Genomic DNA, 58,526 nt, shown 5'->3' on the forward strand with positions numbered 1-58,526 from the left:
GGTGGTCATGTGACTTCTCATTCGAGCTGAGGAGATGGCACAGAATCTTCCAGTCCCTGGTTCCATCCCTGACCTTCCATCCCTGACCCATTCTACTTCCGGCGCCGACCAAGATGGCCGCCTCGCTTCGCGTTCCTTGGAAAATATGCAGTATTTTGTTTTTTTATGTGTTATTCCTTACATTGGTACCCCAGGTAATCTTAGGTTTCATTACATACAGTCGGGAGGAACTACTGAATATAAGAGCAACGTCAACTCACCATCGTTCCAACCAGGAATATGACTTTCCCGAAACGGATCCAGTGTTTTGCCTTCCACCCAATACAACGGATCTGATCCCAGCCGGCGACCCTATGCGACGCCGTAAAAGGGGCAAACGTAGCGGTCTCCTGGTCAGGCTTCGGAGACGGGCACATCGCGCTCCACTCCCTAGCATACTACTCGCCAATGTCCAGTCTCTTGACAATAAGGTTGATGAAATCCGAGCACGGGTAACATTCCAGAGGGACATCAGAGATTGTAACGTTCTCTGCTTCACGGAAACATGGCTAACTCAAGAGACGCTAACGGAGTCGGTGCAGCCAGCTGGTTTCTTCACGCATCGCGCCGACAGAAACATACATCTTTCTGGTAAGAAGAGGGGCGGGGGGGTATGCCTTATGATTAACGAGACGTGGTGTGATCATAACAACATACAGGAACTCAAGTCATTCTGTTCACCTGATCTAGAACTCCTCACAATCAAATGTCGACCGCATTATCTACCAAGGGAATTCTCTTCGATTATAATCACAGCCGTATATATCCCCCCCAAGCAGACACAACGATGGCCCTGAACGAACTTTATCTGACTCTTTGTAAACTGGAAACCACACACCCTGAGGCTGCATTCATCGTAGCTGGGGATTTTAACAAGGCCAATCTGAAAACAAAAACTCCCTAAATTCTATCAGCATATCGATTGTGCTACCAGGGCTGGATCATTGTTACACTAATTTCCGCGACGCATATAAGGCCCTCCCCCGCTCTCCTTTCGGAAAAGCTGACCACGACTCCATTTTGTTGCTTCCAGCCTACAAACAGAAACTAAAACAACAAGCTCCCTCGCTCAGGTCTGTTCAACGCTGGTCCGACCAATCTGATTCCACGCTTCAAGACTGCTTCGATCACGCGGATTGGAATATGTTCCGCATTGCGTCCAACAACAACATTGACGAATATGCTGATTCGGTGAGCGAGTTCATTAGAAAGTGCATTGACGATGTTGTACCCACAGCAACGATTAAAACATTCCCAAACCAGAAACCGTGGATTGACGGCAGCATTCGCGTGAAACTGAAAGCGCGAACCACTGCTTTTAACCAGAGCAAGGTGACCGGAAACATGACCGAATACAAACAGTGTAGCTATTCTCTCCGCAAGGCAATCAAACTAGCTAAGTCCCAGTACAGAGACAAAATTGAGTCGCAATTCAACAGCTCAGACACAAGAGGTATGTGGCAGGGTCTACAGTCAATCACGGATTACAAAAAGAAAACCAGCCCCGTCGCGGACCAGGATGTCTTGCTCCCAGACAGGCTTAATAACTTTTTTGCTCGCTTTGAGGACAATACAGTGCCACTGACACGGCCCGCTACCAAAACCTGCGGGCTCTCCTTCACTGCAGCCGAGGTGAGTAAAACATTTAAACGTGTTAACCCTCGCAAGGCTGCAGGCCCAGACGGCATTCCCAGCCGCGTCCTCAGAGCATGCGCAGACCAGCTGGCTGGTGTGTTTACGGACATATTCAATCAATCCTTATCCCAGTCTGCTGTTCCCACATGCTTCAAGAGGGCAACCATTGTTCCTGTTCCCAAGAAAGCTAAGGTAACTGAGCTAAACGACTACCGCCCCGTAGCACTCACTTCCGTCATCATGAAGTGCTTTGAGAGACTAGTCAAGGACCATATCACCTCCACCCTACCGGACACCCTAGACCCACTCCAATTTGCTTACCGACCCAATAGGTCCACAGACGACGCAATCGCAACCACACTGCACACTGCCCTAACCCATCTGGACAAGAGGAATACCTATGTGAGAATGCTGTTCATCGACTACAGCTCAGCATTTAACACCATAGTACCCTCCAAACTCGTCATCAAGCTCGAGACCCTGGGTCTCGACCCCGCCCTGTGCAACTGGGTCCTGGACTTCCTGACGGGCCGCCCCCAGGTGGTGAGGGTAGGTAACAACATCTCCACCCCGCTGATCCTCAACACTGGGGCCCCACAAGGGTGCGTTCTGAGCCCTCTCCTGTACTCCCTGTTCACCCACGACTGCGTAGCCATGCACGCCTCCAACTCAATCATCAAGTTTGCGGATGACACTACAGTGGTAGGCTTGATTACCAACAACGACGAGACGGCCTACAGGGAGGAGGTGAGGGCCCTCGGAGTGTGGTGTCAGGAAAATAACCTCACACTCAACGTCAACAAAACAAAGGAGATGATTGTGGACTTCAGGAAACAGCAGAGGGAGCACCCCCCTATCCACATCGACGGGTCAGTAGTGGAGAAGGTGGAAAGTTTTAAGTTCCTCGGTGTACACATCACGGACAAACTGAATTGGTCCACCCACACAGACAGCGTTGTGAAGAAGGCGCAGCAGCGCCTCTTCAACCTCAGGAGGCTGAAGAAATTTGGCTTGTCACCAAAAGCACTCACAAACTTCTACAGATGCACAATCGAGAGCATCCTGTCGGGCTGTATCACCGCCTGGTACGGCAACTGCTCCGCCCACAACCGTAAGGCTCTCCAGAGGGTAGTGAGATCTGCACAACGCATCACCGGGGCAAACTACCTGCCCTCCAGGACACCTACACCACCCGATGTCACAGGAAGGCCATAAAGATCATCAAGGACAACAACCACCCAAGCCACTGCCTGTTCACCCCGCTATCATCCAGAAGGCGAGGTCAGTACAGGTGCATAAAAGCAGGGACCGAGAGACTGAAAAACAGCTTCTATCTCAAGGCCATCAGACTGTTAAACAGCCACCACTAACATTTAGCGGCCGCTGCCAACATACTGACTCAACTCCAGCCACTTGTCACGAATCCCACTTCCTGAGTCTGTTTTTGCCTGTGTTCTGTCCTGGAGTGTTTTTCCGGTGTCCTGGAATGCACCCTGTCTGGTTGCCGGGCGACGTAGCTAGTTGGGAGATCTCTGATTACCCGCACCTGTATCCCATCAGCTATCTGCACACCTGGTCCTGATCATCACCCCTCCACTTCATAAGCTCTGACCTGACATCCATTCCCTGCCGGATCGTTAGCCATGAACAGTATGTTGTGCCAGCGTATCAGCCTCCAGTTTGATAGAGTTTGTTTCGTTGTTTTGTACGTCTTGCTTGCCTTGAACTTACCTCCGTTTGTTCTGTCTACAGTCATTCACCCGGAACACTCACCCCATCCCTGCCTGGTAGTCGGTGGCTTCTGTTATTCCCTTGGATCTGCCTATTCACTCCCATCAACTCACCTCCGCTGCCCGCTACGCCACCTGGATCATTCTACCTCTACGTTTAAACTTGTAAATAAATACTCACCTTCGTCCTACTCTCCTTGTCCTGGTCTGCTTCTGGGTTCTAATTTAGAAAACCGTGACAGAACGATCCGGCCAAGGATGAACCCAGCGGACCTGGACTCCGTTCGCCATGCCATTACCCATCAGGTGAGGATGTTGGGACAACACAGTACGGCGCTACAGGAGTTAGCGTTTTCGGTTCAGAACTTCTCTGCTAGTCTGACGAGTATCCAGGCTCAGCTCAGTTTGCCGGCGGATCATCCACCACCTGCTTCACCCCTCTCACCTGCCGCTTCTGGAGCTGTTTCCTTCCGTGAGCCCAAGGTTCCAACGCCTGATAAGTACGAAGGGGATTTGGGAAGATGCCGTTCATTTCTTATGCAGTGTGGTTTAGTTTTTGATCTGCAGCCCCACTCTTACGCCACAGACAAGGCTAGGATAGCTTTTGTTATTGAACTGCTGCGTGGTAGAGCTTTGGAATGGGCTTCAGCTGTTTGGGAACAACAGGACACCTGCATGGCGTCATACCAGGAGTTCACGGCAGAGATGAGAAAGCTTTTTGACCATCCAGTCCGAGGTAAGGACGCAGCTAAGCGTTTGTTCTCTCTTCGCCAAGGAGCTCGTCGCGTGGCAGACTTTGTGATTGAGTTCCGGACATTGGCTGTGGAGAGTGGGTGGAATGAGGAGTCACTACAAGCGGCTTTTTACCAGGGGTTGTCGGAGCAACTCAAGGATGAGCTGATCTCCTATCCAGAGCCTAGTGACCTGGACAGTTTGGTCGCATTATCTATTCGGGTGGATAACAGAGTCTGAGAGAGAAGGAGGGAGAAGCAGTGGGTCCCGTCCAATCAATCAGCTACTCGGTTACCATTCGGGTCAGGAAGTGGACCAGAACGTGTCAATCATGTTTCCCCACACGGGATTAGTGGAGGAGTCCTGCCGCCAGATCCTGAACCTATGCAAGTGGGGCGGCACGGGTTAACTAAGGACGAGCGCCAACGTAGACGTGAGACCAACAGCTGCCTCTACTGTGGTAGCTCGGGACATTACATCTCCGCTTGTCCTCAGCGCCCGTTAAACTGCTCGGCTCACTAAGTTTGGGAGGTTTTTTAGCGAGCCAGTTTCAACCTCTCAAGAGCCCTGTCAGACCTCGTTTTCCTGCTACCCTCATGAATAAGAATCAGAGTTTAGCGATTAACGCTTTCATTGATTCAGGTGCCGATGGCAGCTTCATTGATGCCGACTTAGTGGAACAGCTGGGGCTTTCCAAGGAGCAATTACCGGAAGCCATTGAAGCTACCACTCTGAACAGCAGTAGTCTGGCTCGGATCACTATGAGGACTGAACCGGTAAAGATGCTGTTGTCGGGAAATCATTCTGAGGTTATCTCCTTCCTCATTTTGCCTTCCCCCCATGTTCCTCTGGTTCTTGGATACCCCTGGCTGAGAGAACACAATCCCTCGTTCGATTGGGTGACTGGAAAGGTAACTAGTTGGAGCATTGAGTGCCATGCTAACTGCCTCAGGACTGCCTGTTCTCATGCTGTCCCCAGTCGGGTCAGTGAGTCTGCTCCTCCTAATTTGTCCCTGGTTCCTGAAACATATCACGAGTTGGGTGAGGTGTTCAGTAAGCAGAAGGCTCAGTCACTTCCTCCCCACCGACCTTATGATTGTGCGATTAATCTGTTCCCTGGAGCTGCCTTTCCCAAGGGACGGTTATACAGTATCTCTCGACCTGAGCGGGAAGCCCTGGAGACCTACATAAAGGAGTCTCTAGCTGCAGGTCTCATTCGTCCCTCGTCATCACCCCTGGGAGCTGGATTCTTTTTTGTGAGTAAGAAGGATGGCTCTCTTCGACCGTGTATTGATTATCGGGGGTTGAATGATATTACGGTTAAGAACAAGTACCCCCTGCCCTTGATGAGCTCCGCTTTCGACTCTTTACAGGGTGCTACTGTGTTTACGAAGCTTGATCTACGCAATGCGTATCATCTGGTTCGGATCAGAGAGGGGGACGAGTGGTTGACTGGGTTCAATACACCTATGGGACATTTCGAGTACCAGGTGATGCCGTTTGGACTTACCAACGCTCCAGCAGTGTTCCAAAGTTTGGTGAATGACGTGCTGAGGGATATGATCGGTCTGTTTGTGTTCGTTTACCTGGATGACATCCTTATCTTCTCAAAGGAGCTTTCCAGCCACATCCAGCATGTCAAGCAGGTCCTGCAGCGGTTATTGGAGAACCGTCTGTTTGTGAAGGCAGAGAAGTGTGATTTTCACGCCCACACTACATCCTTCCTCGGGTACATCATCTCCAGGGGTGAGATCAAGATGGACCAAGAGAAGGTTCGGGCAGTTCGGGATTGGGCCCAGCCCGGTACGAGATCGCAGCTCCAGAGATTCCTGGGGTTTGCGAACTTCTATCGGAGGTTTATCCGTGATTACAGCCGGGTGGCCGCCCCTTTAACTGCCCTGACTTCTTGCACCAGAACTTTCTGTTGGACTCCTGAGGCAGACCGAGCATTTCTGAACTTGAAGAGCCGATTCACCAACGCCCCGATTCTCTCTCAACCTGACACTTCCCGTCAGTTTGTTGTTGAGGTGGACGCGTCTGATGTGGGAGTGGGCGCCATCCTGTCCCAGCGTAGCTCCACTGATGGTAAACTCCATCCCTGCGCCTTCTACTCTTGTCGTCTTTCACCAGCTGAGAGAAACTACGATGTGGGTAACCGGGAGCTTCTCGCTGTGAAGCTTGCCTTGGAGGAGTGGCGCCACTGGTTGGAGGGAGCGGAGCAACCGTTTGTGGTCTGGACTGACCACAAGAATCTGGCTTACGTGCAATCGGCTAGACGTCTCAACTCCCGTCAGGCCAGGTGGGCTTTGTTTTTTGGACGCTTCAATTTTTCCCTGACGTTCCGACCTGGGTCGAAGAACGGCAAGGCGGACGCCTTGTCCCGGATGTTCTCCAAGACGGAGGAGAGTGGGGCCAAGACTGAGACGATTCTTCCCCAGAACTTTGTCGTGGGAGCCGTTACATGGAGGATTGAGGAGGATGTGATGGCGGCCCTTCGGACGCAGCCCGGCCCCGGTCCACCCGGTCGGTTGTTCGTGCCTGAGTCGGTCTGTTCTGCTGTCCTTCAGTGGTCCCACGCCAGCAAGATAGCTTGTCACCCTGGCGTTGCTCGGACTATGGCGCTACTGCGCAGACGATTTTGGTGGCCTGCCATGGGAGAAGATACCCGGAGGTTTGTTGCCGCTTGTCCTGTTTGTGCGCAGAATAAGAGTACCAATCGGCCCAGCTCTGGGCTTCTTCACCCCCTACCTATTCCCCGGCGACCTTGGTCGCATCTGGCTCTGGACTTTGTCACGGGGTTGCCCTCTTCTGTTGGGAACACGGTCATTCTGACCATTGTGGACAGATTCAGCAAGTTCGCTCACTTTGTCCCCATCTCCAAGCTTCCATCTGCCACTGAGACGTCCGAGATCCTTGTTAGGGAGGTTTTCAGGGTCCACGTGTTGCCCAGTGACATTGTTTCTGACCGTGGTCCTCAGTTTACCTCTGCTGTCTGGAGATCCTTCTGTTTGGCCATTGGAGCTACAGTCAGTCTCACATCTGGATTTCACCCCCAATCTAATGGTCAGGCGGAGAGAGCCAACCAGAAGATGGAGTCCACGCTGCGCTGCCTTGTCTCCTCTGATCCCACCTCTTGGTCCTCTCAGTTACCCTGGGTCGAGTATGCCCATAATACTCTCCCTTCATCTGCCACTGGGATGTCTCCCTTCCAGTGCCTGTACGGCTACCAACCTCCCTTGTTTCCTTCTCAGGAGAGGGATCTCTCGGTACCCTCTGTCCAGGCCCACATTCGTCGTTGCCACCGGACCTGGCATCGGGCCAGGAAGGCCCTCCTTAGAGTTTCTGACCGGTATCAGATCCAGGCGAATCGTCGCCGTATTCCTGCCCCCGCTTATACCGTCGGAGATAAGGTTTGGTTGGCTACACGGGATCTTCCTCTACGGACTGAGTCGAAGAAACTGTCACAGAAGTTCATTGGTCCGTTTGTGGTGGAGAGGATCATTAATCCTGTTGTGGTTCGACTCAAGTTGCCTGCAACGCTTAGAGTACACCCCACCTTTCATGTCTCCTGCCTCAAGCCGGTTCTCCTCAGTCCTCTGTTGCCCCCTCCTCCTCGTCCTCCTCCTCCTCGGATGATCGGAGGTGGTCCTGCCTACACGGTGCGCCACATCATGGACTCCAGACGGCGGGGTCGAGGGTTCCAGTATCTCGTGGATTGGGAAGGATAAGGCCCAGAGGAGAGGAGTTGGATTCCTCGGCGTCAGATCCTTGATGCTGACCTGCTTCGTGACTTCTACCGCCTCCACCCTGGCGCTCCGGGTAGTCCGCCCGGTGGCGTTCGTCGGAGGGGGGGTACTGTCACGAATCCCGCTTCCTGAGTCTGTTTTTGCCTGTGTTCTGTCCTGGAGTGTTTTTCCGGTGTCCTGGAACGCACCCTGTCTGGTTGCCGGGTGACGTAGCTAGTTGGGAGATCTCTGATTACCCGCACCTGTATCCCATCAGCTATCTGCACACCTGGTCCTGATCATCACCCCTCCACTTCATAAGCTCTGACCTGACATCCATTCCCTGCCGGATCGTTAGCCATGAACAGTATGTTGTGCCAGCGTATCAGCCTCCAGTTTGATAGAGTTTGTTTTGTTGTTTTGTACGTCTTGCTTGCCTTGAACTTACCTCCGTTTGTTCTGTCTACAGTCATTCACCCGGAACACTCACCCCATCCCTGCCTGGTCGTCGATGGCTTCTGTTACTCCCTTGGATCTGCCTATTCACTCCCATCAACTCACCTCCGCTGCCCGCTACGCTACGTCATTCTACCTCTACGTTTAAACTTGTAAATAAATACTCACCTTCGTCCTACTCTCCTTGTCCTGGTCTGCTTCTGGGTTCTAATTTAGAAAACCGTGACACCACTTTAATAATGGGAATTGATGGAAATGATGTAAAAATGTACCACTAGCCACTTTAAACAATGCCACTTAATATAATGTTTACATACCCTACATTACTCATCTCATATGTATATGTATATACTGTACTCTATATCATCTACTGCATCTTGCCATCTCTATGTAATACATGTATCACTAGCCACTTTAAACTATGCCACTTTATGTTTACATACCCTACATTACTCATCTCATATGTATATACTGTACTCTATACCATCTACTGCATCTTGCCTATGCCGTTCTGTACCATCACTCATTCATATATCTTTATGTACATATTCTTTATCCCTTTACACTTGTGTGTATAAGGTAGTAGTTGTGGAATTGTTAGGTTAGATTACTTGTTGGTTATTGCTGCATTGTCGGAACTAGAAGCACAAGCATTTCGCTACACTCGCATTAACATCTGCTAACCATGTGTATGTGACAAATAAAATTTGATTTGATTTGATTTTGATTTGACCAGTGCAGATTTGCACTCGTGTGAAAAAAGTTTGCATCAAAAAACAGAAGGCTGCATCGTTGTGATTGGAATAGACAAGCCATGGTCTCTCCACTCTCTGCCTGTTTGCCATCCTCCTATTGTAGTAGGCCACTGAAACTTTCGTTGCCCCTCATCTCTTGTGAAATTCCCCTCCTTATCCTGATGTGGCCCAGCCTGCACTAACATCCCGTAAAGATCCATTCATATATTTTGGCAACTCACCGGGATCTTTTATGTTTTTTGTCTGGGAGTCAGATTTAGCAGCAGCACAGCCACTGTCATCAGGCCGGGGAGCAACGGATCTGAGTCCGGGTCCAGGATATTAGGGTCTTCGCCGGCATTGTTTGGAGGTGTGGCTAGGCCTGGTGCAACCACCTGTTCTTTTCCAGCCAGAGAGCTGTCATCATTGGTGGAAGTGCATGGCTCGGACTCCTCTGGTTTACCCTCTTCGCTGCAATAATTAGCAAACGGGGTTGTTCTCGGCGAATTAATGGCCTGTCCTCGGAGGCTTGTCATTCTCCACTCCGGCTGATGGACATTGCTGCACACTGATACATTTCAGCATGAATTTCTTTGGTTTAGAGATTTTGCCTCTTTTCACATTCTTGTTCATATATATATTCACTTCCTGATAGTTTTGTCTTTTAGACATGGTAGCAAATTGATTCATATCTCCATAGTTTACTTTTAGCAAAATGATATCCACTAGTAGTAGCTAGCTAATGTTAACAGGCTAGGTTAGGCTACTGCCTTAATCACTAATCGTGTTCGTCACACACAAATATAAAAAACAACACAATAATTTAATTGGCAGATTCATTTTTATTCATGTTTCACAATTGGATAATCCCATATAAACACACACATCACCATAGCTAGCAAGCATAGTGGCAGTGAATTTCGGGAGAAGCGGGAACGAGGTGATGGCGGGAACTGCAGCAACGCCATGAGCTGGTGGCTGGGGTGCCGCTGGCAGTGCAGTAGCCGATCAGGGGCAACGGATGGCGGCAGCCAATTGTCATAATGCCACCCCAAATTCAATTCAAGTCTTGCCTAATGGGAGGGCCGGCCCTGACCACATACTTGTGAAAATAGTACCAAAGCGATAAAAAAACGAACATAGCATTTATATATTCCATTAAATCTGGAGAAGGTGAAGACAGAATAGTATTCCAAGGCTCTGATTCAACAAGGAGAGGATTTGTTACAGAAAACCAGACGATCAAATTACAACTATGAAACAAAAAGTACTGTTTACAACACTTAGGTCATTGTGACACTAGCATTCATAAATTAAACTAATAACAAACAATATAAAAAATATCTGTGTGTGTGTGTGTGTGTGTGTGTGTGTGTGTGTGTGTGTGTGTGTGTGTGTGTGTGTGTGTGTGTGTGTGTGTGTGTGTGTGTGTGTGTGTGTGTGTGTGTGTGTGTGTGTGTGTGTCTGTGTGTGTGTGTGTGTGTTTTATCCACCCAAAAGCAGAAAACATTTACAAATCTGTAAAAAAATATACAGGACAGACACTTCTAAGCATCGTTATTCAATGTGTTTCCAATTTGGTCATCTGATTTACTGTAACAAATCCTCTCCTTGTTGGTCTTACTAATAGCAGTAAGGACAAATTCAATGTTTTATCAAATGATTGTATTATACTTTTTTTATACTTACCAATTCTAAATCAAATAGCTAAATTATCTTTGGTATGATCCTATGATGATGTAACATTTCCATATGTTAGCTTAGTAGTTTAGTAGAAACCAAGACTCGGGACCTCCTGATTAAACTTTTGTAAAATACATAAGAATAAAATCATTTTGATACTCCGCAAACTGCAATCAGATAGACATGTATGAAGGGTGATACAGAAAGAGCAAGTGATTGTGGGACAGTACAATTAATCAGTTTAGATACAAACTTAATTACATTGCTTAAGAAGTGATAATCATCATTATGTACACTTACCCCTGGGCTCTGTGGTGTGTTGTTAACTGGGGCCTGAGAGGTGGAAGAGGAGACAGCAGGATCCTCAGTCCTAACATCAGAGCTGTCTTGGATGGTTGGTATCTTCGTTGCTATATCAGATTATGTTTTTCACATACTAGCATCTACGTAAGGAATTAAAGCATGGACTAAATACATATTATCAGGCTGATACTATTGTAAGAAAATTACTGAATTTAGATGTGAAGTAACTATGCATATTAAATAGTTTATCGGGACCCAACCAGACTTAACTAAAGGGTTCTCTGTGTTGCAGTTTGTTGACTGACAGTGATGTGAACAGGCATCTCTAGTTCTCCCACTCTACACCAATACCAGTCAGTGTTCTCCATTTTCAGTCCACTCATAGTCACTGTTAAAGGGGCAGTGCAGTCAAAAACGTGATAAACCAGTTTTTCTATGATCGTTGCACACTATGAAGTTGAAATAACACTAATGCACTTTTGATAAATAAATCTGGAATTTCAGCCTGTTCAAGTTAGATTGGGTTTTTGGAGCACAGCATGAACTCTGCTCTTATTATTCTGACCAATGACCAGTCATATTTTATTTGCAGATGTATCCTCTTACTTTGACTGGGTAAGGGGTGGCAGGGTAGACTAGTGGTAGAGTGTTGGACTAGTAACCGTAAGGCTGCAAGTTCAAATCCCAAACTAAAAATCTGTTGTTCTTCCCCTGAACTGTTCCTAGGCTGTCATTGAAAATAAGAATTTGTTTGACTTGCCTAGTAAAATAAAATAAAAAACAAACTGGGGAGTCTGATCCCTTGTAGCAATCAGGACAGTGTTTATAAATAGATTCATATTTCTATCAACACACACACTTGATCAGACTGAGGAGTTCAATACTAAAAGGAGAATCAGGGAAAGAAATTATAAAACATATGCTGGAAGGTATTTTCATGAAATAAACAGTAATTTATTATACAGATGGTCATAATTTAACATTTGTATTATAAATATTGCATAAGGGCTTTAAGACTTTTCTTTTGGCAGCATCAGGGGTCTGCTTAAAGTTATTGATCTTCAATCTAAGCTACGCTACAGAAATACTCAGACATGAGCCACTAACACCCAGCCTGCACCACCTCATACCACCAGGGTTAGTGTAGTAACAGTGGAACTACCCACTGGGCACAGACGTCAGTTTAATGTCTAATTTTGATTTACATTTGGTTGAGTTGTCAACTAACGTCAATTCAACATTCATTTAACAAATAAACATCCTAATGGTCACAGACCTCACTGTCTTTAACTCTCTTCCTGATTCTGTTTGAATCCACATGCCCACCTCAGTGGTAGATAACATCTATGGTGTTCTACGGTCTAGTTTGAACCTAGTACATTATAATTTCAATAGATTGTGTATTCATCATCATATTTATTTTGTTACACTGCTCGTACATTTAATTTACACTCTAGATCATGATTGGTTACTGGCATTGGACATTTGACTATATACATGAGAGAAATAATATGAACATGTAAAAATCAAGAGACAAGGTGGAAAGGTGGATGGAACATAACTAATATAACAGATAGTGTATGTGGTGAAAATGAAAACAAACACAGCAGACTGTTTTCAGTAGTTTATTACACTAAAGGATAGAGGGGTCTTTCTGGGGTGGGTTAAGAGGTATGACAGAAGCATATTGGAGGCAGATAGATGATGTAACACAGGAGAGGGGAGTGTTCTGTCCTTCCAGTAAAAGGACTCAACCAAGGTCTTCTCAGTCAGTCACTATTGTGCTGCTGCCCTCTGCTGGAGAGGAAGTGAAACATTCAGTCACATTCTCCATTGTGACATTTCCACTAGATACAGATCTAGGATCAGTTTCCCCTCCTCCAACCCTAATCTTAATCTTGAGTGGGAAAAATTGAAATCTGACCCAAGATCAGTATCTAGGGGCAAATTCACCCTAAACCCAGGCACAGTCCACACTGTAATGTTATGGACACACATTGATAACAATGAGTTTAGCTGGTCACAATTTGATAACAACATTTTACATGCAGCAAAACAAATACACTGATAAAGATGTGTGTGGTTAAAGAGTGATGTTTACTACACATAGTAATGTAGTGTTGTCTGTATCTTTGTTGAGAGATCAGCATCATCTGGTACAACAGACAGAGGAGACACCAACACTGACCTGTGTGGTCACCTGTAGAGCTAGTGAGCTGTAGACCACATTATCATCTGGTTCTGCTGACTACAGAGGAGGAACAGGGAGAGAGGTGAACAGGGACACTTCTGTCATGATGGAGAGTACACTATAAAACACAGTTCTCAGTGAATTTAAAAGTGTAGACAGTTATAATTGTTATATGTCACATAAAGGTGATATATTAGGCCTACAGCTATAATGGTGACATAACCATGATTATATCAACACTGAGGAAACAATCACCTACTGTTGTTTCTGATAACATAATACTAGCTGAGGATAATCAGTAGAACAGCTTTACCTTGGTCTGTCCTTTTAGTTGGGCCTTGTGCTGGAGGATAACAGTGCTGTATGTGACATCATCATCAGCTTCAAGAAATGGATCCTGTTGGTAGAGAGACACAAATAACAAAAATGTATTGTTATATTGGTATAGTGTACATTTACCTATGCTTGTTCCAAGACAGAAAATTAGACTGGAAATACAATTATTTCCTAAACAGATGTACATTTGCCAAGGCTATGATGCTTTATGAGTAAAAGCAATAATGCTGTCTAAGAGTCGAGATGAGTGTAGCCATATGTTGACATTATCTTCTGTCCTGAACTGATCAGGCATCACATCACCATTGAGAGAGAGAGAAGCCCAGCTCACACTGGAGAGATGGAGGAGAAAGAGAGAGAGAGATGGAGGAGAAAGAGAGAGAGCGAGATGGAGGAGAAAGAGAGAGAGAGAGATGGGGGAGAAAGAGGGAGAGAGATGGAGGAGAAAGAGAGAGAGAGAGATGGAGGAGAAAGAGAGAGAGAGAGATGGGGGAGAAAGAGAGAGAGAGAGATGGGGGAGAAAGAGATGTAGGAGAAAGAGAGAGCGAGAGATGGAGGAGAAAGAGAGAGATGGAGGAGAAAGAGAGAGATGGAGGAGAAAGAGAGAGATGGAGGAGAAAGAGAGAGATGGAGGAGAAAGAGAAAGAGAGAGATGGAGGAGAAAGAGAAAGAGAGAGATGGAGGAGAAAGAGAGAGATGGAGGAGAAAGAGAGAGAGAGATGGAGGAGAAAGAGAGAGAGAGATGGAGGAGAAAGAGAGAGAGAGATGGAGGAGAAAGAGAGAGAGATGGAGGAGAAAGAGAGAGAGAGATGGAGGAGAAAGACAGAGAGAGATGGAGGAGAAAGAGAGATATGGAGGAGAAAGAGAAAGAGAGAGATGGAGGAGAAAGAGAAAGAGAGAGAGAGAGAGAGATCCCCAGCTCACACTGCAGAGATGCCAAAAATACTTTCACCCTGCCACCAAACAGCAGTTGATTGCAAGCATTTCGCGAGACTGTGCCTCAAAAGCTAATGTCTACCTGGCCACTATTCAAACCTGGATTTGAACAGCGTTTATGACTAGGTCCACCTCTACAAAGCAGCAATCCCAACTTTTGCCAGGACCCTGAAGGACGTCACCCTCAACCGTACCCCCAGCAACTCATACAGGAGCAACAGAGCAACGGACACCCCGCCCAGACCAGCGAGACACCCTCCCAGACCTACAAGACCCCCTCCTGAAAGCTGCACTTAGAGAACTCATGCCAAGATGACCTACACCCAGACCACAGCAGCACCAGCCACACCCCAACCAGCTAAGACCACCCCAAGCAAAACCTGGCCACAACCTTTATAGGTAACCCCCATTTCAGACCTATGCCCCTTCTGCCCACCCCATGCCCCCCACCCCTGCGGCAAGGACCTCAACATGACAGCAGAACATAAGCCCAGGCCGTGAGCAGAGCAACAGCCCAAACCACCGCTATTACACCCGCCCAAGCAACATCCTGCGACCAAAGAGGTACAGTTGAAGTTGGAAGTTTACATACACTTAGGTTGGAGTCATTAAAAATCGTTTTTCTACCTCTCCACAAATTTCTTGTTAACAAACTATAGTTTTGGCAAGTCGGTTAGGACATCTACTTTGTGCATGACACAAGTCATTTTTCCAACAATTGTTTACAGAGAGATTATTTCACTTATAAATCACTCTATTACAATTCCAGTGGGTCAGAAGTTTAAACACACTAAGTTGACTGTGCCTTTAAACAGCTTGGAAAATCCAGAAAATTATGTCTTGGATTATAAATTTCTGATAGGCTAATTGACATAATTTGAGTCAATTGGAGGTGTCCCTGTGGATGTATTTCAAGGCCTACCTTCAAACTCAGTGTCTCTCTGCTTGACATCATGGGAAAATCAAAATAAATCAGCCAGACCTCAGAAAAAAATTGTGGACCTCCACAAGTCTGGTTCATCCTTGGGAGCAATTTCCAAACGCCTGAAGGTACCATGTTCATCTGTGCAAACAATAGTACGTATGTATAAACACCATGGGACCACGCATACCGCTCAGGAAGGAGACGCGTTCTGTCTCCTAGAGATGAATGTACTTGGTGCGAAAAGTGCAGATCAATCCCAGAACAACAGCAAAGGACCTTGTGAAGATGCTGGAGGAAACAGGTACAAAAGTATCTATATCCACAGTAAAACGAGTCCTATATTGACATAACATGAAAGGCCACTAGACAATGTAGAAGCCACTGCTCCAAAACCGCCATAAAAAAACAGACTACGGTTTGGAACTGCACATGGGGACAAAGATCGTACTTTTTGGAGAAATGTCCTCTGGTTTGATGAAATAAAAATAGAACTGTTTGGCCATAATGACCATCGTTATGTTTGGAGGAAAAATGGGGTGGCTTGCAAGCCGAAGACACCATCCCAACCGTGAAGCACGGGGGTGGCAGCATCATGTTGTGGGGGGGATTTGCTGCAGGAGTGACTGGTGCACTTCACAAAATAGATGGCTTCATGAGGAATGAAAATTATGTGGATATTTTGAAGCAACATCTGAAGACGTTAGTCAGGAAGTTAAAGCTTGGTCGCAAATGGGTCTTCCAAATGGACAATGAGCCCAAGCATACTTCCAAAGTTGTGGCAAAATGGCTTAAGGACAACACAGTCAAGGTATTGGAGTGTCCATCACAAAGCCCTGACCTCAATCCTATAGAAAATGTGTGGGCAGATTTGAAAAAGCGTGTGCGAGCAAGTAGGCCTACAAACCTGACTCTGGAGGAATGGGCCAAAATTCACCCAACTTATTGTGGGAAGCTTGTGGAAGGCAACCCGAAACACTTGACCTAATGTCACGTCCTGACCATAGTTCTTATGTGTTTTGCTTGTTTAGTGTTGGTCAGGACGTGAGCTGGGTGGGAATTCTATGTTGTGTGTCTAGTTTGTCTGTTTCTCTGTCCAGCCTAATATGGTTCTCAATCAGAGGCAGCTGTCAATCGTTGTCCCTGATTGAGAATCATATATAGTTGGCTTGTTTTGTGTTGGGATTTTGTGGGTGATTGTTTCCTGTGTCAGTGTTTGTGCCACACGGGACTGTGACGGTTAGTTTGTTTTGTCATTTTGTATAGTGTCTTGTTTTGTGTTCATTAAATCATGGAAAATTACCACGCTGCACATTGGTCCTCAGATCCTTCTCGCCTCTCCTCGTCTGAGGAGGAGGACGACTTAGACTGCCGTTACAGAATCACCCACCAAACTCGGACCAAGCCGCGTGAGTACGGGCAGCAGCAGCAGCAGCGGCCCACTACACAGGAATCCTGGACATGGGAGGAAATTCTGGAGGGAAAAGGACACTGGGCTCACATTGGAGAATATCGGCGCTCTCGGGAAGAGATGGAGGCAGCTAAAGCCCAGGAGCGGTGGTATGAGGAGGCAGCACGGAAGCGTGGCTGGAAGCCCGTGAAGAAACCCCAAACATTTCTTGGGGGAGGCTAAAGGGTAGTGTGGCGAAGGCAGGTAGGAAACCTGCGCCCACTTCCCATGCTTACCGTGGAGAGCGGGAGTACGGGGAAACACTGTGTTATGCGGAAGAGCGCACGGTGTCTCCTGTACGTGTGCATAGCCCGGTGCGGGTTATTCCACCTCCCCGCACTGGCCGGGCTAGATTGAGCATTGAGCCAAGTGCCATGAAGCCGGCTCAACATATCTGGCCTCCAGTACGTCTCCTCGGGCCGGTGTACATGGCACCAGCCTTACGCATGGTGTCCCCGGTTCGCCAACACAGCCCAGTGCGGGTTGCCCTCCAGTCAAGTAGAAAACCTAAACAGTATTTTTGACCTTTCAGCTTCCCTATCAAATCTAAAAATGTCAAGCAGACAACCTAAGAAAATTAACAACAATGACAAATGGTTTGATGAAGAAAGCAAAAACCTAAGAAAGAAATTGAGATACCTATCCAACCAAAAACAGAAACCCAGAAAACCTGAGCCTACGCCTTCGCTACGGTGAATCACTAAAACAATACAGACATACACTATGGAAAAAGAAGGAACAGCACATCAGAAATCAGCTCAATGTAATTGAAGAATCCATAGAATCTAACCAATTCTGGGAAAATTGGAAACTCTGAACAAACAACAACACGAAGAGTTATCTATCTATGTGGCCTGCTGGAGGTCATTTTGCAGGGCTCTGGCAGTGCTCCTCCTTGCACAAAGGCGGAGGTAGCGGTCCTGCTGCTGGGTTGTTGCCCTCCTACGGCCTCCTCCACGTCTCCTGATGTACTGGCCTGTCTCCTCGTAGCGCCTCCATGCTCTGGACACTACGCTGACAGACACAGCAAACCTTCTTGCCACAGCTCGCATTGATGTGCCATCCTGCATGAGCTGCACTACCTGAGCCACTTGTGAGGGTTGTAGACTCCGTCTCATGCTACCACTAGAGTGAAAGCACCGCCAGCATTCAAAAGTGACCAAAACATCAGCCAGGAAGCATAGGAACTGAGAAGTGGTCTGTGGTCACCACCTGCAGAATCACTCCTTTATTGGGGGTGTCTTGCTAATTGCCTATAATTTCCACCTTTTGTCTATTCCATTTGCACAACAGCATGGGAAATGTATTGTCAATCAGTGTTGCTTCCTAAATGGACAGTTTGATTTCACAGAAGTGTGATTGACTTGGAGTTACATTGTGTTGTTTAACCTGTTAGGCGGGCTGTCCCGACATCGGTACACTTATGACAACATCCAGCTCAAGTGCAGGGCGCGAAATTCAAAATCTATTTTTTTTTAAATATTTAACTTTCACACATTAACAAGTCCAATACAGCATTTGAAAGATAAACATCTTGTCAATCCAGCCAACATGTCCGATTTTTTAAATGTTTTACAGAGAAAACACCACATATATTTATGTTAGCTCACCACCAAATAAAAAAGAGGACAGACATTTTTCACAGCACAAGTAGGATGCAAGTAGCATGCACAAGCCAACCTAACTAACCTAGAACCAACCTAAATAACCTAGAAAGAACTACCTCAGATGACAGTCCTATAACATGTTACACAATAAATCTATGTTTTGTTCAAAAAATGTGCATATTTTAGCTATAAATCAGTTTTACATTACTGCTACCATCATAGCTACAGTCCGAAATCGCACGGGAGTAGCCAGAGAAAATACAGACACCAACGTCAACTACTAATTACACATCATAAAACATTTCAGAAAAATATATGGTGGATAGCTAATGAAAGACAAAGATCTTGTGAAAAGAGACAATATTTCCGATTTTTGAAGTGTTTTACAGCGAAAACACAATATATCGTTATATTAGCTTACTACATTAGCTAGCACACAGCAGCATTGATTCTAGTCGAACGGTAGCATAGCACAGTTCGACAGATATATGAAAAAGCATCCCAAATTGGGTCCTTATCTTTGTTGATCTTCCATCAGAATGTTCTCCAAGGGGTCCTTTGTTCAGAAACGTCTTTATTTCGATCCAGAACGAACGATTTCCCTCTTGAATTAGCAAGCACACTGGCAGTGCGACGCTAACCTCTCCATCTTGACAAAATTCTTGCGTCGCATCACGTCTAAAGTCCAGAATAAATTTCAATAATATAATTAAAATATATTGAAAAAACATACTTTAGGATGATATTGTGACATGTATCAAATAAAATCGAAGCCGGAGGTCATATTCACCTTTAACGAGCGTTTTCCAGGAGCCGAGTACAGGTCCTACTTCGCGCCCAGAAAAAAAAAATAAAGTGCGCAAGTCTCACTCCAAGAGGTTGTGTTCAGTCCCTGGACGAGATATTCAAGTCCTTTCTGCTCTCACTTCCGCATGACACCCAGGGGAAGGCGTATGACGTGTTTCTACAGTCCTAAGTGACATGCCCTTTTATAGACAAGGTCTTGAAGAGAGACATCGATGTTGGAAATCTCACTTCCGGATAGGAAATGGGCTGTAAAAATAGTTCTGTTCCACTTAGAGAAATAATGCAAACGTTTTTAGAAACTATCCAATAGTAGTAATAATATGCATATTGTAAGAGCAAAAATTGATTAAGAGGCCGTTTGAAAATGGGCACATATTTTCCAGTTTTTCAATACGCCCCCTGCAGCCATAAGAAGTTTTTAAGTGTTCCCTTTATTTTTTTGAGCAGTGTATTTCAGCTTCCAGCTTTCTCTAAGGGCTCTTTGGGACCTAGAGTCACTCTATCATGTTACTCTCTACTGGAACATAGAGGCCACTAATGATTATCAAGATTCAATAATTGGGCGACATGCACCACATTTCCATTGGCAAAAATCTATATTTCAGTATATAAGAAACTATATCATGAATGTCTATGCTAGATTTGAGGGGTCATGTGCTACTGAGAAGTAGTGATGGGTACTAGACCAAGACCTCCACAGACTTTCACTTTAAACCAAGTTCATGTTTCAGGATTCTCCAGACCACAACCCAGTCTGATGTGATTTTACGTTCAACAAGAACACACTCTGTCTCTCTCTACCTTCTATACAGGAAATGATGGTGCCTGATGCTGTTGTTAACCATCACAAGAATATCTTTGTTGATGAAGCAGGCTTCAACCTGGCTAAAAGTTGTTGCCGTGGGTGGAATATCATCGGCCAACGGGAAACCGTCCAAGTGCCTGGACAACGTAGTGAAACATCTCCATGTGTGCAGCTACCTCTGAAGATGGTGTGGAGGACGTAGGCCATTACTTGGATCTTACAACGCTGCACACCTTATTGTGTTTCGTAATGAAATTGAGCAGACCTGTCAAGGTGAAGGGGACACCTATGTCATTGTGTGGGACAATGTCAGGTTCCACCATGCAGAGGTTGTTCAGGCATGGTTTCTGTCCCATCCCCAGTTTGTGACCCTATACCTGCCCCCATACTCTCCTTTCCTCAGCCCTATTGAGGATTATTTTCAGCATGGAGGTGGAAGGTGTACGGTCACCATCCCCATGAGAGTGCCACCCTCCTTCTGGCCATGGAGGAGGCAGGCTACGACATCAATTCAGAACAATGTCTTCATTGATCACACCTTTATTTACACATTGGATATTATGGAAAGGTAAAGATTTTCTGTCAATTTTGTTGGGTAATGTAAGTGTATTGCAAAATGGGAAAACAGTGTAATCTACTGTAATTTACAGTACTGTAGCATATTACTTTCAGGACTTCTAAGGGTGATTTGAAAGACATATCTTGCATTGTTTGCTATTGGATTAACTGGTAGTTAAAATGACTAAATTCATTATGTTGAGTTTTTGTGATTAAACCAATGTCCTCAGTACATTTCACAAAAAACGTATATTTTGAGTCAGTGGTTGTGTGGTTAGAGATGTTGACAATCCAAATGTCGCACAATGACAGGTTATGAATGAAAGACTGGCTGCATTACAAGGGTGACCAGTTTGGAGTTTTGAACTAAGAGTTGTGAAAATGTACCACATTCTTTCGAAAATAGCACCAAAAATAGGTCACTAATGATTACACAAAGAAATGTATAGAATTGAGATGGCATGAGCTACAGAGATGGAGTGATGACAGCGTTCCACTTAGAGATGAACCCTGGTCATAGACGCAGCTCAAAACCACAGATGCCCTCCAACCTAAACTGTTAAAGTTAGCTCAGGAAGCTGCTGTACCACAAGGCTGCAGGTTTCTGGTAAACTAACTCATGCTATGACATCTTATTAAACACTTGTTGTCTCCAACACAGCAAATAACTTTGATATATCAGAATGTCAGGTTTTCTTTCACAGAATTTGGTAACAGATGATCTTGAGAACAGTAAAACATGTCTATTAGAAAGTAAATTAAATATTCAACTAAAGCCGGAGAAGGTGAAGAAGATAAAGACATATACCGCAATGAAAAATGTGCAAATGCTAAATACATCTAGTTTCTATTCATCCTGTTTCACCTCAGAGTCGGGTTGCCCTGAACTTCACCACAGCAATGATGTTGCACAGGAAGAAGAGCACTGCATTAACAGTTTTCTGAAGGTAGAAGAATGTTCTCTCCCATCTGTAGAAGAACAACACTGCTTTGAGGACATGATACTCTGCAAATGTCAATCAGACATATTTATTTGTAGAATGAGGCATAAAGGGGACAATTCAATAAAACAACACAATTCATTAATCCAATAATTGAAATATAATAAATTACCTTTTTGCTTGTTGAGTACCGGTTAAAGAGGTGGTAGTGTACACTTACCCCTGGGCTCCATGGTGTGTGTGGTTGACTGGGGCCTGAGAGGTGGAAGAGGAGACAGCAGGATCTAAAGTTGTGGGTGAGGTCAGACAGATGTCTTGAGTGGTCTGCTTGTCTGTCAAGGTGCACCAGTTTCCGTATGTAATTTATTAGTGTTGAAGTGACACAATTTCAGCGTGATATATCAATGTTTTAAATTAACAAAATGACTTCAGTTGGATTCTGTGAATTTGAAAGACTCATTCCACTATTTTTGGTTATAACTGGTCTCTCATTACTTACTAATGATGGTGTCAGTCTGTGTTGTGGTCAGTTGATTAAAAGTGGAGATGATGATGGTGGAAGAGGGGGTAGGGGTGGTGGAGGAAGCAGGTGTGGTACTCTGTGTTGTGGTCAGTTGATTGACAGTGATATGAAGAGGCATCTGTAGGTCTCCTCTGGAACACCAGTACCAGCCAGTATCTCCCATTTTCAATCCATTCAGAGTCACTGTTAAAATGTGTCTGTTGTTGTGATCAATGGTCTGCTGTGATGTCACTGATGTTCCATCTAAAATCCCTGAATATCTCCCCACCAAGGGGACAGAGTAGATACCCATCTTACACCACAACCACTTCTTAACCACAGTGTTACTATAGTAACAACGGACAGTGACACTCCCTCCTTCTACTCCAGTCACTTCCTGTTGGTCCGCATAGAGTTCTGGAGTACCTGAACACAGAGGTACAGACACAAATTCACCAAAGGAGAAAAAACGCATGTCAAATCATGTACCCTGAGTGTACAAAACATTAAGAACACCTGCTCTTTCTATGACATAGACTGACCAGGTGAATCCAGGTGAAAGATACAATAATTTATTGATGTCACTAGTTAAATCCACTTCAATCAGTGTAGATGAAGAAGAGGAGACAGGTTAAAGGATTTTTAAGCCTTGAGACATTTGAGACATGGATTGTGTATCGGCAAGACAAAAGATTAGTGCTTTTGAACAGGGTATGGTAGCAGGTGCCAGGCGCACCGGTTTGAGTGTGTCAAGAACTGCAACGCAGCTTGGTTTTTCACAATCAAAAGTTTCCCGTGTGTATCAAGAAAGGTCCACCACCCAAAGTTTATCCAGCCAACTTGACACACTGTGGAAATCGTTAGAGTCAACATGAGCCAGCATCTCTGTGGAATGCAACTCAACATTAGGAAGGTGTTCGTAATGTTTTGTACCCTCAGTGTATACGAACCCTAGATTGCTGAAACTATGTATTGGTCAATGAGAGGCTTTGAAGCAACTGTCTGCCATATTGGTACTCCTCAGAAGGAGCGGTCTTCAACAGGAATGAATGGAATTCTACAGTGTTTCTACTTAATGTCTCAAAGATAATTAATACATGTATTTAAAGACACACTCCAGCTATTTTTTAACATTTCCTGTTGAGTAATAAAATCCCATGTACACTTAAGGGTAAAAAATAGGTTTTGAGCAAAATAGTGTTTTTAGTTTCAAGGTTTTGGTCAAATGGGAATCTGTGACGTCATCAGCCGCACCCTTGTGGGAACAATAGAGGAACGATGGACAACAAAAGAGGAAAGGTCCATCCCCCACTTGTGCCATGTCATGAGGATACCTGGACCATCTATTGAGATGTGATAAATGAGGTGAAAAGGTGACTGGAACGAGACTTTACGTATTTCTCTGTTGTAGTGAGGACAGAAATATTAGTACTCTCAAGAAATTTGATTTAAAATGTTTTTAAATGTTTTTTACTCCCATGTTTGTAAACATGCTTAAAACTATTATTGTGAAAGCTTGGATGGTCACTCTTTGCATCCATAGCTCTGTCTATGAATTTTAGTGGTTACATTTATCCAGGCTCATCCCTCATTACCTGTTCCTGGTAGATAGCTTTTGAACTCTCTTTCTTATTGGACTTAAAGCAATAAGGCAGAAGGGGGTGTGGTATATGGCCAATATACCACGGCTAAGGGATGTTCTTTGCACGACGCAACGCAGAGAGACTGGATACAGCCCTTAGCTGTAGTATATTGGCCATTGTGGTGGCATATTTCTGCTTTACCAAATGAGGAGAGTTACAAACTACACACCAGTCAGAGTTATACTTAAACTACATCTTTAATAATAATAAGCTTTGCAATAGTATTTGACTTTCAACAATTCACTATTTCTAATGAACCGTTGAGAAGTACCAACAGAAAAGTACAAAGATCTTTTATAGCCAAGATACACCCCTCTCAACTTACACTGACAAATCACAGATCTTAGGAAGAGTTCACAAAGAAAGACTTTGTAACATTTGCTATAACATTCGCTATAAATTATCGTTCAGTTTGGTCCCTCAGACAAGGTTCTAATCTCATTCCTGGTACTTCATAGTACAAAAACACCAACTCATCCAATGGCATATATCAATTATCAACTCTAGATACTCCCATCTCAAGTAAACCCCCTCTTGACCCCACTCCTGGACAAGCTCACTGAGGGGATTGAGCCTCTAGGTCATACACTATCCCAGGATAAGTGTAAGATTAGAGAGGACATACAATGTTTCCAGACACTGCCATACACCTCCCCCCAATGGGAAAAGGAGGGAGTGACTTGCGCACTGACATTGTGGAGACAAGTAATTGGTTCCCAATTAATCACGCCATCCCTTCACATGGTTTAAGAATAGGTAAAGACACATTCACATATGAAGACAATGTTCCATTTTGTCCTCTTCCCTTTCTGATATTCTGCATAGCACCAAGGACATGTGAAAGACAAGCCTGACCTTTCCCCTCTCTGTGCCCCAAGTGACTGAGCCCCAGCTTAGGGAAAAGTGCAACTGCCAACACTATAGTCCAAAAGGATACATTCTAATGACAAGTATCTCACATAAGCATATTATGCAAATAAAACATTAATTATCTATGTTACCCAACTAATTCTGATTCATCCGCCACACCATATACCACAAACCCTTCAGGTGCCTTATTGCTATTTAAAACTGGTTACCAACGTATTTAGAGCAGTAAAAATACATGTTTTGTCATACCCGTGGTATATGGTATGATATACCATGGCTGTCAGCCAATCAGCATTCAGGGTGGGAACATCCAAGTGTATATTAACTAATTTACAGCATGGTGATGGCACCATGGAATGCCACAACTCCGTCCCACCAAAACAGGCTGACATTTTAGGCTCTTTCCAAACAGCTCTTACACTAAAAGGGCATTAACATAATTTTCACAATCTCACAGTATTTCCCAACCTCATAGTTTGGAAATACAGTATATATAAAACACAGGAAAATCACGTTTTGGGCCTTTAAGGTGTCTGTAATAGAATATACTCCGCAAAAATGTGTGTAGACATTACTAAATGCATTTCTATATCTTCAGATAATGGCAGTGCAGTTGCTTCAAAACAGTGCCCCCTGTCAGTCATCTAGTGTTTATTCATCTCCTGTGGGCAGATACCGCCTTTTACTTCTGTGTTACTGAGATTAAGAGTTTATCAGAGGAGGATGGTGGCAGGAGCTATAGAAGGTTGGTCTCATTGTAATGGCTGGAATGGAATAAATGGAATGGAGCCAAACATGTGGTTTCCATTTGTTTGATACTGTTCCATTTATAACATTGTCCTCCTATAGCTCCTCCCTCCAGCCTCCTTTGGTGTTTATATATAACAGGATATAGGAGGATAGCAGCAGTGCACTGAACCATGAGACTTTATGACTTCATAAAAACATTTTACCTGTACCTGAGAGTCTGGAGAAGATGAGGAGGAGGAGGGAGAGATGAGGAGCCATGTGTGGTTTGTGTTTCTGTGTGGTACAAACTGTACACAAATGTATGTGTCAAGGCCGAGGCACCGACGACAATGACTCCTATACACATCACTGTCTGTACCCCTCTTTCTGCTTCTGTTTAAGTGAACATGCCCCTGATTGGCTGTAACAATACAGTCTGTGGATCAGTCAATACAATTGATATGATTTGATATATTCAAATAAATGAATTTACATTTTTTATTTATGTACTTTTTCCCCAATAAAGTTAGACCAATATCTCCTATACACAGCTGATCACGCATTCACCATGCACCTTCACATGAGGAGGACGTCCGTTCCACCGCTCTTCTGAAGTCAATCTAATTCTCCGGTTGGAACGTTATTCAAGATGTATGTTAACAAGATTCTAAAGATTGATTCAGTACATCGTTTGACATGTTTCTACTGACTGTAACGGAACCTTTGGACATTTCGTCATGTTATAGTGGTCGCGCTTTGTGACTTTGGAATTGTTTACCAAACGCGCTAACCAAAGTAGCTAATTGGACATAAATAACGGACATTATCGAACAAATCAAGCATTTATTGTGGACCTGGGATTCCTAGGACTGCATTCTGATGAAGTTCCTCAAAGGTAAGGAAACATTTATCATGTATTTTCTGGTTTCTGTTGACCCCAACATGGCGGCTAATTTGGCTATTTGTCGTCTGAGCTCCGTCTCAGATTATTGCATGATTTGCTTTTTCCGTAAAGTTTTTTTGAAACTTTGTTGGACCGGAACTACACGGCAGGACCTGGTCAATGACCTGAAGAGAGTTGGGACCACAGTCTCAAAGAAAACCATTAGTAACACACTATGCCGTCATGGATTTAAATCCTGCAGCACACGCAAGGTCCCCCTGCTCAAGCCAGCGCATGTCCAGGCCCGTCTGAAGTTTGCCAATGACCATCTGGATGATCCAGAGGAGGAATGGGAGAAGGTCATGTGGTCTGATGAGACAAAAATAGAGCTTTTTGGTCTAAACTACATTCGCTGTGTTTGGAGGAAGAAGAAGGATGAGTACAACCCCAAGAACACCATCCCAACCGTGAAGCATGGAGGTGGAAACATCATTCTTTGGGGATGCTTTTCTGCAAAGGGGACAGGATGACTGCACCGTATTGAGGGGAGGATGGATGTGGCCATGTATCGCGAGATCTTGGCCAACAACCTCCTTCCCTCAGTAAGAGCATTGAAGATGGGTCGTGGCTGGGTCTTCCAGCATGACAACGACCCGAAACACACAGCCAGGGCAACTAAGGAGTGGCCTAGCCAGTCCAGAACCTTGAGATGCTTCTTATGGAGCTGAAGGGAGCTGAAAGTCCGTATTGCCCAGCGACAGCCCCGAAACCTGAAGGATCTGGAGAAGGTCTGTATGGAGGAGTGGGCCAAAATCCCTGCTGCAGTGTGTGCAAACCTGGTCAAGAACTACAGGAAACGTATGATCTCTGTAATTGCAAACAAAGGTTTCTGTACCAAATATTAAGTTCTGCTTTTCTGATGTATCAAATAGTTATGTCATGCAATAAAATGCAAATTAATTACTTAAAAATCTTACAATGTGATTTTCTTGATTTTGTTTTAGATTCCGTCTCTCACAGTTGAAGTGTACCTATGATAAAAATTACAGACCTCTACATGCTTTGTAAGTAGGAAAACCTGCAAAATCGGCAGTGTATCAAATACTTGTTCTCCCCACTGTATATAGTACATTTTATTATTGCAGTACAGTAGTTATTATAGAGAGTAGCTATATATACTAAGATCTTAATACACGATTAGTGATTAGTTACAGGCATAGGACATTTAACTAGATGAGATCAATAAGATCATGATGTAAGAAACAACAGACAAGAGGAAAGGTGGATGGAACAACTAATGACAGAATGTGTTGATAATCAGAACAAACACAGCAGACTGTCTTCAGTAGTTTATTACACTAAAGAATAGAAGGGTCTTTCTGGGGTGGGTTAAGAGTTATGACAGAATCATATTGGAGGCAGATAGATGATGTAACACAGGAGAGGGGAGTGTTCTGTCCTTCCAGTAAAAGGACTCAACCAAGGTCTTCTCAGTCAGTCACTATTGTGCTGCTGCCCTCTGCTGGAGAGGAAGTGAAACCTTCAGTCACATTCTCCATTGTGACGTTTCCACTAGATACAGATCTAGGATCAGTTTCCCCTCCTCCTATCCTAACCTTAGGTGGGGAAAAAAATGAAATCTGACCCAAGATCAGCATCTAGGGGCAACGTCACCATAATCCCAGGCACAGTCCACACTGTAATGTTATGGATACACGCTGATAACAGTTAGGTTAGCTGGTCACAATTTGATAATACAGTTTTACATGCAGCAAAACAAATACACTGATAAAGATGTGTGTGGTTAAAGAGTGATGTTTACTACACATAGTAATGTGGAGTTGTCTGTCTCTTTGTTGAGAGATCAGCATCATCTGGTACAACAGACAGAGGAGACACCAACACTGACCTGTGTGGTCACCTGTAGAGCTAGTGAGCTGTAGACCACATTATCATCTGGTTCTGCTGACTACAGAGGAGGAACAGGGAGAGAGGTGAACAGGGACACTTCTGTCATGATGGAGAGTACACTATAAAAACACAGTTCTCAGTGAATTTAAAAGTGTAGACAGTTATAATTGTTATATGTAACATAAAGGTGATATATTAGGCCTACAGCTATAATGGTGACATAACCATGACTATATTAACACTGAGGAAACAATCACCTACTGTTGTTTCTGAAAACATAATACTAGCTGAGGATAATCAGTAGAACAGCTTTACCTTGGTCTGTCCTTTTAGTTGGGCCTTGTGCTGGAGGATGACAGTGCTGTATGTGACATCATCAGCTTCAGGAAATGGATCCTGCTGATAGAGACACAAATAACAAAAATGTATTGTTATATTGTTATAGTGTACATTTACCTATTGCTTGTTCCAAGACAGAAAATGATACTGTAAATACAATTGTTTTCTAAACAGATAAACATTTGCTAAAGCTATGACGTTTTATGAGTAACAGCAATAATGTTGTCTAAGAGTCGAGATGAGTGTAGCCATATGTTGACCTTCTCTGCTGTCCTGAACTGATCAGGCAGCACAGTGCTGTACATCACGATTGACAGAGAGAGAGAAGCCCAGCTCACACTGCAGAGATGGAGGATAAAGAGAAAGTGAAAGAGAAAGAGAGAGAAAGAGATCCCCAGCTCACACTGCAGAGATGCCAAAAATACTTTCACCCTGTCACCAAACAGCAGTTGATTGCAAGCATTTCGCGAGACTGTGCCTCAAAAGCTAATGTCTACCTGGCCACTATTCAAACCTGGATTTGAACAGCGTTTATGACCAGGTCCACCTCTACAAAGCAGCAATCTCAACTTTTGCCAGGACCCTGAAGGACGTCACCCTCAACCGTACCCCCAGCAACTCACACAGGAGCAACAGAGCAACGGACACCCCGCCCAGACCAGCGAGACACCAACCCAGATCTGTAAGACCCCCTCCTGAAAGACCTGCACTTAGAGAATCCATGCCAAGATGACCTACACCCAGACCACAGCATCACCAGCCACACCCCAACCAGCTAAGACCACCCCAAGCAAACCCTGGCCACACCCTTTATAGCCCCCCCCGTATCAGACCTAGGCCCCTTCTGCCCACACCCAAGCCGTGAGTAGAGCAACAGGCCAAACCCCCACTATTACACCCGCCCAAGCCCCATCCTGCAACCTAAGAGGTATGTATGAGATGCTCAACATGCTCTGCTCACACCTACTGTGATGGTCAGGGCCTAAACCACTCAAAAACAACACTAGACACTATGAAACACAAAGCATTAACTATCTCATCCTGGAATATACAAGGTCTGAGGTCATCTGCCTTTGTCCTAAAGAGCAGGAACCCAGACTTCAAAGAAATTAGAAATATAGACATTGTCATCCTACAAGAAACATGGTATAAAGGAGATGGATCAACTGGTTGCCCTCTAGGCTACAGAGAGCTGGTATTCCCATCCACCAAACTACCAGGTGTCAAACAGGGAAGAGACTCAGGGGGAATGCTAATTTGATATAGAGCAGACCTAACCCACTCTATTAGTCAAAAAAGGGAACATTTTACGTGTGGCTAGAAACTAATAATGAAATGATCTCTACAGAGAAGAATGTCCTTGTGTGCTACCTATATCCCCCCAATAGAATCCCTCTGCTTTAACGATGACAGATTCTCCATCCTAGAGGGGGAGATCAACAATTTCCAGTCTCAGGGACATGTACTATTCTGTGGCGACCTAAATGCCAGAACTGGACAGGAACCTGACACCCTCAGAACACAGGGGGACAAACACCTACCTGGAGAATTCCCTCCCACATATGCCCCCCTAGACACAACTACGACAACATAACCAACAAAAATGGGTCACAACTCCTGCAGGTCTGTCGGACGCTGGGTATGTACATAGTTAATGGTAGGCTTCGAGGGGACTCCTACGGTAGGTACATCTATAGCTCATCTCTTGGCAGTAGTACTGTAGGCCACTGAGTCTCTTAGATTGTTCACAGTCAGTCCACTGAGATCCCTATCAGATCAGAGCAAAATCACACTCCACTTGAACAGAGCTATGCTCAATCTTGAGGCATCAAAGCCAAAGGAACGGAATAATATTAAGAAATGCTATAGATAGAAGGAACGTAGTGTGGAAATCTAACAAAAAACTATTAGTCAACAACAAATTCAATCCCTTCTAGACAATTTCCTGGACAAAATGTTTCTCTGTAATAGTGAAGGTGTAAACTTGGCAGTAGAAAACCTAAACAGTATATTTGACCTTTCAGCTTCCCTATCAAATCTAAAAATGTCAAGCAGACAACCTAAGAAAATTAACAACAATGACAAATGGTTTGATGAAGAATGCATAAACCTAAGACAGAAATTGAGATACCTATCCAACCAAAAACAGAGACCCAGAAAACCTGAGCCTACGCCTTCGCCACGGTGAATCACTAAAACAATACAGACATACACTACGGAAAAAGAAGGAACAGCACGTCAGAAATCAGCTCAATGTAATTGAAGAATCCATAGAATCTAACCAATTCTGGGAAAATTGGGAAACTATGAACAAACAACAACACGAAGAGTTATTGTAATGGCTGTCCTCCTCCTCTTCAGACGTAGAGGAGGAGTAGGGATTGGACCAAAGCGCAGCGTGATAATTTGACATAATGATTTTATTAAAGAAAAGACGAAAACCGAAAACACTTGAAATGATTACCAAAATAACAAAACGAACGTAGACAGACCTGAACTAAGAACTTACATATAACACGAAGAACTCACGAACAGGAACAGACTACATCAAACGAACGAACAAACCGAAACAGTTCCGTATGGTGCAACATACACAGACACGGAAGACAATCACCCACAAACAAACAGTGTGAACAGCCTACCTTTATATGGTTCTCAATCAGAGGAAACGTCAAACACCTGTCCCTGATTGAGAACCATATAAGGCTAATTACAAATGACCTAAACATAGAAACACAAAACATAGAATGCCCACCCCAACTCACGCCCTGACCAACTAAACACATACAAAAATAACAGAAAACAGGTCAGGAACGTGACAGAACCCCCCCCCCCCCATGGTGCGAACTCCGGACGCACCACCAAAAGTCTAGGGGAGGGTCTGGGTGGGCATCTGTCCACGGTGGCGGCTCAGGCTCTGGGCTCGGTCCCCATCCCACCATAGTCAATCCCCGCTTTCGTATCCCCCTCTCAATGACCACCCTCCAAATAAACCCACCTAAATTAAGGGGCATCACCGGGATAAGGGGCATCACCGGGATAAGGGGCAGCTCCGGACTAAGGGGCAGCTCCGGACTAAGGGGCAGCTCCGGACTAAGGGGCAGCTCCGGACTAAGGGGCAGCTCCGGACTAAGGGGCAGCTCCGGACTAAGGGGCAGCTCCGGACTAAGGGGCAGCTCCGGACTAAGGGGCAGCTCCGGACTAAGGGGCATCACCAAGATAAGGAGCAGCACCAAGATAAGGAGCAGCACCGGGATAAGGGGCAGCTCCGGACTGAGGGACGGCGGCTCCGGACTGAGGGACGGCGGCTCCGGACTGAGGGACGGCGGCTCCGGACTGAGGGACGGCGGCTCCGGACTGGATGGCGGATCCTGGCTGGCTGGCGGATCCTGGCTGGCTGGCGGATCCTGGCTGGATGACGGCTCTGGCGGATCCTGGCTGGATGACGGCTCTGGCGGATCATGGCTGGATGACGGCTCTGGCGGATCATGGCTGGATGACGGCTCTGGCTGGTCATGGCTGGATGACGGCTCTGGCTGGTCATGGCTGGATGACGGCTCTGGCTGGTCATGGCTGGATGACGGCTCTGGCTGGTCATGGCTGGATGACGGCTCTGGCTGGTCATGGCTGGCTGACGGCTCTGGCTGGTCATGGCTGGCTGACGGCTCTGGCTGGTCATGGCTGGCTGACGGCTCTGGCTGGTCATGGCTGGCTGACGGCTCTGGCTGGTCATGGCTCGCTGACGGCTCTGGCTGGTCATGGCTCGCTGACGGCTCTGGCTGGTCATGGCTCGCTGACGGCTCTGGCTGGTCATGGCTCGCTGACGGCTCTGGCTGATCCTGTCTGGCGGAAGGCTCTGGCTGATCCTGTCTGGCGGGAAGGCTCTGGCTGATCCTGTCTGGCGGAAGGCTCTGGCGGCTCCTGTCTGGCGGAAGGCTCTAGCGGCTCCTGTCTGGCGGAAGGCTCTAGCGGCTCCTGTCTGGCGGAAGGCTCTAGCGGCTCCTGTCTGGCGGAAGGCTCTAGCGGCTCCTGTCTGGCGGACGGCTCTGAAGGCTCATGGCAGACGGGCGACTTTGCAGGCTCATGGCAGACGGGAGGCTTTGAAGGCTCAGTACCGACGGGCAGTTCATGCGGCGCTTGGCAGACGGACAGTTCAGACGGCGTTGGGCAGACGGGCAGTTCAGGCGCCGTTGGGCAGACGGGCAGTTCAGGCGCCGCTTGGCAGACGGGCAGTTCAGGCGCCGCTTGGCAGACGGGCAGTTCAGGCGCCGCTTGGCAGACGGCAGACTCTGGCCGGCTGAGACGCACTGTAGGCCTGGTGCGTGGTGCCGGAACTGGAGGTACCGGGCTAAGGACACGCACCTTCAGGCTAGTGCGGGGAACAACAACAGGGCACACTGAACTCTCAAGGCGTACTATAGGCCTGGTGCGTGATACCGGCACTGGTGGTACCGGGCTGAGGGCACGCACATCAGGGCGAGTACGGGGAGAAGGAACAGTGCGTACAGGGCTCTGGAGACGCACAGGAGGCTTGGTGCGTGGTGTAGGCACTGGTGGTACTGGACTGGAGACACGCACCATAGGGCTAGTGCGTGGAGGAGGAACAGGGCTCTGGAGACGCACTGGAAGCCTGGTGCGTGGTGTAGGCACTGGTGGTACTGGCCTGGAGCGGGAAGGTGGCGCCGGAAATACCGGACCGTGCAGGCGTACTGGCTCCCTTTAGCACCGAGCCTGCCCAACCTTACCTGGTTGTATGCTCCCCGTCGCCTGACCAGTGCGGGGAGGTGGAATAACCCGCACCGGGCTATGCACACGTACAGGAGACACCATGCGCTCTACTGCGTAACACGGTGTCTGCCCGTACTCTCGCTCTCCACGGTAAGTACAGGGAGTGGGCGCAGGTCTCCTACCTGACTTCGCCACTCTCCCTTTTAGCCCCCCCAAGAAATTTTTGGGGTTTACTCACAGGCTTCCTACCGCGTCGTCGTGCTGCCTCCATTCGCCGGTATCCCTCCTCGCACTGCGCCAGAGAATCCCAGGCGGGCTCCGGCACTCGCCCTGGGTTGATCGCCCACCTGTCGATCTCCTCCCACGTAGTGTAGCCCAGATCCTTCTCCTGCTTCCGAGCTAGCTCCTCGAAACGCCGCCTCTCTGCTTTCGCTGCCTCCAGCTCAGCTTTGGGGCGGCGATATTCTCCTGGTTGAGCCCAGGGTCCCTTTCCGTCCAATATTTCCTCCCAAGTCCACGAGTCCGGGTTCTTTGGTCGCTGCTGTTGGTTCCTCTCACGCTGCTTGATCCATGGTTGGTGGGTGATTCTGTAACGGCTGTCCTCCTCCTCATCAGACGAAGAGGAGGAGTAGGGATTGGACCAAAGCGCAGCGTGATAATTTGACATAATGATTTTATTAAAGAAAAGACGAAAACCGAAAACACTTGAAATGATTACCAAAATAACAAAACGAACGTAGACAGACCTGAACTAAGAACTTACATATAACACGAAGAACTCACGAACAGGAACAGACTACATCAAACGAAAGAACAAACCGAAACAGTCCCGTATGGTGCAACATACACAGACACGGAAGACAATCACCCACAAACAAACAGTGTGAACAGCCTACCTTTATATGGTTCTCAATCAGAGGAAACGTCAAACACCTGTCCCTGATTGAGAACCATATAAGGCTAATTACAAATGACCTAAACATAGAAACACAAAACATAGAATGCCCACCCCAACTCACGCCCTGACCAACTAAACACATACAAAAATAACAGAAAACAGGTCAGGAACGTGACAGTTATCTATCCAAAACTGAGATGTATGGATAAACCACTTCTCCAATCTACTTGGCTCTGTAACATCGAACAAACAGCAAAAACATATACATGATCAAATACAAATCTTAGAATCCACTATCAAAGACTTCCAGAACCCACTGGATTCTCCAATTACTTTGAATGAACTACAGGACAAAATACAAACCCTCCAACCCAATAAGGCCTGCGGGGCTGATGGTATCCTAAATGAAATAATAAAATATACAGACCACAAATTCCAATTGGCTATACTTAAACTCTATAACATAATCCACAGCTCTGGCACATTCCCCAATATTTGGAAACAAGGACCAGTGGTGTAAAGTACTGTGTAAAATACTTTAAAGTACTTCTTAAGACTTTTTTGGGGTATCTGTACTTTTCAACATATATATCATTCAATTGGCGAGGGCACTGGAACAGTCTGCAGCACCCGGCATCACCCTACTAGAATCTGAAGTCAACTGTTTCGTCTTGATCTGGTGTTTCTGTCCCCAACCAGGGAGGGCCTACATTAGCACCTAGATCTTCTGCACAGATTCTGTCAAACCTGGGCCCAGCTAGTACATCTCAGTAAGACAAAAAATAATGGTCTTCCAAAAAAGGTCCAGTTGCCAGGACCACGAATATCAATTCCATCAAGACACCGTTGCCCTAGAGCAAACAAAAAACTATACATACCTTGGCCTAAACATCAATGCCACAGGTAACTTCCACAAAGCTGTGAACGATCTGAGAGACAAGGCAAGAAGAGCCTTCTATGCCATCAAAAGGAACATCACATTTTACATACCGACTTGGAGCTAGCTAAAAATACTTGAAACAGTTATAGAACCCATTACCCTTTATGGTTGTGAGGTCTGTGGTCCGCTCACCAACAAGAATTCACAAAATGAGACAACACCAAATTGAGACTCTGCATGCAGAATTCTGCAAAAATATCCTGTGTACAATGTAAAACACCAAATAATGCATGCAGAGCAGAATTAGGCCGATACCCGCTAATGATCAAAATACAGAAAAGAGACGTTAATTGTACAACCACACAAAAGGAAGCGATTCCCAAACCTTCCTAAAAATAGCCATCACCTACAGTCCCCTCAGCAATCTGGTCCTGGGGCTCTGTTCACGAACACATACAAACCCCACAGAGCCCCAGAACAGCAACACAATCAGACCCAACCAAATCATGAGAAAGCAAAAAGATAATGACTTGACACATTGTTAAGAATTTACAAAAAAGCTGAGCAAACCAGAATGCTATTTGGCCCTAAACAGAGAGTACACAGTGGCAGAATACCTGACCACTGTGACAGACCGAAAATTTTTGAAATATTTAACTATGTATAGCCTTACTATTGAGAAAGGCTGCCGGAAGCTGACCTGGCTCTCAAGGGAAGACAGGCTATGTGCACGTGTATTTGGGAACTTTTGTGAGTGTGATGTTTACTGTAAATGTTGTATTGTTATTTCACTTTGTTTACTATCTATTTCACTTGCTTTGGCAATGTAAACATATGTTTCCCATGCCAAAAAAACAAAACAAAATGTAATTTAATTGAGTTAGGAGAGAGAGAGAGAGAGAGAGAGAGAGAGAGAGAGAGAGAGAGAGAGAGAGAGAGAGAGAGAGAGAGAGAGAGAGAGAGAGAGAGAGAGAGAGAGAGAGAGAGAGAGAGAGAGAGAGAGAGAGAGAGAGAGAGAGAGAGAGAGAGAGAACGAACGAACGAACGAACCCCGGCTCACTGCAGAGATGGAGTGATTGGTTCTAGTCCAAGATATCCACAGACCAAGACCAGTTTATTCAGTTTGTACCTGCTGTGCTGTTTCTCTGGTGTGGGTCACTGTGCTGTATGTAATGTCCTCCTCAGGGTCAGCAGACTGCAAAGAAATAAATAACAAAGAGGAACAGGCCTTGTCTATTTACCACCTAAACCACAGTTTGTTTCAGATGTATGTTTAGTGAACTGACAATTTCCTGTTATCTGTCTTGTTAAAAGTATTTTTCAACATATTGAGAACTATAAGAGATTGGGTTCCATTAGAATATGGGAAATTTTTGTCAACTCATTGATAATCAACTGAAGAGGTAACGAGTCAAATGGCAGATGATCCCAGATTTAGAACAGAAAAGCAGATTGTTGAAAAGAATAAAATTAAATAAGTGTATCCTACCACTGAGTTGTTAGTTGTCTGGTCCTTGGCCTTATTGTCCTCTGGAATAAATAGAGGGAGATGTCAAATACTTCTGAGTTTGTTATAGTACAATAATACCTCTGAATAGATTTCTTAAAGACAATTCCTCCAAATATTTTCTGTCATTCAAGATAAATCACAGGCAAGAAATATACTGTTGGTCACGATATTAATACATTTAGTATTTTCTAAACTATTCTCCTTTTTTATAATCACATAAAATGACTACTTACTATGCTTTCTCCACATCTTCCATGTTACTAGGATACCAGCTGTCACCACCACCAACATGCCCAGAGAGATGAGTAGGACTTTCACATCTATGGACCTGATGGATTATATATAAAACATTCAATTAAAAATACAATTAAAATAGATCATTATTAATTGATAATTTGTTGTATGCACTTGTTGTGATGAATGGAACAATTATTTATCTATTCACATGTGTGGAAGTTGACAATGCAAATGAAGAGATGATATGACTATTATTGAGATTATTATTATTATTATTATTATTACTTTACAAATAACGTTTTTTGTGTGCGTGCAACTTGTCTTTGCAAATAAGTGAGAATAACACCAACATTGCTGCTACTTTTCACAAGGCAACCACAGAGATGTTCTTCTACCCAAGAGGAAGTGCTAACAGTCTCTATATGCATTTAGGGAGGGTGTTTGGTTATCATTAACTGTTGTAGTGTATGATGGAATTGTAATGTTTCTCTGTGTTCATATTATCTAACAATATGTGGGATAATACAGCTGAAGGAGTGATAATAACCTCTGGTGGACTTCCTCCATGTTCCCCTCAACTCCTTGACTTGTGTTGTCAGTCTGAACAGGCTCAGCAGTTGGAGAGGCAGAGGGTTGTTGAGGGGTTGGATCTTGGGTTGCTGTGAGGTTAAACAACAATAGCATCAATGAAGTTAATGGTAAACCAGATAGTCAGGTTGTATAGCAACATCACATTCATAGTTAATATTACAATCAGTTCCAGATGATGCCAGTGGATAAAACAAAGTGAATCATATTGATCATAAAGTATGTGATTGATCTACTAACTTGAGGTCATCTTAGAGGTTCTCTGTGTTGCAGTTTGTTGACTGACAGTGATGTGAACAGGCATCTCTAGTTCTCCCACTCTACACAAATACCAGTCAGTGTTCTCCATCTTCAGTCCACTCATAGTCACTGTTAAGGCTTTTCTGTTGTTGGCTTTACTAGTCCGCTTTAATGTCACTGATGTTCCATGTAAAGTCCAAGAATACCACATCACACAATCACCACCCATCCTGCACCACTTCATATCTCCAGAGTTACTATAGTAACAATGAACAGTGACACTCCCTCCTTCTACTCCAGTCACTTCCTGTTGGTCCACATAGAGTTCTGGAGTACCTGAACACAGAGGTACAGACACCATAGAAAGAACTCAGCAGCAGACCTTTATATCTAGTAGGTGTATGACCTTTATTCTCCAAGTACATTTACACATTGTGTTACTTGGTGATATGGTGCTGCTTGTGATAGTCAACGTTGAAAGACACAATGCAGACAGTGGACTTTAAACAAAGTTTACACCAACATCTACATATAGAAAATATAAAATAGACATATACCTACATTCCTCAGGTCAACTTGAACAATAATGTTAATACCAGTTACAAGACAAGGAACTAGTTACAAGGAAATGAAACGAGATCACCAGTCATGTAGTTTGTGGAAGCTGGCATTTTCTGAGTGTCTCATCATTACTGAGAACTTCCTATTCTACTTTACTGATTTGTAAGAGTTGCAGGGATCTTACCTGTAGTGACAAATAGGTAGAACCATTGTATCATGCTATCTATTCCTCCATTGATCTCCACAACACACCTGTAGGTATTAGAGTCCTCTGGCTCCAGATCAGTCAGGATCACAGTGAAGACTGTCTGGGTGATGTCATCAGAGACTGAGGCCCTATCAGTGCTCTTAGGATGGTCAGTGCGTACTACAGAGGAGCAACGAGTCCAATCATACCCTTTACACCAGTATTTCACATGGTTTATGTAATACTGATCATAGCTACATGGGATGGTGATGGAGCCTCCGTCCTGCACAGACACATGCCTCCCTGTGGACATATCAACACAAAACACATTTAGGTTTGAATACAATAGAATCTGCTCTGCAGAAAACAAAACCCCATTACTTATAAACTATAAAACAGCTTGTTAATGATTGAGATTTATTACACAGTGTTTACGATGAATTGACCCACTGGACTTCAGACCTTCATAGAAACATGTTTCACATACCTGCTGAGACTCTGTAGAAGATGATGAAGAGGAGGAGGAAGGAGAGATGGTTAGCCATGTGAGGGTTTGAGTCTGCATGTATTATTAAATGTTATCTGAGCATAAATGTGTGTCAAGGAACAAGGCACCAGCCAGAATGACTCTACTTCCTAGTGTTAACAGACTTCACTGTCTGTAACTCTCTTCCTGCTTCTATTTGTGTGTACATTCCCCCCTCAGTGGCAGACATTAACTATTGCATAAAATGGACTAATTTAGCCCCATAATCATAGTCACTAAAATATATTTCAGCTTTCTCTAAGGGTTTTGGGAACAAGAGTCACTACTACCCTCTTACTTTCTACTGGAACATAGGTCACTAATGATTACAAAGATTTGGTAATCCGGTGCCACCTGTGCCGGCTCCACGCACCAGAGCTTCTGGCGACAGCCCCCAGTCCAGAGTTTCCGGCGACGGTCCCCAGTCCAGAGCTTCTGGCGACGGTCCCCAGTCCAGAGCTTCTGGCGACAGTCCCCAGTCCAGAGCTTCCGGCGACGGTCCCCAGTCCGGAACCTCCTGCAACGGTCCACAGTACGGAACCTCCTGTGACGGTCCACAGTCCGGAACCTCCTGCGACACAATTTCAGCGTGATATATCAATGTTTTAAATTAACAAAATTACTTCAGTTGGATTCTGTGAATTTGAAAAACTCATTCCATTTTTGGTTATAACTGGTCTCTCATTACTTACTAATGATGGGGTCAGTCTGTGTTGTGGTCAGTTGATTAACAGTGGAGATGATGATGGTGGAAGAGGGGGTAGGGGTGGTGGTGGAGGCAGGTGTGGTACTCTGTGTTGTGGTCAGTTGATTGACAGTGATGTGAACAGGCATCTGGAGGTCTCCTCTGGAACACCAGTACCAGCCAGTATCTCCCATATTCAATCCATTCAGAGTCACTGTTAAAATGTGTCTGTTGTTGTGATCAATGGTCTGCTGTGATGTCACTGATGTTCCATCTAAAATCCCTGAATATCTCCCCACCAAGGGGACAGAGTAGATACCCATCTTACACCACAACCACTTCTTAACCACAGTGTTACTATGGTAACAACGGACAGTGACACTCCCTCCTTCTACTCCAGTCACTTCCTGTTGGTCCGCATAGAGTTCTGGTGTACCTGAACACAGAAGTACAGTCACAAATTCACCAAGGGAGAAGAAACGCATGTCATATCATAGGCAATGATGTACACTGAGTGTACAAAACATTAAGAACACCTGCTCTTTCTATGACATAGACTGACCAGGTGAATCCAGGTGAAAGATACAATCATTTATTGATGTCACTTGTTAAATCCACTTCAATCAGTGTAGATGAAGAAGAGAAGACAGGTTAAAGAAGAATTTTTAAGCCTTGAGACATTTGAGACATGGATTGTGTATGGGGAAGACAAAAGATTAGTGCTTTTGAACAGGGTATGGTAGTAGGTGCCAGGCGCACCGGTTTGAGTGTGTCAAGAACTGCAACTTAGTTTAGTTTTTCACAATCAAAAGTTTCCCATGTGTATCAAGAAAGGTCCACTACCAAAAGTTTATCCAGCCAACTCGACACACTGTGGAAACCGTTAGAGTCAACATGAGCCAGCATCTCTGTGGAATGCAACTCAACATTAGGAAGGTGTTCGTAATGTTTTGTACCCTCAGTGTATACGAACCCTAGATTGCTGAAGCTATCTAGAGAGTTTGAAGCAACTGTCTGCCATATTGGTACTCCTCAGAAGGAGCGGTCTTCAACAGGAATGAATGGAATTCCACAGTATTTCAGTGTTACTGAGATTAAGAGTTTATCAGAGGAGGATGGTGGCAGGAGCTATAGAAGGTTGGTCTCATTGTAATGGCTGGAATGGATTAAATGGAAAGGAGCCAAACATGTGGTTTCCATTTGTTTGATACTGTTCCATTTATAACATTGTCCTCCTATAGCTCCTCCCTCCAGCCTCCTTTGGTGTTTATATATAACATTGGATATAGGAGGATAGCAGCAGTGCACTGAACCATGAGACTTTATGACTTCATAAAAACATTTTACGCTTATCTGAGAGTCTAGTGAAGATGAGGAGGAGGAGGGAGAGATGAGGAGCCATGTGTGGTTTGTCTTTCTGTGTGGTACAAACTGTACACAGATGTATGTGTCAAGGGCTGAGGCACCGACGACAATGACTCCTATACACATCACTGTCTGTACCCCTCTTTCTGCTTCTATTTAAGTGAACATGCCCCTGATTGGCTGGTAACAATACATTCTGTGGATCAGTCAATAGGATTTTATTTATTCAAATAAATTAATTTAAATTTTTTATTCATGTACTTTTTTCCAAATTAAGTTAGACCAATATCTCCGCAGACCAGACCAAAAATCTGATTCAAAGTAAACCCATGATTAGACCTACCACGATTCAGTCTATGTGGTTTTAAGGTGTTTTGACAAAATCCAGATATGAAGCCTCTCTGTCTTAAAAGACTAAAAAGGAATAGAAAAAGAAACAATAAACGTTGTCTGTGTCGAGGAAATAAACCCTGGTCATAGACACATCTCAAAACCACATTGTCCTGTAAGGTAGCTCATCAGCAGTAGCTCAGGAAGCTGCTGTACCACAAGACTACAGGTTTCAGGTTAACTCATTACATTACATATTGATAAAAGACAGCTTAGCTAAACTGTAGGGTTGGTTGACTGATAGAATAATTTGTAGTTTTAAGATAAAGTTGCTAAAGTGTTCCACTCTGAAATTGTATAACTGTCACGATCTTTCAAGATCGAACCCAGAAGCAGACCAGGACAAGGAGCGTAGGAAGAAGGTGAGTATTTATTTACAGTGAAATGTGAAAAGGTAGATATATCCAGATGGCGTAGCGGGCAGCGGTGGTGAGTAGATGAGAGGAAATAGGTGAATCCAATGTAGTAGCAGAATCCTCTGTCAACCAGGCGGGAATGGAGTGAATGATCCAGGTGAGTAACTGAAGACAAAACAAACGGAGGTAACTTCAAGGCAAGCAATACGTAAATGAAAACAACAAAACAAATTCTATCCAACTGGAGTCTGGTACTCAGGCACAACATACTGTTCATGGCTAACGATCCGGCAGGGAATGGAAGTCAGGTCAGAGCTTTTGAAGGGTAGAGATGATGATCAGGACAGGTGTGCAGATTACTGACGGGAAACAGGTGCGGGTGAAATCAATCTCCCAATGAGCTAATTCGCCCGGCAACCAGACAGGGTGCGTTCCAGGACACCTGAAACACACTCCAGGACAGACACACAGGCAAACCCAGACTCAGGAAGCGGGATTCGTGACAGTACCCCCCCTCCGACGAACGCCACCGGGCGGACTACCTGGAGCGCCAGGATGGAGGCGGTAGAAGTCACGAATCAGGTCGTCATCCAGAATCTGTCGCCGAGGAATCCAACTCCTCTCCTCTGGACCATATCCTTCCCAGTCCACTAGAAACTGGTACCCTCGACCCCGCCGTCTGGAGTCCATGATGCGGCGCACCGTGTAGACAGGACCACCTCCGATCATCCGAGGACGAGGAGGACGAGGAGGCAACAGAGGACTGAGGTGAACCGGCTTGAGACAGGAGACATGAAAAGTGGGATGCACTCTAAGTGTTGCAGGCAACTTGAGTCGAACCACCACAGGATTTATGATTCTCTCCACTACAAACGGACCAATGAACTTAGGTGACAACTTCCTTGACTCCGTCCGTAGAGGAAGATCCCGTGTAGCCAACCAAACCTTATCTCCAACCGTATAAGCTGGGGCAGGAATACGGCGACGGTTCGCCTGTATCTGATACCGGTCAGAAACTCTAAGGAGAGCCTTCCTGGCCCGATGCCAGGTCCGGTGGCAACGACGAATATGGGTCTGGACAGAGGGAACCGAGAGATCCCTCTCCTGAGAAGGAAACAAAGGAGGTTGGTATCCGTAAAGGCATTGGAAGGGGGACATCCCAGTGGCAGATGAAGGAAGGGTATTATGGGCATACTCAACCCAGGGTAATTGAGATGACCAAGAGGTGGGATCAGAGGAGACAAGACAACGCAGCGTGGACTCCATCTTCTGGTTGGCTCTCTCCGCTTGACCATTAGATTGTGGGTGAAATCCAGAAGTGAGACTGACTGTAGCTCCAATGGCCAAACAGAAGGATTTCCAGACAGCAGAGGTAAACTGAGGACCACGGTCAGACACAATGTCACTGGGCAATCCGTGAACCCTGAAAACCTCCCTGACCAGGATCTCGGACGTCTCCGTAGCCGATGGAAGCTTGGAGAGAGGAACAAAATGAGCAAACTTGCTGAATCTGTCCACAATGGTCAGAATGACCGTGTTCCCAACAGAAGGGGGCAATCCCGTGACAAAATCCAGGGCCAGATGCGACCAAGGTCGCCGAGGAATAGGTAGGGGGGTGAAGAAGCCCAGAGCTGGGCCGATTGGTACTCTTGTTCTGGGCACAAACAGGACATGCGGCAACAAACCTCCGGGTATCTTCTCCCATGGCAGGCCACCAAAAACGTCTGCGCAGTAGTGCCATAGTCCGAGCAACGCCAGGGTGACAAGCTATCTTGCTGGCGTGGGACCACTGAAGGACAGCAGAACGGACCGACTCGGGTACGAACAACCGACCGGGTGGACCGTTACCGGGGCCGGGCTGCGTCCGAAGGGCCGCCATCACATCCTCCTCTATCCTCCATGTAACGGCTCCCACGACAACATTCTGGGGAAGAATCGTCTCAGTCTTGACCCCACTCTCCTCCGTCTTAGAGAACATCCGGGACAGGGCGTCCGCCTTCCCGTTCTTAGACCCAGGTCGGAACGTCAGGGAAAAATTGAAACGTCCAAAAAACAAGGCCCACCTAGCCTGACGGGCGTTGAGACGTTTAGCCGATTGTACGTAAGCCAGATTCTTGTGGTCAGTCCAGACCACAAACGGTTGCTCCGCTCCCTCCAACCAGTGCCGCCACTCCTCCAAGGCAAGCTTCACAGCGAGAAGCTCCCGGTTACCCACATCGTAGTTTCTTTCAGCTGGAGAAAGACGACCAGAGTAGAAAGCGCAGGGATGGAGTTTACCGTCAGTGGAGCTACGCTGGGACAGGATGGCGCCCACACCCACATCAGAAGCATCCACTTCCACAACGAACTGACGGGAAGTGTCAGGTTGAGAGAGAATCGGGGCGTTGGTGAATCGGCTCTTCAAGTCCAGAAATGCTCGGTCTGCCTCAGGAGTCCAACAGAACTTTCTGGTGCAAGACGTCAGGGCAGTTAAAGGTGCAGCCACCCGGCTGTAGTCACGGATAAACCTCCGATAAAAATTCGCAAACCCCAGGAATCTCTGGAGCTGCAATCTTGTACCGGGCTGGACCCAATCCCGAACCGCCCGAACCTTCTCTTGGTCCATCTTGATCTCTCCCCTGGATATGATGTACCCGAGAAAGGACGTTGTATGGGCGTGAAAATCACACTTCTCCGCCTTCACGAACAGACGGTTCTCCAATAACCGCTGCAGGACCTGCTTGACATGCAGAACGTGGCTAGAAAGCTCCTTTGAGAAGATGAGGATATCATCCAGGTAAACGAACACAAAAATACCAATCATATCTCTCAAAACGTCATTCACCATACTTTGGAACACCGCCGGAGCGTTGGTCAGTCCAAACGGCATCACCTGGTACTCAAAATGTCCCATCGGAGTATTGAACCCAGTCAACCACTCGTCCCCCTCCTTGATCCGAACCAAATGATAAGCATTACGTAAATCAAGCTTCGTGAAAACCGTAGCACCCTGTAAGGAATCGAAAGCCGAGCTCATCAAGGGCAGGGGATACTTGTTCTTAACCGTAATCTCATTCAAACCCCGATAATCAATACACGGTCGAAGAGAACCATCCTTCTTGCTCACAAAAAAAAATCCTGCTCCCAAAGGTGATGACGATGGCCGAATGAGACCTGTAGCTAGAGACTCCTTGATGTAGGTCTCCAAGGCCTCACGTTCCGGTCGAGAGATACTGTATAACCGTCCCTTGGGAAAGGCAGATCCAGGAAACAGATTAATCGCACAATCATAAGGTCGGTGGGGAGGAAGAGACAGAGCCTTCTGTTTACTGAATACCTCACCCAACTCGTGATATGTTTCTGGAACCAGGGACAAATCAGGAGGAGCAGAGTCACTGACCTGACTGGAAACAGCAGGAGAACAGGCAGTCCTAAGGCAGTTAGCATGACACTCAATGTTCCAACTAGTTACCTTCCCTGTCACCCAATCAAACGAGGGATTGTGTTCCTTCAGCCAGGGGTAACCAAGAACCAGAGGAACATGGGGCGAGGACAAAATGAAGAAAGAGATAAACTCTGAATGATTTCCCGACACCAACATCTTAACCGGTTCAGTCCTCATAGTGATCCGTGCCAGACTACTGCCGTTCAGAGTGGTTGCTTCAATGGCTTCCGGCAATTGCTCCTTGGAAAGCCCCAGCTGTTCCACCAAGTCGGCATCCATAAAGTTGCCATCGGCACCTGAATCGATAAAAGCGTTCAGGTCAAAACTCTGATCCTTATTCATAAGGGTCGCAGGAAAACGGGGTCTGACAAGATCCTTGAGAGATTGAAACTGGCTCGCTAAAATTCCTCCCAAATTTAGCGAGCCGGGCAGTTTAACGGGCGCTGTGGACAAGCGGAGTTGTAATGTCCCGATCTACCACAGTAGAAAGAGCTATTGGTCTCACGTCTACGTTGGCGCTCCTCCTTAGTTAGCCCGTGTCGCCCCACTTGCATTGGTTCAGAATCTGGTGGCAAGACTCCTCCACTAATCCCGTGTGGAGAATAACGATCAATACGACCTGGTTCACCTCCTGAACCGAATGGTAACCGAGTTACAGATTGATTGGATAGACCCCACTGCTTCTCCCTCCTTCTCTCTCGGACTCTATTATCAACCCGAATAGATAAAGCGACCAAGCTGTCTAAGTCACTAGGCTCTGGATAAGAAATCAGCTCATCCTTAAGTTCATCTGACAACCCCTTGTAAAAAACCGCTTGTAGTGACTCCTCATTCCAACCACTCTCCACAGCCAATGTCCTGAACTCAATCATAAAATCTGCCACACTGCGATCTCCTTGGCGAAGAGAGAACAAACGTTTAGCTGCGTCCTTACCTCGGACTGGATGATCAAAAAGCTTCCTCATCTCTCCCGTGAACTCCTGATATGAAGCCGTGCAGGTTCCCTGTCGTTCCCAAACGGCTGAAGCCCATTCCAGAGCTCTTCCACGCAACAGTTCAATAACCAAGGCTATCCTAGCCTTGTCAGTGGCGTAAGAATGGGGCTGTAGATCAAACACTAACCCACACTGCATAAGAAACGAACGGCATTTTCCCAAATCCCCTTCATATTTATCAGGCGTCGGTACCTTGGGTTCACGAAATGGAACCGCTTCAGACACGGCAGGTGAGATGGGTGAAACCGGTGGTGAATGAATCACCTGCAAACTGAGCTGATCCTGGACTTGTGTCAAGCTAGCAGATAAATTCTGGATCGAACTCGCTATCTCCTGTAGCGCCGTATTGTGTTGTCCCAATTTCTTCTCCTGCAGGGTAATGGCATGGCAAACGGAGTCCAGGTCCGCTGGGTTCATTACTGGCCGGATCGTTCTGTCACGATCTTTCAAGATCGAACCCAGAAGCAGACCAGGACAAGGAGCGTAGGAAGAAGGTGAGTATTTATTTACAGTGAAATGTGAAAAGGTAGATATATCCAGATGGCGTAGCGGGCAGCGGTGGTGAGTAGATGAGAGGAAATAGGTGAATCCAATGTAGTAGCAGAATCCTCTGTCAACCAGGCGGGAATGGAGTGAATGATCCAGGTGAGTAACTGAAGACAAAACAAACGGAGGTAACTTCAAGGCAAGCAATACGTAAATGAAAACAACAAAACAAATTCTATCCAACTGGAGTCTGGTACTCAGGCACAACATACTGTTCATGGCTAACGATCCAGCAGGGAATGGAAGTCAGGTCAGAGCTTTTGAAGGGTAGAGATGATGATCAGGACAGGTGTGCAGATTACTGACGGGAAACAGGTGCGGGTGAAATCAATCTCCCAATGAGCTAATTCGCCCGGCAACCAGACAGGGTGCGTTCCAGGACACCTGAAACACACTCCAGGACAGACACACAGGCAAACCCAGACTCAGGAAGCGGGATTCGTGACAATAACAGTGTGAAATGTTTGAGAATCATAAGAATATAATATGAGGATGTGTGTATCTTTGTTAGAATTTTAATACTAGAGTTTTATAGTCTTTAGTAGGGGTGTAAGCAGAGTGAAGTTGTGAAACAGATAATAGAAAACCATCAGAGGTTTTCTAACCAAGAGGGCCCCAACCGGGGAGTGGAAGTGAAAGCCTTGAAGAATGTGACAAGATTGATGATTCTTTCTCTATAATATGGCTAGTGGAAAAGTACTGGTTGTTTGAGAAGGGAGTGACCTAAAGATAGGAATGTGTGTGTATATTATAAAAGGACTGAGTCCTCCTTTTTGTCTATTGAGCTCTCATGAATAAACTCCAAAGAATAATTTTTGCAGAATCTTTGCCTAATTCTTATTGACCCTAGCTTTACAACCTAGGGGAAATTAGTCAAAGCTATAGTATCATCATTGAGATTGAAAATTCTCGTGACATTGACCCTGCAGCACTAGAGCGGAAGCAGCGGCTGGTGTGGAGTTACTATTGGTTTATTTTACAAGAAGTTTGTGGATGCTCATTTATCTTGGTCGCTAACAAGCACCCTAAAATATTAATGAGCCCCCCCTAAATAAATCAATATATCAATCAATATATTTTCTGTGTGATTTCTTCTTTTTTTCGTCAACCTTTCCATCGCATCTTAAATTTCTTAACTTCTCTGCGCTACGGATACCTTTTACGGGATCACTTTCCTAAACAACCGCTAGAATTGCAGGGCGCCAAATGCATAAATATTACTAAAAATATTTATAATCATGCAATCACAAGTGAAATATACCAAAACACAGCTTAGCTTGTTGTTAATCCACCTATCGTGTCAGATTTTGAAAATATATTTTACAGCGAAAGAAATCCAAGCTTTTGTGAGTGTAGCTTTCAATGCTACAACAGCTAGCCCCAAATTAGCATGGTCACGAAAGTCAGAAAAGCAATAAAGTTAATCGCTTACCTTAGTTAACTTCTACTTGCATACAATCCCGGATCCGGGAGCACCCCCATCAGTAAAAAAGCTGACTAGCATAGCCTAGCATAGCGTCACAAGTAAATACTAGCATCTAAATATCATTAAATCACAAGTCCAAGACACCAGATGAAAGATACACATCTTGTGAATCCAGCCATCATTTCTGATTTTTAAAATGTTTTACAGGGAAGACACAATATGTATTTCTATTAGCTAACCACGATAGCAAAAGACACAACTTTTTTTTCCCACCATTTTTTTCCTGCATAGGTAGCTATCACAATTTCGACCAAATAAAGATATAAATAGCCACTAACCAAGAAACAACTTCATCAGATGACAGTCTGATAACATATTTATTGTATAGCATATGTTTTGTTAGAAAAATGTGCATATTTCAGGTATAAATCATAGTTTACCATTGCAGCCACCATCACAACTCTCACCAAAGCAACTAGAATAACTACAGAGACCAACGTGAATTACCTAAATACTCATCATAAAACATTTCTGAAAAATACACAGCGTACAGCAAATGAAAGACAAACATCTTGTGAATCCAGCCAATATTTCAGATTTTTTAAGTGTTTTACAGCGAAAACACAATATAGCATTATATTCATTAAGAGACAAAATGAAAATGGGGTGCCCCTCTCTCGCGCGGAGGAAATATTCAGAGGACACCTGACTACTTTTGAAAAAACTCGCTCATTTTTCAAAATAAAAGCCTGAAACTATGTCTAAAGCCTGTTCGCAGCCTGAGGAAGCCATTGGAAAAGGAATCTGGTTGATACCCCTTTAAATGGAGGTTAGACGGGCCAGGAAACCGATTTTTTTAAACATCACTTCCGGGTTACATTTTCTCAGGTTTTCGCTTGCAGAATAAGTATTGTTATACTCACAGACAATATTTTGACAGTTTTGGAAACTTTGGAGTGTTTTCTATCCTAATCTGTAAATTATATGCATATTCTACGATCTGGGCCAGAGAAAATGTCTGTTTACGTTGGGCACCTTATTTAAAAAACAAAACAAATTCTGACCCCTAGCGCTACGAAGTTATGGGGTGTTTGCTAGGACCTGGGGGAGGCTGCTGCACGCTCTAGTGACTGTTATACTTTCTTCAGCAAAGATGGCTGACAAAAATACTAGGATGGAAGCACAAGTAAGTGATTATAACATCATAATGAATCAAGCAACAAATGTACAGTTGACAGGAATATGTTAGTTAATGTAAAGACAAACGACTATGCATATTTTTTTATTATAAAGTTAATTTAATAAAATTGCGATTTATCAATCTAGCTAACTAGCTAACATTAGCCAGCTAACATAAACTCACTCACTTTTGTACATCGCCTTGGTCCATACAATTGACCTTATTTTAGCACCCCAAAAACGTAATACTTCCAGATCAACTGTAATGTCAATACCATTGTAAAGCACAATTTCTCCCCTTTCCAACAAAATTAATGACATGACCTCCACGCTGCCCGTTTCTGCATAATTCAAGAAGGCAATGAGCTCCTTCGGGTTAAAAAAAAAATGGCGGGTGGGGAAGCGAAACTAAAGCGTGATAGTGAGAAAATTTTAATAAAACACTATTAAGAGTTTATGTAATGTGTCATTACATACCTATTTGAAGGTTTGTGTCGAATTTGAATCTGGTTTTTAGGGCGGTGCTAAAGTGATCTTCAGAAGTAAACAGCGGCTTTGAGAGTCATGATCGCTTACAGTGATGACACAAAAAAATGACTAGGTATCCCCCCTTACCCCCGTCACTGTCCATTTCTTGTTTTTAGATGATGAGAGAAGTGCTACACCTGGTGGAGAGAGATTGTAAGAAATAGTTGCTTTATGCGTGCTGTACATTACGGCATGACACGTCAAGATGTAACGGAGGGTCAGTTTTTCTACTTTTCTCCAATACTATAGAGCCATAACCATGTCGATCAACGCTTGAATAGAAACGTAGTTCACACCCCAGATTTTGAAGTCAACACAGTCGCTACAGTCCCATTAGTTTTCTTTGTAGCCTCGTTTGAATGTCGCGGTTGCACACATTTGTACGGAAGGGGGTGAGTTTACGTTAGCAGGCTAGCTTTATGGGTGTTATGACATGAGTATGAAAATGTAATTCTGTTTAATGTTTTAGGGAATCCTGAAACAACCAGCAAACAGTGGATGTATAGAATCTAGCTAGCTTAAGAATTTACTGCAAATTGAATGTACAATTTTGTAAGCTTGCCTTGCTGACATTTGTCATGCAGATGTATTGAGATAATGTTGCTAGCTATGTTCTTGCTTATTGTGCAGTGGAGGATTAAAATACCTCTATGCCTCTATGGATGTGTAGCTAGCTATCTAGCCGATCTGTGTATGGACCCAAACGTTTGGTATACTTATTAGTTCAGAACCTAGCTATGAACCTTAACTATCATAGCCAGTTGTATCAACTTCAAAACAGACTGAATGACATTAATGAAGCCTATGGATTGAGTAGAATATAATACAACTTTGTGCCAAGGATGCAAGTTGTATATACATGTAGTTATTACCATGCATGAGATCCCCACATTGTAGCCTGTACATTTTAACATTCACTGATCATGTACTATACCTTGGAAAATAAATGTGCAGTTTAGGTATGAATGTCTTTGAGATAATTTTTCAGTCAATCCAATACCAGGAGTATCAAATTCCAGTCTTTGAAATTGATGCTGTGTCTGCATGTACAGTTGAAGTCGGAAGTTTACATACACCTTAGCCAAATATATTTAAACTCAGTTTTTCACAATTCCTGACATTTTATCCTAGTAAAAATTCCCTGTCTTAGGTCAGTTAGGATCACCACTTTATTTTAAGAATGTGAAATGTCAGAATAATAGTAGAGAATTAGTTATTTCAGCTTTTATTTCTTTCATCACATTCCCAGTGGGTCAGAAGTTTGCATACAGTCAATTAGTATTTGGTAGCATTGCCTTTGAATTGTTTAACTTGGGTCACACATTTTGGGTAGCCTTCCATAAGCTTCCCACAGTTAGTTGGGTGAAGTTTGGCCCATTCCTCCTGACAGAGCTGGTGTAACTGAGTCAGATTTGTAGGCCTACTTGCTCGCACACGCTTTTTCAGTTCTGCCCACACATTTTCTATGGGATTGAGGTCAGGGCTTTGTGATGGCCACTCCAATACCTTGACTTTGCATATAATCGATGCGGTGCCTGTTAATTTATCATCGAAACACAGCCTACTTTGACAAAAGGGTGATGATTTAACAAGCGCATTCGGGGAAAAAGCACTGTCGATTCACCAATGTGTACCTAACCATAAACATCAATGCATTTCTTTAAAATCAATACACAAGATTATATTTTTAAACCTGCATATTTAGTTAATATTGCCTGCTAACATGAATTTATTTTAACTAGGGAAATTGTGTCACTTCTCTTGCATTCTGTGCAAGCAGAGTCAGGGTATATGCAGCAGTTTGGGCCGCCTGGCTCGTTGCGAACTGTGTGAAGACCATTTCTTCCTAACAAAGACCGTAATTAATTTGCCAGAATTGTACATAATTATGACATAACATTAAAGGTTGTGCAATGTAACAGCAATATTTAGACTTATGAATGACACCCGTTAGATAAAATACGGAACGGTTCCATATTTCACTGAAAAAACAAATGTTTTGTTTTCGAAATAATAGTTTCCGGATTTTACCATATTAATGACCTAAGGCTCGTATTTCTGTGTGTTATTATATTATAATTAAGTTTATGATTTGATATTTGATAGAGCAGTCTGAATGAGCGGTAAGAGGCAGCAGCATGCTCGTAAGCATTCATTCAAACAGCACTTTCCTGCATTTGCCAGCAGCTCTTCGCTGTGCTTCAAGCATTGCTCTGTTTATAACTTCAAGCCTATCAACTCCCGAGATCCAATAGTCAAAGGTATATGAAATACAAATGGTATAGAGAGAAATAGTCCTATAATTCCTATAATAACTACAACCTAAAACTTCTTACCTGGGAATATTGAAGACTCATGTTAAAAGGAACCACCAGTTTTCATATGTTCTCATGTTCTGAGCAAGGAACTTAAACGTTAGCTTTTTTACATGGCACATATTGCACTTTTACATTCTTCTCCAACACTTTGTTTTTGCATTATTTAAACCAAATTTAACATGATTCATTATTTATTTGAGACTAAATTGATTTTATTGACATTTTATATTTTGTTAAAATAAAAAAGTGATCATTCAGTATTGTTGTAATTGTCATTATTACAAAGATATATTTTTATAATAAACTTCTTTTTTTTTTTAAATTGGGCCATTAATCGGTATCTACTTTTTTTGGTCCTCCAATAATAGGTTTCGGCGTTGAAAAATCATGATCCGTCGACCTCTAGTCATTATGGCCAAACAGTTATATTTTTGTTTCATCAGACCAGAGGACATTTCTCCAGAAAGTACGATCTTTGTCCCCATTGTGCAGTTGCAAACCGTAGTCCTGCTTTTTTATGGCAGTTTTGGAGCAGTGGCTTCTTCCTTGCTGAGCGGTCTTTCAGGTTATGTCGATATAGGACTCGTTTTACTGTTTATATAGATACTTTTGTACCTGTTTCCTCCAGCATCTTCACAAGGTCCTTTGCTGTTGTTCTGGGATTGATTTGCTCTTTTTGGACCAAAGTACGTTCATCTCTAGGAGACAGAACGCGTCTCCTTCCTGAGCGGTATGACGGCTGCGTGGTCCCATGGTGTTTGTACTTGCATACTATTGCTTGTACAGATGAACGTGGTACCTTCAGACATTTGGAAATTGCTCCCAAGGATGAACCAGACTTGTGGAGGTCCACAATTTTGGCTGATTTCTTTTGATTTTCCCATGATGTCAAACAAAGAGGCACTGAGTTTGAAGGTAGGCCTTGAAATACATCCACAGGTACACCTCCAATTGACTCAAATGATGTCAATTAGCCTATCAGAAGCTTCTAACGCCATGACATAATTTTCTGGAATTGTCCAAGCTGTTTAAAGGTACAGTCAACTTAGTGTATGTAATCTTCTGACCCACTGGAATTGTGATACAGTGAATTATAAGTGAAATAATCTGTCTGTAAACAATTGCTGGAAAAATTACTTGAGTCATGCACAAAGTAGATGTTCTAACCGACTTGCCAAAACTATAGTTTGTTAACAAGAAATGTGTGGAGTGGTTGAAAAATGAATTTTAATGACTCCAAGCTAAGTGTATGTAAACTTCCCACTTCAACTGTACATATTACAATTATACACTTCAACAGTGTTTAACAATCTTGGTCCTAAGACATCAATGGTTACACATTGTAACTAGTAGACTAGAAACAGGATTTAAATAGTTAAAGGCTGATTTGTAATTCATATATACAGAAATAGAATTTAAAAACAGTACACTACACTTCCTATGCATCATGTAAATAGTGTAAAACCGGTTCATCTCAACATCTAATGTCCTTCATCTGCATTGATCTGATAAACACAGGATAGGTGGAGTATTTCATCAAATGAGACTTCATTTCAGCCAGTAGAGAATGTGAAATGCTTTATTGAAAAGCTCATTTATCCAAGTGTTATAAATACAAGTTCAATCACATTCAATGCACCCAGTAATGCATTATAAAAACAGAGGAAGAAAGAGGTGTAAAAGACAGAAAGGGAAAGAGGTAAGCACATAGGAGCAGGAAAGGCAGCACATGATTAATGAATCACAGTGCTACCTAAATATTCTCTCAGTTCATCACAATTACATAACCTTTGGGCCAACGAGAGACACTATTATCTTAAAAGAGGTGAGGTGGCGATGATGGGACTGGTGGTTGGCATCCTCTCACATCAAAACATATCTGCAGACGAGAGAGATGGAGAGAGCATGTTTAAGCCTTGTTTTTATTTTTTATTCTAACATTGTTAGTCATCAATCAGGAGGTGAAATGCAAAACGGACCTATCTGTATTTCAATGTAATGCATCTCTTTAATAATACTTCCTGTTGACCTGACCAAGTGACCTCTCAAATCTGATCATGCTGTGCCCTCTATGTAGCCAGTTCAGATGCAGGAGGGGTTTACCGACACAGCTGATATAACCTAGAGGATTTAGGGAGAAGGGGAGAGAGGGATGAAGTGAAGGAGAGAGAATGTTATTGAGAAAATAAGGTAGTTAAAGCGAGAACCACTGCTCTTCATTGGGATCTCTTCATATGTAGGCTTTCATAGCTCTCTTTATCTGAGGACCGAAAACCTCACAAGAAACAGACTTCATTATAGTCAAATTATACCGTACTGAATATAATGTTGCTATTATCTCCATCCTCACTTCTAGGGACATGAACTACACAAAAGTACCTGCCCTATCTAGAATAGTCTACTCTCTCACTTTGACAGTTGGGGCTACTATCCTTTCACCCTCCAAAGCTGTTAGCTAGCTACCTACAAATGCATTTGGAGTTCGTTTTTTACAGTGATAAATACATCAAGATACCGAGCTAATATGATGTTAGGTAGCTGGTGATATTTAATTCACTTAGCTAGCTATCTATACAGTATATGAAGTTGGCTAGATAGCTAGCTAGCCAACTAGATAGTTAATTTAGCATCTCATTTGAATTAGCCTGCACTGTAGCTAGTTAGCTAATAATACATATGTTTTGTACATTTCTGTAATGTATTTACTTACTTGAATAGTTTCTCCCAGCCATGTGGATAATTGGAAACAGGGCAGCAAAGTTTGTTTGTCACCAGAGAGTTTTAGAGGATATTATTATTGAACTATGTACCCATTTAATAACCAGACCTTCATACAAACTTGCTATACTGAATTCTTGACGCACAATCGAACGTGCTGCCAGCACGCCCACAAGCGAGTCACAAGGGGCGGCCTAAGCGGCACGCGGCAATTTACCACTATCTAGTGTACATGCACCGTTAGGCCTACTTGTAGCTAACATTTAAGTTAACGTTAGCTACTTCTGTGGCTTGAGACTGCTAGCTAACAATAAACAGACCCCCCTAAAAGAGGCTCAGCCCCCCTATCCATCAATCTCTAGTGACGTCCCTGCGCTAAACACTGCATGCTTCTTTATCAAAGGTTCATTGCCACGTTCATGTGCTTTCGGAGTTCTGTGAAATTCCTAGTTCTGACTGGGTATTTTCACTTGAATGACCCTCCAAGTCGGAATTACAAGAGAAAAATTAGAAAATGTTGCTGCCCGAGTTGCCGAGTTGTGACGTTTCACCACTGACCTAGGAACATTTTTAACTTCTTATGGCTGCAAGGGGCAGCACTGAGTAACCTGAAAATAGGTGGCCATTTCAAACGGCCTCCTACTCAATTCTTGCTCGTACAATATGCATATTATCATTTCTATTGGATAGAAAACACTATCTAGTTTCTTAAACCGTTTGAATTATTTCTCTAAGTGAACCAGAACTCTTTCTGCAGCCCATTTCCTATCCGGAAGTGAGATTTCCAAATGTGAGGTCTCTTTTCAAGAGCTTGTCTATAAAAGGGCATGTCACTTGGGACCATAGAAACACGTCATACGCCTTCCCCTGGGTGTCATGCGGAAGTGAGAGCAGAAAGGACTTGAATATCTCGTTCAGGGATTGAATACAGCCTCTTGGAGTGAGAGGACCGCCATAATTTTTTTTCTCCAAGGCGCGAAGTTGGACCTTGTATTGCCTCCTGGAAAACTGTCGTTATAGGTGAATATATTCTCCGGCTTCGATTTTACTTGATACATGCCACTATATCACCCTAAAGTGTGTTTTTTCAATATAGTTTAATTATATTATTGAAATTTATTCGGGACATTAGACGTGATGCGTTGGAAGTATTTTTTCAAGAAGGAGAGGTTAGCGCCGCACGGCCAGTGTGCTTGCTAATTCAAGAGGGAAATAGTTCGTTCTGGATTCAAACAAAGACGGTACTGGACAATGGACCCCTTTACAACATTCTGATGGAAGATCAACAAAGATAAGGACCCAATTTGGGATGCTATTTAATATATCTGTCGAGCTGTGCTATCGCTACCGATTACTTGGAATCAATGCTGTTGTGTGTTAGCCATTGCAGTAAGCTAATATAACGATATATTGTGTTTTCGCTGTAAAACACTTAAAAAATCGGAAATATTGGCTCTGTTCACAAGATCTTTGTCTTTCATTTTGCTATACACCATATATTTTTCTGAAATGTTTTATGATGAGTAATTAGGTAGTTGACGTTGGTGTCTGTATTTACTCTGGCTACTCCCGTGCTATTTCTGACTGTAGCTATGATGGTAGCATCAATGTAAAACTGATTTATAGCTCAAATATGCACATTTTTCGAACAAAATATAGATTTATTGTGTAACATGTTATAGGACTGTCATCTGAGGAAGTTGTTTCTAGGTTTGTTTGGTTGGATCTTGGTTAGTTAGGTTGGCTTTGTGCATGCTACCTGTGCTGTGAAAAATGTCTGTCCTCTTTTGTATTTGGTGGTGAACTAACATAAATATACGTGGTGTTTTTGCTGTAAAACATTTTAAAAATCGGACACGTTGGCTGGATTAACAAGATGTTTATCTTTCAAATGCTGTATTGGACTTGTTAATGTGTGAAAGTTAAATATTTAAAAAAAATAGATTTTGAATTTCGCGCCCTGCAATAGAGCTGGATGTTGTCATAAGTGTACCGATGTCGGGACAGCCCGCCTAACAGGTTAAGTTAGCTAAACTCCTACTGGTTGAAGAATTGTTCTGACCAAATCCCCAAATAGCACATGAATGAAACAAGGTCGTATTTGAAATTTGAAATTTTGACCGGCACATGAATGCAGTTGTCAGTTAACTGTCAGTTAACTTCTCTAGGATAGGGGGCAGCATTTTCACTTTTGGATTAATTGCATGCCCATAGTGAACTGCCTCATACTCTGTCCCACATGCAAATATATGCATATTATTATTACTATTGGATAGAAAACACTCTGAAGTTTCTAAAACTGTTTGAATGATGTCTGTGAGTATAACAGAACTCATATGGCAGAATAAAACCTGAGAAAAAATCCAAACAGGAAGTGAAAATTCTGAGAGTGGTCGTTGTTAAAGTCATTGCCTATTCAATTCCCTGTAATATATGGATATGTTTGCACTTCATATGCCTTCCACTAGATGTCAACAGTCAGTAGAATGTGGAATGAAGCTTATGCTGTGTTGTGGGACCGGATGGGAGGGGAATGAGTCAGTGGTCTGGCAGATTGCCAGTTCCTGGTCACGCGCTTTCCTCATTATATCATCTTGCGTTCCATTACTTATAGAGACTGAAAATAATTATCCGGTTGGAACCTTATTGGATATAAATGATAGCAACATCCTGAAGATTGATTCTCTACTAAGTTTGACCAGTTTATTCGACCTGGAATATAACTTTTAGAAGTTTTCGTCCGAGTTCGCCTGGACCGGCGCCAGAATTTGGACACGTGAACTAAACGTGCTAGCAAAATTAGCTATTTGGACAATATTAATGGACATTATCGAACAAAACAATGATTTATTGTGTAACTAGGATTCCTGGCACTGCATTCTGATGAAGATAATCAAAGGTAAGGGAATATTTATGATGTAATTTCGTATTTCTGTTGACTCCAACATGGCGGAGAAATGTTGTTACTATCTGAGCACCGTCTCTGATTATTGCATGGTGTGCTTTTCACGTAAAGTTTTTTTTAAATCTGACACAGCGGTTGAATTAGGAACAGGTGTATCTTTAATTATATGTAAAACATGCATCTTTCATCAAAGTTTATGATGAATATTTCTGTTATTTGACGTGGCTCTCTGTAATTACTCCAGATATTTTGGAGGCATTTCTGAACATGGCGCCAATGTAAACCGAGATTTGTGGATATAAAAATGCACATTATCGAACAAAACATAAATGTATTGTGTAACATGATGTCATATGAGTGTCATCTGATGAAGATGTTCAAAGGTTAGTGATTAATTTTGCTGGGAAAATGGCTGTGTTTTTCTGTGGCTATGTACTGAGCTAACATAATTGTTTGGTGTGCTTTCCCCGTAAATCCTTTTTAAAATCAGACATGTTGGTTGGATTCACAACATGTGTAGCTTTAATTTGGTGTCTTTCATGTGTGATTTCATGAAAGATTGATTTTTATAGTAATATATTTGAAGCGCTACATTTTTTTCTGGATTTTGGCCAAGTGGGACGTTAGCCAAACTCGGACGACACTGGGCCGATTGTGCACTGCCCTATGAGACTCCCAATCACAGCCAGATGTGATACAGCCTGGATTTGAACCAGGGGCTGTAGTGACACTTCTTGAATTTAGATGCAGTGTCTTAGACCGCTGCGCCACTCGGGTCATCATGAGATTCCATAGCCAGAAAGTCATAAATCCCGCTCATTTCTACATTTGATCTTCTTAAAATTTGATTTTAAACCTAACTTTAAGAC

General features: G+C 44.1%; 1 protein-coding gene and 1 long non-coding RNA gene across 3 annotated transcripts; both read right to left on the reverse strand.

The window, feature by feature from the left end:
* Nucleotides 1-12,729: 12,729 nt before the first annotated feature.
* LOC120017868 lies at nt 12,730-13,608 on the reverse strand. Of its 2 annotated transcripts, none has more exons than XR_005472148.1 (3): nt 13,542-13,608; nt 13,226-13,285; nt 12,730-12,831 (listed from the first exon to the last, which is right to left on the reverse strand). It is a non-coding gene; the product is annotated as an uncharacterized LOC120017868 (long non-coding RNA). The 2 variants fall into 2 exon arrangements; XR_005472147.1 differs by having other exon boundaries at nt 12,730-12,834.
* Nucleotides 13,609-27,634: 14,026 nt separating this feature from the next.
* On the reverse strand, nt 27,635-38,896 carry LOC120017443 (polymeric immunoglobulin receptor-like). Its single transcript, XM_038960190.1, has 9 exons — nt 38,784-38,896; nt 38,294-38,599; nt 37,549-37,884; nt 37,268-37,379; nt 36,717-36,811; nt 36,463-36,503; nt 28,444-28,524; nt 28,127-28,186; nt 27,635-27,739 (listed from the first exon to the last, which is right to left on the reverse strand). The coding sequence occupies exons 1-9, from the start codon at nt 38,839-38,841 to the stop codon at nt 27,719-27,721; spliced, it is 1,110 nt and encodes a 369-aa protein (XP_038816118.1). The 5' UTR covers nt 38,842-38,896; the 3' UTR covers nt 27,635-27,718.
* Nucleotides 38,897-58,526: the final 19,630 nt, after the last annotated feature.

This window comes from Salvelinus namaycush, chromosome 22 (genome assembly GCF_016432855.1).
Source record: "Salvelinus namaycush isolate Seneca chromosome 22, SaNama_1.0, whole genome shotgun sequence".
In the NCBI taxonomy this organism is placed as follows: Eukaryota; Metazoa; Chordata; class Actinopteri; order Salmoniformes; family Salmonidae; genus Salvelinus; species Salvelinus namaycush.

What these genes read in the sequence shown, in the direction of transcription:
- LOC120017443 (XM_038960190.1), bottom strand. Translation starts at nt 38,841, where the DNA reads ATGGCTAACCATCTCTCCTTCCTCCTCCTCTTCATCATCTTCTACAGA. An exon ending in AGACAACTAACAACTCAGTG is followed by an intron (nt 28,525 to 36,462) that starts GTAGGATACACT and finishes CTCTATCAGCAG; the next exon opens with GATCCATTTCCTGAAGCTGA. An exon ending in AACTAAAAGGACAGACCAAG is followed by an intron (nt 28,187 to 28,443) that starts GTAAAGCTGTTC and finishes CCTCCTCTGTAG; the next exon opens with TCAGCAGAACCAGATGATAA.